Consider the following 60,948-nt stretch of genomic DNA (forward strand, 5'->3'; position numbering starts at 1 on the left):
TTTCCTTAGCAACATCAGATTGCTTCAGAACCAATTTTCACAACAGAAGATAAGAGATCACTGCCATTTCATAACAGCTCAGAACACAAAGATTAAAGGATTACACCAGTGCTCATCTTGGCAAAGACACTTTTTGCATCACTAAACAGAGATTTTTCACATTGGCATCCTCGTGCCAGTGTTTGAGCCCATGCACTTTTCATAATGAGTTTCTTTTTATAGTTTTATCCAGTTTTTTTCTCAATTATTTTCTTATCCATTTTGGAGAATATAAAGAAATTATAGGAGATATACACACATTATGTGAGAAGAGCATGGTACAAAAGCAAAGTGCAAAAAAAATATTGGCCAGTGTAGGTAGAAGTCATAAGAATTATCTTATGGAAAAAAAATGTTACAATTTGGTTGATCTCACAAATATTTTCCACAAAACAAATCCCACAGAAGAAAAGGAAGTAATATTAGTTTTCATTCATCTTGAAATTCCTTAACTCAAGCACATAGCTTAAGACATGAGTTACCTCTCCAGGTTTCAGCTACATGCCAAATCGCCTGAGAAAACATATTCTGGATGCTAATCTTATTTACCTTGAAAATTCACACTGCCAAGTATGTAAAACCATGAAATAATTCCTGAATTTGGAGTCTCTTTGGAAAACGTGTGTCATGTGTATTATATGTATTAACATATGGAGGTGGTCTCAAAAGTTATTTCATTATAAACAAGACAATGTTTAGATTCAGCCCTGGAAACTGAAATTCTTGTTATTATACAGCAATGAGACCTATCTTTGAAAAAGAGGGCTGAAGAATGCAAATATTACTATTGCTAAAGGCTCTTTTATCTTAATGGTAAAATAAAGATAGTGATTATAGACTATTTGTCAAGATCTGTGAGTTCATTTTTTTAAATTAATTGTTACACACTTTCTTTTTAGAAAATCCTAAGAAAATGGTAAAAACTAGGCTTTTTAGAATACAAAGAATTTGGCAGGTTCAAGGAAACCTCTAATTTATTTGGAACAAATATAAATTATTTTGTCATTATTATGATATTCTGCAAAGTACAGCAGTATCCCAGGTATTAAGTGACTAAGTGTTGTTAAAAGGAAACATTGAAACAGACAAGAGAAAAAATCTGTAAATATCAACAAAATGAATAAGAACAGATTACTCCTTTCCTACTTTGTAACACATTCATAATTACTGGAGCAGTCCATATTAGTTTTATCAGCTCTGACTTCCAGCTTCTCATCCAGTCCCCCTCTGCAGGCTGCCCACGGCCCAAGAACAACCTAAATGCAACAACACAGCAAAAGCCCTCAGCGCCAAGTGGCAGGAACAACCAAAGGCGTGAGTGAGGGGTGGGTGCCCCTCTTCTTATGGTGCCAGGTATCATGCTGGAGCAACACACACCACTCAGAAGAAGCCCCAAAGCACAAGTAAAGCCAGACCAGCTAGAGAACATCAGCTTGATTTAGCACCAGCTTTTTCTTCAGAGCTTGCAAAAATCATGGAGAGTCTGTTCTCCAGCTATATGGCCTGTAGCAGACTTTGACCTGTCATGAAGGTACCATCAGAAACTTTGACAGGCACTTCATTCCATCACTGTAATTCCTCTTCAACATCAATTAGCAAAAAACTCTGCATGTTGCCTTCAGGGCACTGGAAGGCAAGAGCACAATGGCTCATTATTTCAGCTTTGACCAGCACAGTAAAATATAGTTGATTGATCACCCTAGAGGAACTGATGCTAAGAAACAATTATTCATCAGCAATTTACCTGCACACAGGCATGCAATTTCAATGGGTAAAATTTTATTCCACATTGAGGCATAGTAAGAGTTTATCTCAAAGTTTGTAATAATACATTGCTTTTGTCATTATGAAATCCTGTGTGTAATTTGCATACACAGGAGTTCCTGCTATGGTTATACAGATTAATGCTTTTGGTACAGTTTGCTAAAAAATAATTCAGAGGTGAATTCTTACAAACTACTTTAAATGCTTACCAAGAAACCTGAAAACCTTACAAACACTTGAGACTTCCATTTACTTGGAAAATACTATGGCATGTATGCTGATCACTTCATCACAGGCACTGCTGTTGTTATTACCACAGCTTAGTTTTTATGGCACTGTGGCAATAGAATAGTTTCATCTGAGCAGATAAGGCACTAAAATTTAAGGATTAAAGACTTGTATTTCAAAGGTTAACACAAAGTTCACAAGTACTATAAAAGTAGACTAACTAGGGGTATTACTACATCTTTTTTAATAAAACAATAGCGACTAGTTTTAACAAATTGCTGGACTGACATCAAAATATTTAATTTTAAAATATGTCTCAGCCTAAATAGATTGAAAACTTTTGGAAGAAATCCTTGAAATTCCTTTCATTCTGATCCAGTATTTGGTCTCCTCTTCAGTTTAATCCAGACGCCTTTATTTGGACGAAGAATCAATTCTCCACACAAACCAAGCTCTTCTGGCTTTTGACATGATTCTACCCAAAAGCGCCGCAGGATGAGGGCTAGAAGAGTTTTCTCCTCCATTTGTGCAAAGCGCTGACCTATGAGTTACAGGGCAGGAAAAAAAAGTTATTGTCAGGTTGTATCAACAGCTGCTGCGCTTGCATGCTCATAGAATTTAAGAACAGAACTAGCTTTAGGCCAAAATCAAGGTCCTTGGATGCAAGTAACACTAGCACTTTTCTCTGCATGAAAACTCTGGCCTTCTTGGGATCATGCACAGTATGTCCTCCTTCCCATAGTACACAGAACTCAAACAGCAACGTGGAAACAGTCAATCCTTTATATCGAACTACCACAAAACACAACCTTGTCACGTCACTTGAAAGGACCAGGCAGAAGGGATGGAGAGCAGACCAGAGCAGAAGAGGCAGCACAGGGACTGTGGTGAGAGAAAAAATCTCATGGTTCCATATATGTGGAGAGGAGCAAAGGAGATGCAACTGCAATGGAATGACAGACAGACCTTCCTTCAGTGATCATTAAGCCTCCTACACACTGATGATTTGGTAGCACAGAGGGCAAAGTTCAAATTACAATTCAGAGATAGGTGAAGGCAGAAACATGAGAACAGAGAAACATCATGGAAACCAAACCAAACCACAAAAACAAAAAAATGGAGATGGGACACAGAATGCAGGGCTGAGAACTTTTTATGTTCTCCCCTCTGTATTATACACACAGATTACATACAGATTATATACAGAGAAATCCATACACATGTATACACACAATGCACTTTTGCAACTATACTAATGAACCACCTCCCCTGCACATGTTTCTGCACTCTCAGGAACTAGCTAGACATGTTATATTAAATTGGATTTCTCTTTGGAACAAGGAAAGACCTTGTTTACTGCTCTCATGGAAAAGGGCACCTACTACCAATGAGACAAATCAAAACAAACAAATTGCATCCCGCAAAAACAGAAACCTAACCAAACAAACAAAACCAAAAAACCAAAAGCAGTAATATTTCCCATTATCATAATGGCATGACAACTTTTGGATGTTCCCCATCTGCACTCAAAATCAGTGCAGTGAACAGTCTTTTCACATTTTAAACAACACTGCTTCTACTTGAAGCACAGATAAATGCCAAGCGTCTCAGTGGCATCTGAAAGTGCTAACGAGTTCTGGGATGACAGAGAAAACACCAAACCAACTACAGTGTCAGAAATAGGGAAAGAATACATCAGTTGCAGATTGCATGCTTTGGACATCCAGCTCAGAATCTGAGAGAGACAAATAAACTGTTTCCAGAGCAAAACAGGTGAAGGACATGTGTCTTCTCTCATTCTGTGTTGCTGACACTGAGAATCAGAAAGTAGGAAGCAATCATGGCCTAACACAGGAGCCAAATAACATGCTGCCAGGCTGTACAGAAGTGATGAAGAAGCATCAGCATGATAGGCACTCATTCCTAGGAAGAAAGGAAATCCCTTGGAAGAAACAACAATAAGGCAGCTCAACAGCATAAATATGAATCTATGAATTAAACTCTTCTGAGAGAATTCAGGTCTATCTAATGGAAGTATGTGGCTTGCAGGACACACAGTGCCCAGATTCAGAGGCAGGGAATGAGGAAGAACACTATATAAACAGTATTGGTTGCTGTCTCAGTTACCACATTCAAAAAGCAGAACCTTAAAAGGGCTTCCTCTCCAGATACATACCAATGCAGTTCCTGGGACCAGCTGAGAAGGGCACATAAGCGTATGGGTGCCTTCCCTTAGAATTTTCAGGGAAGAATCGCTCAGGCTTGAACTCCTCTGGGTCAGGGAAGGCCTCAGGGTCTCTATGCAGGGCATAAGTTAAAATGAGGACAGTTGCACCTCTTGGTATCTGATATCCCCCTAAAGAGAGAAGAGAAAGGGAGAAGAGTCAAAACAACAACAAACAAGTGACTTTCTGTACACAACAGAAGAGTAAAAATTAAACAATGCTGCCCTTTTCTTGGGAAATATCTCCACTGCAGAAATGCTAACACAAGAGAAAGTGGCTAACACAGAACACACTTACTAATGCAGCAATCCTCACTCAAGGTACGGGCAAACATGGGAACTGAAGGGTAGAGACGAAGAGCTTCTTTCACAACACAGTCAAGGTATCGAAGATTCTTCAAATCATCCATTGTAACGGGACGTTCAGCATTGTCTGTCCAAAAACAAATAGAGGGATGACCAAGACCAAAACTCCCCATCTTTGGCTAAATAAGCTCATCCTGAATCCCCCCAGAAACTCTCATCATGCACCAAGACTACACACAAGGTGTTACAAATATATTAAACATGCATATCTTGCCGCAAAGACATAAGTTTGGTTGTACACCCCAACAGACCTTCCCACACCCATCCCAAGCACCCCTAACTGCTGAAAACTCCAGAAGGGCCACAAGGCATGCTCTTAAATCCCCTTCTACTTCCAGGCTTTTAACACATTTCGATTCACAAATGCAGCAAAACCCCAATGAAGGGGGAATGGAGACTTACCAAACACCTCGTCCAATTCCCTGTGAACCTTCTTCTGAATTTCTGGATTATGTCCAATCAAGTACAAGACCCAGTTAATAGCAGCTGCTGTTGTATCATGGCCCTACAGGTGCAGATTTACAAAGACATTCATTTCAACTCTATTCCCATGTACCAGTGGGCTTTGTAAATATTTAGGTGTGCAGTTGTCTGAAAAGTGAGACTCGTTAGTCCCATCACCATGATAAAAACAAGAATCAAGAGTGAATTATTCAACTCACTAACTATCAAGCTAAAAGTTGATCCATGATTGTTCTGACAAAAGGGGAAAGTATTGAAATAACCCAAGCAAAATCCCTCTCTTCTGGCTCTCAGCAGCTGCATGAACTATCAGTATCTACACAATTAATCAGATGTATATTCACCTTTTTGGTTACTGTCCAGTCAACATCTAAGGGGGGCAGTGACTCTCACAGGAGAGATACAATGGAACAACTTGTAACAACTTGGAACAACTTGTAGATACTTTTCAAAAGTATCTAAAAATGGTCTTATGAGACACAATACAGAAGCTGTAGAGGAAAATATTTGGTTTTCTATGGGAAGGGAATCAACTACTAGTTCCCAGCACTGTGGAAAGGTGAGGAAAAGAAAGGAGAGGCAAAATGTGAGCCAAAGAAGGAGGGGGAGGAAAAAAGCCATAAAAAAGGGAGGAACAAAAAAGGGAAAAAAAGGATGAAAAAAGGATTTTGATATTAAAAAAGCACAATTGTGGTGAAGTTCAGGATGCTGCTGTAGTACAGAAATGGTAAAATGAGAAGAGAGTTTCTCTAGGTTACAACAGTATTAATATGATTCTATGAATTAAGCTCTTCTGAGAGAACTCACGTCCATCTAATGGAAGTGTGAAAACTCATGAAAATCTCGTGAAAATCTTCTTCAGGTCCTCCCTTAGGGCAGATAAGAAGAAGGGCCTTGAAGATAATCAGAGAAATGGGACACGTCTCCTATGAAGACAGGCTGAGAGAGTTGGGGTTATTCAGCCTGCAGAAGAGAAGGCTTTGGGAAGACCTGAATGTGGCCTTTCAGTACTTAGCGTGGACTTACCAAAAAAAAAAAAAAAAGAGGGAGTGTGACATTTTACGTGAGCAGGTACTTATAGGACAAGACAGAATAATTTTCAACTAAAAGAGAAAGAATTTAGATTCGATGTTAGGAAGAAATTTTTTACTCAGAGATTAGTGAAGAACATGTTGGCTAGAGAAGTTTTGAATGTCCTGTCTCTCAAGGTGTCCCGGGACAAGTGGGATGGGGGCCTGGCGACTCAATCCAGCTGATGACATCCCTGCCCATGGCAGGAGGGTTGTAACTAGACCATCTTTATGGTCCCTTCCAACCCAAGCCATTCCAGCTTCTACAAGAAAATGAAGCACTGATGCATAGTGGACAACAGAACCAGGCAATGCAGCAAGGGAAAAAATGTGAGGAGACATGACAAAATGCAAGTCAAAACAGTGAAACTATTTAGAACTCTCTTCAGTGTTAATGAAGCTTGCCACAAAAGGCAAGAGCCCATGGTTCATGTCAGCCTTTAAGTTTCAATTTCTCACCTGCTTTCATGAGTAGACCCTGCTCACAGAGGCAGGGCCTACAACATGTGCATTGTCCAAAGTTTTTCCAGGGCATACCAGTGCTTCTATCCTAACTCTGTAGAATAGAAACATTGAGATTTTCTCTTAGGCTTCCAGGGCTTAAATAACATCATGCTAAAAGCAACCTCCTGAACTAAGACAAGAGTCATCACCTGAAAATTCTGAATCTTGTGTTTGGAGGGAAAAACCAAACAAAAAACCCCAGCAAATAAAACCTTCCAAAACAACAACAACAACAAAAGAACAATAAACCAATGAGTTCCTTTGTTACCTCAAACATGAAAGTATCCACTTCCTCACGAATGTCCCCGTGGCTCAATTTTTTCCCTTCATCATCTGTTGCATTCAGCAGCATGTCCAGGAATGCTTTTCTCTTTTTGGAACCACTTTCTTCAGAGTTACCATCATTATCATGTTTCTTTTGCTGGGTGTTTTTAAGTTCTTCAGCTTTTTCTGCAATGACCTGAGATTAGACCCATTACATCAGATATGATGAATTCAGCACAAGCCCACCATCTGCCTCCTACAGTTTTGTCCTAACTTATCAAAACAACATCCATCTGTAGCAGTCTACATGAGCTAGTTAGCACAGCTGTCAGCAATAGGTCATGAAATTTAACTGACTTTTTATTAGTAGTGAATTATGACCAACCTTTCTTGCCCCAAGCAATAGAATAAACCTTGAACAGCCTTTGTGCAATCAAGAAAATAGCCGGACTACAAAAACAACTTGGGGGCCATCATGAAGTGTAAACATATCCAGAGTATCTGGAACATACCAATAATGAATGCCAACAATGGTAACAGCATATCAAAAAAATCACCACAGTGTGATCATATTAATCACCAATAGCATCTTCTCTATCCCATAAGAAGTAAGTAAGGAAAGATCTCACTTCCAACCTCCAAAAAACTCAGGAAACTGAAGAGAAGCCAGGGCATCCCAGAACCCTGTGTCAAGTCTACACACAGTATTGCTGAACCCACTATACCAAAGCTTCCCAAATTTTCTCCAGTATGAGAGCAATGGCTGAATGTCCCTTTTTTAGGGAAGTACAGAACCAGTAACAGACATAAATTTCTTATTGTTGCCATTGTTGTTGCAAAGTCAAAACAGAACCCTTCAATAAACTGTTATTGCTCTTAAAAACAACAAAATAGTTTAAAAGGTGTAGCGTATGCATTTCTGTTTGGAAGAATCACTGAATGGAAGAAAAAAAATACAGTTCCACACACACACATTGTTTTCCTCACTGAACACACACGTGTGTCACATATTGACTCATCCTTCACCTCAGAGCTTGCTGTCAGCATCTACACAGGTGCAATTATTATTTATGGTCCTTTGTCATCTTCTATGCTTTGGTTGCTTACATTCTTCAGTGTACCAGCTCAGCATGGGAACAGTGCAAGTGTTAAGCGCCTCTCCCATGACTCACTGCTGAAATTTCCAATAAAAGGAAGCAAGAAAAAACAACACAGAGGCAATGTGGCTCATTATATGCAGCCAAAGATCAAACATTATTTCCTTTGTCAAAGACATTGATACAATGACATCATGGGTTACATCTATAGGGAAAGCAGCCTCTCTGATAACATTCTAATAGTAGATTTGGGATGGCAAACTTTGGCAAGAATAACATAGGAATTATTTGGTGAGAGAAAGGGCTGTTACTTCCATAGTCTAACAAGGTGAGAAAACACTTTGTATTATGCCAAGTGAGTAATTCATGCTTAATGACTTCTGTATCAGAGTGCCTTACTGCTGATGTGGGGGCCTGCATGTGTTTGCTCCTCTCAGCAGTTCTGTTCTGAATAGGGGAAAATTAATACAGGCATCAGTTTCTGAGGGCTGAACCCAGTGGCACTACCATGCAAATCCCTATGTTTACTGCTCCAAACTTGGCAGTGAGCCGTTGGATGTCATCCAGATGTGGAACTTTTCAGGCAGAACAAGAGTTCAATGAATTTCTGTTGTTTGTTTCAGTTGTCAAGGACCTGCAAGTTCTGGGACTCCCTTGGAGTAGTCTACTTTCTTGTTCAGCAGACATCCTAAAAGGGAAGTTAGCTCTTGTCTTCTTTTCAGGGAATTCCTCAGCATCACAATAGAGGGACAGCATATCAAGGAGGCTGAACCTCCTCCCCATTTGGAAGATCTGAGTGCAAAACTTTAATCCAACAATGAAAATTATCATTATAAATATAATAAATAATATTTTTTTAAAAGACTCTATACCGTATTTGTAAAATTGTGAAGGATGTTGAGCTTCCTCTTGTGCTCTCTTCCTTGTTTGAACAATACATACAAAAAGTCAGGCCAAAGCCAAGGGCTCATCTGTCGCTGTTGGATTAGATCACTCATCCTAGGGGCAAAACAATTACATCATGCAACATTACTTGACAAAAACACCAAATTATAGCACATTTCAAGAACAAACAAACAAAAAACTCCCACCAACTTCTATGTACCCTAATGGAGTAAAACTTAACATATTGTGTAGGTTTAAACCCACTATTTGAAAGGAAGGCTATTCTCATTTGTGTCTTGGTTTTACACCATCTCAAAATTTCTGTTATTTATCTCAGCATCACCATGTTTTATTTCTTTAAGTATTGATCTCTGAGAAGGACAGCATATTCTCATTTAATCTTGAATCCTCTTGAAACAGTCCTATTAAGTCATCCAATCCCATCACAACCCACTTCAGCAAAGCATTGACAGTGTTGTAAAGACTACTCATGACAGGCTCCCAAAATACCTGTCCCAAGAACTCAAACAGTTTCTGAGGCCATTGCATTCCTACTTGAACATCCAGATACCAGACTACACATTAAGGGGCTTAAAATGTATTTAAAATGAAAAATATGAGACTTCAAGTATACTCCAACACAAGTGGAGTACATTGGAAGGGCTGATTGTCATTGCTATTCAGCTCTTGCACATGCTTTAGCTGCAGAGTAATTATTACCAGCTTCAAGCCCACTTATGCTACAATTTGGAAAAGGCCAAGGAACCGATGATAATCAAACCCTTCAGATCTACTCCTGTTTTTTATCACACCTGTCTCAACAAGCTCTATCAAAAGTTAGGAGTGAGATCATAGAATCACAGATTCATTTAGGTTGGAAAAGACCTTTTAGATCGTTGAGTCCAACTGTTAACCTAGTGTTAACGCAGTTCATTGCTACACCAAGACCCTAAGTGCCACAGGAACATGTCTTATCAAACACCTCCAGTGTATTTAGTGATTCAGGGTTAGTCTGTTCCAATGCTTTACATCCATCCCTCCCTGACTCTCTGGCCTTCCCTCCTGACACCAGTAGCATTAATTCCAGCTCATCTGAAAAATAACTAAGGAAAATGTGTGTTTACCTGTAGACAGCAGAAACATAGTCAGAATCCTTATTCTTCTGGGCACCCACATTCCTGCCCATTGCTGTTTCTGGGAGGAAAACATCAACATTTCACAAGTACAAAGTGAAATGCAGCACACACAGTGAATTACTACTACTCTCAGCTTCTGACTATCACCACCATCCCTTTGACAAGTGAATACACATATCCCTTTGCAGGGAATGAGCTTTCTTTGTATTTCCATGCCCAGGAATCCTGCTCCTCAAGAAAACCTCACTTCAGACTGCTACCTCTGTCCTGCCAGTCTCCAAACTCAGCTGCTCAGATGCAAGTATAAACCCTGGGAAAAAGTCTGGAAAGGATGGAAATTTAGAAAACATGCAGGGGCATTGCTTTTCAATCATCTTACACAAACTGGCACAGCTAAACTCATGATCTTCTGCATCATTCACAATTCTACCACAATAACTGAACAAGACTTACCACAAATAATATCAAGGGCACACAGAGTGATGTCCATAAAGACATCAAATGGCTCCTTGTCAACATGCTTCTCAAGTTTCTTCACCAAAATATTTCCTTGTTCATTCATGACCTCTAGAAAGTCACTCAAGATTGCAAAGTGGAATGTGGGAGTTATCATCTTCCTCCGTGACCGCCACTTGTCTCCAGTGCTATAAAATTAATGGGGAGAAGGAAGGATAAAAAACTCCAAGCCGAAAATAATATCCTCACCATTACAGGAAGTACCCAGTGAATACTGCAGACTGGAAGAGATGGACACACTGTAGATGTCTCTTCAAGCTGTTCATAGCACCCCACAGAAGGAGTAAATTAAAATATTTCTTGCTCCAGGTCTCTTGGAAGCAGAAGCCACCATTTCTCCAGCTGATCTCAACAAATGGAGATGCCAAAAAGCCTCCAGACAGTACATCCCTGTTAGTCAGTGCACAGGCCCAGAGGGACCAAGCAGAAGCCAGCCAGAGGCCAAACCAGCTATTCAGCATCAAGGCCTCAACCAGCCCACGTCTCTCTGAATCAGTGGTTGTGCTTGCCTCCATCCACTGACCATGAAATAAGGTCTGCAGAGAACAAGACATCATGAAAATTACTGCCTCAAGGCATGGCTACAATCTACTCCCTTGGAGACAGGCAACCACTTCCCACATGCCAGTGACAAGCATGGAGCCACAGAGAGTGTCACCAGCTTCCTGGGGGTCTTTGTTCACTTTTTCTATACAACATGCCCCAGCTGGCACTTCTGCTTACAGGGTAAAACTATCACACCACTGCCCCTGTTAACTTGCTATTAGGGCACTCCACAGGCCAGCATATCGGCTTGCTGTCTGCCACTACTGCCCCTAATCAGCCGAGACTGGAACATTTTCCTCCATTACGTATTTTACACAAGGAAGCACAAGGAAGTCAAAATACTCTGTACATCTATGGAAGACAAAACAACCAGTAAGGAAGGACAGCGAGAATAGACCATGCCTTATGCTCATGGACTTCACCTCTGCACACTGCTACTGATTAATTACTGCCTTCTTAAAGGTCATGAACAGAACTCAGGATAAAATGCATGTGTCATCCTCTCACATGAACTTGTACTTCCCACACCACATGATCACAGCTGGCTTTTACAATACCACAGTCCCATCATAAAGCATGAGGAGTCCACCTCTGAGGGCTCCAAACAAGCAACAAAGTCAACCACTAACACTGACCTTGACCTTTTTTCAAAAACCCAGAAGAGGCTCAAAGGTACTAAAGACACTCTATACTTACCTTGCTCTAACTCTTGAATATCTGTATCATCCATACCAATCCTTCCTTTGCCCTTCCAAGACTGGAGGACACCAAACTCTTACACCACTGCTCTTCCCTTTCTCCATTCCTGATTCATAATCCTACCCAGGCTAATTTCTCACAATCCTCTACTTCATGAATGAAATGAAGGAAAGGGTGCAGATACTCTCCGATCCTATCCCAAAGTATCACCAACCTCAGGCCTACTGGTCTGCAATATGACCAGCTGAGATAAGCAATGCACACAATCTTTTTGTTCAGAAATACATACAGCATTCCTGCCACCAAGACCTCTTCTTATCATATACCCCACAAATTTAAAAAAGGCAGCAGGGCACGTTCATATCACTATACATTATACCTTGTCAGAAGTCCAGTGCCCAGCCATGGATGCAGGAATTTGTATAGGTATGATTTTTCTATATGTTTTGAATTGTTCAGAATAACCTGTCAGAAAAATGAACAGAGACGAAAAAATATTACTTGTTAGATGAAGAGAGATTTCTTCATTATTTCTGCAATAAACACTCCAACAGAGAAACAACACTGTCTTACTAGATCAAGGACAATCACTGTCAGCAGCAAAACTTATGACTCATGGTATCAAAACAGACCCACTAATTTTTAATGCAGAAGTCTGTCAAAGAGACACAAGCATTGCAACCTGAATTTCATAATGTTCTATCCTTATTTCAGTGGTCCCATATTGCCTGCTATCTGCTTGCTTGTTCTGATCATGGGAGCAGAAGCTTTCACACATGTGAAAACCAAGCTAAAAGAGATGCTTCTTTGATACTTTCATTTCCAGGTCATCTTCAGTATTCTCCCCAATGCCCTCTGACTAGGCTTTTTTATATTCTTTTACTTTATGCCTTTTTTTACCATTAACTCAGAGGACTATCCCAAAGCAAATCAGTCCAAGCCCCTTTTAACAAAACTTACATTGAGGTAATAGAAAGTAACATGCTGGGCACTGCTCTGCATCCCAGTAGAATAGACAGGAGACCAGCATACTCACCTCCACACTGTCAGGGTGATACAAAAACATGACAGGCACTGGTCCTATCCAAAGTTTTAACAATGGCAAATTTCTGAACTCTTCAGTATAAAACTGTATCTGTTTAAAAAAATCTGGAACAGAAAATCAGAGTAGAGCTTCAACAAGGGGGATTTAAAAAATAAGCAAGGCTTCTGTAATGAAATCTTGCACCACAAGCCCTGCAATTGTGATTTTCTTGTAGTTTTAACCTGCTGCTAGGACCTAGCAGCATATTTTACACCTGTGGATTTTACAGTTCACGTGTCCTAATCTCTTCATGCACAGACTCACAGCACCATTTATGCCACAGATCAACCTGAGGGAGACCACTGCTGTCCAGCTGCCAGTTGGACTTCACACCAGTGAGCTCAGAAAACCAGCGAATACCCTCCCACATTATTTTGCAATTATCCAGTCCATATCGTGTCAATCCAGCTATACAGAAAGCATGTGAGACAGCTGAATCTGTTGGCAGGGCAAGAAAAGTAGATGGTATTTGATTTAATTCAAAAAGGTCTTTGATACTATCTCATCACAGAGGACAATTAGGTTCATTCCACAATATTAGAGTAGGGGCCACTCTCAGGATGTTTCAGGATTAAACACTTACTTGCCCTTTCAGAAACAACCTTAAACAAATAATACCTTTACAAACCTGTGCAGAATTGAAAATTCAAAGGTCCCCAAATCAAAAAAAAAAAAAAGAAAAATGTAAAACAGTTTCCTACTAGATGTCCAAATACAGCTTTCCCTAGACTTACAAAAAGTTCTAATGACACCTCATTCGATATGATACCTTTTTCAATATGATTCAGTGTCAGATCATTTTACTATTTAAAAAATATTTTTCTTAACATTGCTGTGATTAAAATAGCACATTTTCCAGCAACTGTCTAGCAATACCAATAAAAAAAGTTCTCATCATATAAAAAGTTATTTTCATTCCTGTTATAGAACGTTACCCTCTTTGAAAGTGTTTTCATGGTTATATTTTTATAAAATACTATAAACCTATAAACTATAAACTTCACCCATTTTTACATAAACAAAAAAGAATAAAGAAGGCTGGACATGGGAGCTATGTGATTCCTTAACTAAAACATAGGAGCTATGTGATTCCTGCTAACAAATGAAATTAGGGACTACATAGAACATCAGAGTTCACATCAAATTGCTTTCTGGAGATAGAAGCAATGTTCCAGTTTGGTTTGGATTTTTAAAGAAGATTTTTTTTAAAAGAGAATAGGAAAGAAAAAAACCCAAACTATTAATCTCTCAGTCCAGCTCATATAAACATCCTACCATGCCCCTACTGCTTCCCCAAAGTCAACTTTGCAGAAATCTGCCTGCCCTCACATCCACCACAGACGTCTCATATTTGTCCTTAGATATGAGACTGGATCCAGAGGAAAGAGATGACAGTGTGCCTTGTGAACAGAGGTGCCGTGTCTCAGCATGGGTCAACACTGGGCAATCTGCATTCCAGCGCTGTACTCTCACTTGACTTCACCAGGCTCCCATGACCCATTAGTCTCTCTTCTGGCAATGTACACAGCAGCACAGCCAGCAACGCAAGTGAGCAGAGCAGAACTGGCATACACAGGCATCACAAACATGCACAGAGGAGGGTGGCCACTGGTAGCAGACTCAGCAACACTTTCATACCACAAACTCCTTAAGAAATATGTTCCTCTTAAAATATGAGTACCAAATGGGAAGGGAACATCTAGCACATTAGTGCTCTCTCATGCACCTGGCAAAAAGAAGGTCACATTAAGCAGTTCAAGAACAAAAGGATTTGCTTTTGAGTGATGCACTATAAACGCTCAGCAAGTTCTTTCATACTCAACACATAAATCTGAGTCAAAGATGATTCTGGAAGTGAGCCCAGGTAAACAACTTGGCATGCTAAAGTCCCTTGCACATGCTTGCTTGGGGGAAGGTAATTGTTTCAAGCGTTGTTTGGATCACAGCAAAAAAAAGTCACGAGGACATAGTGTTTAACTTTGTAAAGCAGCATTTCCTGCAAGAGCCCACAGCACCCCTCCCTCTCCCTAAAACACATTCCACAGCGTTCATGCTCTGCCCTAACAACAACTTAACGGTCTGAGCCCAGCAGCAGCTGCTGTCAGATTTAACCTCCAGTTAGTCTTTGAGACCAATAATAATGCCACATTTACGCACTTCCTCTCCTTTCCTCTTCACTGCCCACTCCTCACACTGTTCCCCTCTGCAGATTGCCCAGAGAGGCCTAAAGGCAGCAGCATATCCTCTGATACCTCACTCCCCTTCCACAGATCAGCCACACAAGCACCTCACCCCCACTGGCTCCTCCAGCAAACCCCAGGCAGTGCAGGGACCCCACAGCTGGGCTATAGCGTGAGCTGGCATTACCTTCTCCTTTCCGCTCGAAGAGCAGGGCGTTTCCCACCAAAGGATAGCAGGGGCCGACACCCGGGATCGGCTTCATTATCCACCATTGCCTCCAGTATTCCATCAGGAAGGGCAAGGAGCACACAGTCACTATTGTCACAAGCAGAGCAATGATCCCTGCTCCCCATGGCAGCAGCTGGGGTCTCCCTGAGAGTCCTTCCACAACGTCCATCATCACCTCTCAGCCTCCTGCTCTGAGCCTTGATCCCTGCTGCAAAACTGGCGCTGCCTGTACTCGGCACTGCAGAAATTTGGCCAGAAGAGCAGGAGGTGGAGCCACCACACAGGCCACTGGTGTAGCTTCTTGCCAGGAAAATAAACAGAGGTGCAAAACACTCTTATGGAGAGGCTGCATCCTATCATTTCCTGGTGGCGGGCAAACCAAAGGGAACAGTCACTGCCCTCACTTGGTTCAAGTCAAGTGAGGAGTGAGAACCTTCTTTGCAGACCCATGCAATACCTCACAAGGAAAAAACAAAGCACCATCAAGAGAAAAAACATCTTTTTGCTGATGTGGGATAGAGGAGTTTTTTCAATATCCTCTTTCTCAATCTGTTCTCAGGTGCTCAATACCATTTTGCCATAGAGAACTGCTCCAGTGCTGTGCAACACAATAGCTGAAGGGCCAGATGGAGAATACCCTTTTTCAATTGGTTTGATGGCTTCAAGGGGTTACAAAAACCAAAGCCCATAAAGACCACTGATCAACAGCAGCACTGCAAAGCACACTGATGATTCTCAGCTCAAATGGCCTTTACTGATCTCATTGTTGAATGCTCAAGCACAGGCTAAAGGGTGCCAGTAAAACAACTGGCAGCTCCAGCACCTGTGCCCCAACTTGCAAAGTGCCTGAGTACTCACAGTACCAAACCCACCATATACACTGCTGCCCCTCCTGCCTCAGGAGGATCCAGGGTCTCTTCTCATTGCTGCAGGGCTACTGAGTATCTGTTTCTCAAAGTGGGTGCTCAGAAACCTTTTGGCCAAGCAGAATTTTGGTAGAGGCAACATGGTTCACAGCCAATTCACAAAACTTCACCTCCCAAATAAAGCACAAATTGTATGTGCTTATGCCCACAGTCACATTTATCCTCTTTGCTTTGTATCAAAAATGACTGCAGTGACTGCAAAAGAATTTTTAGCAAATTAAAAAATAGCATAAACAAAACAACTAAGATAAAAAAAACACAAACAGAAAGCTCAGAACATCAGAAGTAAGTTTCTGTGACCCTTGGCATCAGAGGGGAGTAAATTTTGGCACTTTGTTCTTGCAATCTCCCAGCAGAGACTTTATCATAAATGCTGACTGTTACATCTTTCTTCACAGTAAACAACTGGAAATGAACTTTGCTACTCTTGCTGTTATTTTTAATGGTTTGTGACAGAAAGCAGCAGATATATACCCAGTCTTGTAAACATAGGCAAGTTAGACAACCATCAGTCCCCTCTTTTGTTCAGGTGACAACCTAGGAATGAAGCAAGCACACAGGACAAAGAGACACACCTTTTGTATTTTTAACATGGAGATCAGCTGAATATATACTCTCATATTTTAAAAAGGCTTGCCATTTGTTGCCTTAATTGCACCAATAATTAGATAACGTGACTATTTGTGCTTCTGAGTCAGAAATCTGTACTTCTAACTGCTGATTACTCCTTCTACAGGAAAAACAAAAAATCCAAACAACAAAAACCAAAAAAAAACCATGAAACAGCAAGGAGAAGGTGGAAAGGCATTGGGAAAGCAGTAGGGGACACTGCAAAGCAAACATTGCAGCATCCTGACAGCAGCTGGCAATGGTGATAATGTTAATAAAAGGCAGCAGAAACACTGGAATGAGACATAAAAGATATATACCCAAGAAACAAGAAATGAGAGGTTTAGCATCTTTGAGGCCTAATTATGTCACCATAATTGGAATCATAACAAAATTTGGAGGATGTTCTGTAGGAAATAGTTTTCTACCAGATTGTGATCAGCATTTCCTTTTTACTCTGAGAGCTATTGTTCAGTGTTGGATTTCTGTGAGCACTCCACTGGTTAGTGAATCTTTGCTTTTATAAATGCTTGTAACAGTGCAAACCTGCTCTTCTTCAGCCTAAGTGGAAACCTATCTACCTGTGCTGGCAGAAGACAAGCAACCTGCTAGGAAGCTGTGTCAGCCACGAAAAACAATGACAACACAGGCTTCTGCTGGTCCCTTGAACAAAGCCTGGATTCTTCAAAAAGAAAAACTAATAAAATCATCATTAGCAGCAAGAAAACAAAACAAAACAAAACAAAATCAAAGCAAGTCCAAAGTGGATCTGATACAACAGAGGGGGGTTCCTGCTGGCTCCACTCTGGATCCACTGCAGAACATAGCTGAGCTCAGCAGCCAAGCTGAAGTACAAGCTGAATAGCTCCACAGCCAAGCTGAACAGAAAAGTACACAACTCATTCTGAAAAACTGTTTTCTTCTTAAGAAAGGCTTTCTTAGCAAGAGCTTCTCTTTTTCTTCTCTTTTTTCTAAACACACACCATTGCAACATGATTAACCCTTATGCAGAAAGCTACTCTGAAATAAACAGGCTATTTGTAGTCCACAATAGCCATCACCTAGACAAAGAAAAAATAACACAGTATGTCTCCATTTCAAAATATGTCATCAGCTGGACAGGTGGAGAGCTCAGAGATCTCCCCAGTCCCCAGAGAGGAATTTTAGGGCCTGATACTAAATTTCATTTAGTAGCCCAAATAAAGCTACTAAAACTTCATACCCAAAATCTAGGTTTCCAAGAACAAATCCTGAGGAAGACTCCAGCTTCAAATCCTTCTGTGGACCCTTTCTCACACAGGTAAAGGACATGAACAGCATTTGTGGGACAGAGACCACAGCTGTTTTTCAGAGACACCGATTGGTTTGCTGCCACCTCCATCAAGCACACCTTGCTTGGTTTCTGTAACCTAGTGTTCACTGTACACAGCACCAACTGTTTAGTTCCTTCCTTACAAGATATTTTGCATGAATGAGTTATCCCCAATGGAATACAAAAGCCTGCCTCCTAAGAAACCATAATCTTCCCTACCAGGATAACAATGTGACTTACAATAGCAGAGACCATCACTCATGCCCCAGAACACAGACTACTGTTTCAAAGCAATTCTGATAAGGTGTCAGTTTATGTTAGCATAACTAATAGACAATTAACACTAAGTAGCTACCAAAGCATCACACATTGTGTTTATTCATCAATTTTTCCAGGAAAGTGCACACTCCCAAGCTAGATGATCACAACTCCTCCAAGGTCCCAAGTGAAGATTCTGCCCACTTCTCTGTGATTTGGCTAGAATGTACAGGGCCTCCTCCTTGCTAAACTCCAGCAAGTTTAAAGAAAGCATTTAGCAGCATGCAACACACTACATGAAGTGAGCCAGACGTCATGAAGAATGAATAAAGGGAGCAGTTTAAAACCAGGAAAAACTTGTGGGACACAGAAGCATAGCACTGCAAATCTGCTACCTGCATTCTTGCAGCATGGAAGATTTGGTATAGGTATTTGCTCTAGGAAGTTCTTTGTCCACATTTGATGTACCTGCACATAACACAGTCATAGCTGTACATCCTCTTAGAAGCTGTGGTGGGTTAGCCTTGGCCAGCAGTCAGACACCCCCATTCACTCCCCTCCCTCAACAGGACACAAAGAATAGCCGAAATAGAGCCAAAATAGACTGAAAGATTGCTTGTTGGTTACCATCATGGGCAAAACAGCCAAATTTGGAAATTCAATTTAATTTATAGGTAATTAAAAACAGATAATGAGGAAGCCAAAAACAAAGACAAAAGTTCCCTTCTGCTGCTCCCTCCTCACTGTTTTCTCCTGCTCCAGCATAGTTTCTCCACATACTGTTGAGGAATCTCTGCTCTGGAGCCTGGAGCACTGCTTCCTCCTCCTTCAGAGCTTGGTGTTTGCACTGCTGTTTCCCTCTCTTTTCCTTCCCCATACTTCTCTGTCTGTTTAGCATTTTTTTGTACACTTGTAAATACTTTTTCACTGAAGTGCCACTGGTTTGGCTGCTTAGCTCAGCTGTGTCCTGCAGTGGATCCAGAGTGGAGCCAGCAGGAACTGTGCTCTCCTCTCCAGCCTTTTCTCAGAGAGACTACCCCAGTAGCAGCCCTGCTACTGACACCATGCAATCTCCACTCAGCTGAAAAGCCTACCATGAAACAATCACAAGACTGAAAGGGAAAATAGGGGTGAAATATCCTTCACATTACCCCCTAGTGAGACCAGAAATGTCAGTTACAAAGTGATGGATGCATGAAAACTGTCAACATTAAATATTTGGAAACCATACAGGTGCTTTTCCTTATAAGGTTCAGGCAAGAATCACTCCTCCAGGTCAGGGAAAATCTTGGTAGGGCACAAGTTATAACAGGAGTATTTGTACCATTCAATACTTGATATCCTTCACCTAAGAGAAAAGAAAAAGGAAGAAGGATCAAAACAGCAAATAGGTACCTATCTATAACTGCTTTACCATAAAATAAAGAGAAAAACAATACCCTTTACCTGGAAAACTTTCTCAGTACTCTCTCCTGCAGATATTCTGGCACCTCTAGCTACTTAAAACTCTGGAATGGCCACATGATGCATTCCTATCTCAATTTCTTCAATCTTGATAAAGGAGGAATGGAAAACTTACCAAACACCTTGTCCAGTTCTCTGTGAATCTTCTTCTGGGCTTCAGGATTACATCCAAGTAAGCATAAGGCCATTGCAAGGGTGTGCAGACATGAAGTTAGAAAAGCAAAACCCCAGCTCAAATGGAAATTTGTCAGAGATGTCAAAAACTACAAGAGTTCTTCAAGTACTATCATGGCTTAGACCATGACGAAGTACCATGCGTACACCCCACCCCAGCGGAACAGAGAAGAATATCAGAAAAAAAATAAAACCCATGGGCTGAGATAAGAAAAGTTTAATGATTGAAATATAATAAAGTAAAATGAAAACAGGAAAAGAAGGGAGAGGAACAAAACCAAAGAAACACAAGGAATTACACAAAAAAATTGCTTACCACCCACTGACCTCAGACCACTCCCAAGCAGCAACAGGTCCCTCCCATCCATCCCCCACCCCAGCTCACGTACTGAGCAGGGCCTTCTGTGGTATGGATATCTCTTTGACCAACTGGGGTCAGCTGTCCTGGCCATGCTCTCTCACAGCTTCCTGTGGAGCTCTCACTGGCAGAACATGAAGCACTGCAAAGTTTTTGATGTTGGGCAAACACAACTTAGCAAGAACTAAAACATTAGGGTGTAATCAATATTATTCTCACACCAATTTAAAACACAGCATTGTGCCAGGTATGGGGATAAAAATAAATTCTATGCCAGGTGAAACCAGGACAGGTATGTAAACAAGAGGAGACAGAAGGAAAGTACTTTCCTGATGTTTAACAAGAGAGATGAATTAGTCACCAACAAGGCTGAAAAGGCAGAAGTACTCAGAGGTACTTTCTTCACCCTTGTCCTTCCATTAGCACCAGGCCTTGGGAAAAAATCCTGGCTGATGCAAACACAGACCCACTATCTGTGAAGGAAGGGTTGGTGTGTGAACTATTAGAGGACCTTGACCTCTACACATTGATGTGCTCTGACAGTATCCAACCAAGGAAAGCTGGCCAGTATAGCTGTGAGGCTACTCTCCATAATTTCCAAGTTATGGAATTTGGGGACATCCAAGAAGACTAAAAGAAGGCTTATGTCACTCCTGTCTACAAGAATGGCTTCAGAGAGGACCCAGAAAACTATAGGCTCATCTGTCTTAATTCAGTCCCCGGGAAACCTATGGAACAGACTTTCCTGGGTGCTGTTACAAGTCAAATGGAGCCCATGATTAGGAAAAGCCAGCACAGATTGACCAAGGACAAATTTTACTTGACAAACCTGATTGCCTCTTACAACAAATGAACCTGCTTGGCTGATGTGAGGCCTGCAGTGAATGTTGTCTGCCTGGATTTCTCCAAGGCTTTTGATATGGTTTCCCATGGCCTTTTCCTACAGAAACGTGTATGTGATGGTGTGGATGTGTGATCCGTGCGGTGGGTGGGGAATTGGCTGCCCAGACACACCTGGAGGGTGGTGGTAAATTGCTCCCTCTCACCCTGGCAACTGCCACAAGTGGAGTCCCCCAGGGATTGATACTGGGCCCAAGGCTGTTCAGTATCTTCATCAGTGGTTGGGATTATGGGAGCAAGTGTACCCAGATGAAGTTTGTCAGTGATACCAAACTGAGTGAGGCAGTGGACACTTTGGAAGGGAGAGCCAGCCTCCAGGATGACCTGGACAGGCTGAAAAATTAAGCTAGCAAGAGCCTTATGAAGTTCAATAAGGACAAATACATGTTCCTGCACATATAAAAACATAAACCAGGAGAGCAGCACAAGCTGGAGATCTCCCTGGCCAGGGAACAGCTCTACAGAAAAGGACCTGAGGGTCCTGGTAGATAAGCAGTTCAGTGTGAGTGAACAGTTTGTTGCTGCACCAAAGAAAGCCAATACAAGACTTGGCTGCATCAATGCCATGAGAGATAAAGTAACTATGCCGTTCTACTCAGTTCTGGTCAGGCCACATCTGAATATTGCGGTCAGTTTTCGTCCCTGCTATACAAGAAAGATGTGGACGGGGCGCAGAAGGTGCAGTAAAGGGCAACAAAGATGACCAAATTACTGGGTAGCCTGTCATGTGAGAAAAGGATGAGAGAACTGGTTTTGCCCAGCTGGGAGAAAATAAGCTTAGGTACACCTTATCACCATGTTCCTGTATTTAAAGGGTGTCTACTAAGATGATGGAGATTCCCTTTTCATAAGGAGTCTTATGGAAAAGGGAGGAGTGATATGTGCAAGTTATGCTTGGGAAGATTCCAACTGGACACAAGTGAAAACTTTTCACAATGAGAATAATCAGCCTTTGGAATAATCTCTCCATTATGTGGCAAGTGGTGGATTCCCTAGGATTGGAGACTTAAGATTCAGCTGCACAGGGTGATGGGTAATCTTACCCAGACTGGGCTTTCACCAGCAAAGACTGGACCAGATGATCCTTGAGGTCCCTTCCAACCTGGACTGAGTCTATAATGATTATCAGGATGTAGGATGACCAGTGATTGTCAAGTGCCCAAAGACTGACCAAAAGGGAGAAGTGTTAAAATACTTCTGGTAGTTAGCAAACATCCCTCTCCCTCTCTCTTGCCACCTGAGAGCAACCCATGGCTGCTCTAGTAATTAGCAAATCTTTCTTTTTAAGCCACAGAAACTTGTTGTTCTGCTCTTCTCTTCATTTGTGCAAGAAATCTCGAAAAGTGGGAATGGTCTTACAGATTTGTCAGCATGTGGTTCAATTGCTCAGCATCTATAAATGCTTGATGTGGCAGGGAAAACATTACTTGCTGTAAACAAGTTTATGCCAGCAGTTCCTGTAGTTACTGATGATCAGAACAGCAATAAATGACATTTCAAAAGAATTAAAGGAAGAAAAAAAGGTTGGTACAGGTAATACTTGTAAGAGATAAAATATTATAATAATATAATAATAAGCAGACAGGCCAAAAAATGGAGAAATGTTAAAACAGCAGTTAAAGAGGAAGTACTGCAAACTTCTGTTTAGAAGTATAAATTTTATATATGACTAATATTTAGATAGACTAGAACATCTTTAAGGAAACAAAAAAAGTGGGAACAGCACCTTATGTATCTTATTTGATAGGCAGAAAAACAATTCACTAGGAAAGGCATAAAAAGGAGGAATGCCTGAGAAGAAAGTGGAGCCACAGTCTCTTGATACTGCAAACAGAGCAGACACTTCAACCATTTATTTCCTTTTGCTATAATTTTTAATCTAAGCTCTGGTCAAATAATTTTAAAAGAAGGTAATGCAGGCATCCTAAGGATTGCAAGGCTCAGCAGACACCAAGATATGCACACCTTCTTTGTTATACAAGATACTAAGTGGCAAATTTAGTGCTTCAGTCTTTCAGTCAGTGCAGAGGGTTTCTGTTTCTTCCTGAAACAGGTTAAGAAGCAATCTGAAATCTCTTCTTTGAGGTTGGAGGATTTCTTTGAAAGGATTTGGAGTAATTCTGTGAACCTGGAAAATATAAAATATTGCTAATTGTTGTAGTTTCTGAAAGACACTCCAAGATTATACATTAATTACTTCCACCAATGTGCTCAGATCAATATTTGCTAACCTGCCCTTATTCTTACATCACCTGTTATATAATTTTGTCAATGATATAATTATTTAAACTCAAGAAACTTCCAAACAAGTAAAGATTACTTATAAGAACTCAAATACACCAGGAACCTAGCTAGTCAGCTTTATTTTAAAAATAAAACAAAATGAGCTACAGAGGGTTGCTCTCTTTTTTGGGGTTGTAAATTCAAGACAGAGATGCAAATCAGTACTAATTTGTTTTTTATGAGAGCTTTAGATTTTTTTTTAAAGTGCACATTTTTAAAACTACTTTTTCTACACAAAGAAGGTTAATAATTTCAGACCTAAAATGAAATTTGTCATTAGCTGTTCACAAGCATGCAACTGTGTAACTACTATAGCAGCTGTAAAAATACCTAGCCTGTACACCACATACTCTTGTTATAGTTGTAAATATGCCAAAATGCTAAAAAAAAAAAAAAAAGAGATTATGAGACTGAATCCTTTTCCTTTTTATGCCATAACCAGAAAAAGAAGATTCACAGGATTCCTACCCGTAAGAGTTAGGGCTACCTCAGAACAAGTGAGAAGAAACTTCAAAACCAAACTCAAAAGAAAACCTGTTGCTCTTTTATTCTGAGATGGCTTTCCCTAAGCACTATACTTCTTGACAGTATGATAGGTTAGTAAGTTTTGTTGGCCTTTTATCTTTCAAGTCATTCTCCTTTGCCTACCTGTTATCAAAAATCCTTGACCTGTCCTTTTGTGGTTAGCAAAATCCACAGGACTCAGTGACTTCTTTTGAGGTGTGTCTCTCTGTAAAAAGAGAAGATACACTCTTAGCTAGCAAGATACACTTATCTACGGAAAGGGATCGATTATGGTTTTACGATCTAGTCCAGCAGACTGGATCCTACCAAAGTGCAAAGCTCAAAACAGCACTAAAACTGCACACTTCTAGCACACACACCCCCTCAAAAATGGAAAAAAAATTCTTCTTCATACAACAGTATCACACCCGCCCAAGACTTTTAGCATCCTCCTCTCTACAGGTAGCAAGAATCTCTGTACATCAGAAGTCAGGGGAGACTCAGAAATGAGACCTTCTGTAAACCAACAGCAGGCTGAAAGAAAACCTCCTCCCTTTTTCCATGTCTCCACTTACACTGTAACATACCCTGAATGTATGAGTTGTGTGGGGTCTTGAAAATTGATCAACAGTAACAGTTCTTTCTCTGAGTGGCTCTGCCCTGCCAGCTACTGCACTTGACACTCTGCTATGAGTATATCGTTCTTGATGCTGAGAGAATTAAGAAGAGCATTAAGAGAATGTAGCAATTGAATAAGTTAATTTTTTTTTTCTGTTGACATACAGAAGTTCACAAGAAGATAATAAAAATATATTTTCAATAACCAAAAGCATCAATTTAAGCATTTGATTGTTTTTTAAACAGATGCAAGACTGTTTCTATGTTGGCATGTTGATATATTAACATACTCATTTACTTTTCTTCTGGTGATTTATTACTTCCCCAACCTTCAAAACTGGCCACTATAAGATCTGGCTTTTTTTCACTTCTCAGCCTTTTCTACTTCAGTCAGCATTGTATTCTAATTCTTATAATCTAACATTAGTGAATAAAACACTGAAAAGAGCTATTTAAATCCAGATGCATAGAAGAGCAAGGTTACTATCTTGTCATCCTGTTGGTTGGTTCTTTTTAGCTTTTTTTTTTAAACTGTATTTTTCTGTTGTCAGACAGGTCTTTCCACTATGATCTACGACCTAAGGTTTTGAACTGCCTTCTCTTGCGTTGAAATTGCACCCCAATGTAACACACATTAGCATGTTAAAATGATGTATTAAATACAACCAACACAAGCTGCAAAATTACTCACTTCAACAAGTGACATAGCGTAATTTATTTCTAAATAGCTTGAAGTTCTTCGCTGGTTAAATAATGAACACAACTTACAGGGCTCTGCTGCATTCGAGGTACTGAAACACGTTTTTCAACAGCCTCGGAGTTTATTGGTGGTAACTTGTTCCGGGTTGCAGGCGCACGGGCAGAAGATAAACTGCTGCCAACCCTACAGAATTACAGAAAAGGGTTCCTCTTTTAGAAGCATTCACATTACAGACTTCTTCACTGAAGTAATATGAAACTATTAAGTAGTACATTTCTTTATAAAGCTCAGCTACAGAAAGTAACAGCACCCAATGCAGCAAAAAAGAAGTAGAACAAATGCCTTTCCTCAAAAAATCATAGCTCTGCTTGCTTTCTTCTTCCCTCTGAATTCTACAATTAATAATAAATCATGGGTTAGTTCTCAAGTGTTTTTCAAAATCCTTCAGTGGTGAAATTTCAGTGAAGTTTTGAAAAAATAATAAAATGAAAAACTCACAATTTTGTCCCTTTACGGATTTCATCATTGTGCATATTAGGAACTTCTGAGCAGGGTTGGTCAGAGGTGAGAGAAGGTAACCTTGGCACTTTCCTAGAAGATGCCATCAGAGCTGGAGATGGTGAGAGAACACTGTTATCAGAAATTCTCCCCAACCTAGCATGTGCTGAATTTGGAGCACTGGAGGCACTGGTATGCTGTTTGTCTTCTTGCTCATTCCTAGGGAAAGAGAAAGAAATAAGGAATTAGGATCAAGAAATACAAGGGTTTAAAAGTGCATCATTTCTACCTCTGCAAATTACTATAATATCAGTAATCACAAGATCACACAAGATCACTGACTTTTTTATTGTTTTTTTTCTAATTGCAAAAAATTTTTTACATAATGTAAATTATGTCATAATTTTAAAATGTCAATGTCACCTACTGTTTTTTTTCTGCCATTGCAGCATGCCTCTGTTGGAGCGGTTTTGCTTGAATTGTCATCACACCACTCAGATCGCTACAGAAGTTGCTGGAGAAACGGTACACCTGTTAAAAGCAACAACTATGTATTAACTTTTACTTTTTTAGAAGGAAGATCTCAAAAAGCACATAGTTAAGAGGTATTTTACTTGTTTTTACAAAGTTCCTTTTAAGATGGTTCAATACAATTCTCAGGAGTAAATGGGGCAACAATGCTTTTTTTCTTTTGCTTATATTCAACATATTTTTATAAATACAATTTCTGTAATTTAGTTAGAGAATTGCAACTCGATTTACAATACAAATTTCAGTTGAAGCCAAAGATAGATTCTTCAAACTTTCCATTTCCTCTCAGCACAGGGGCATGAATTATCAAAGCATTTACTTCTCCTGGCTGCTGGGACTGCCACAGAAAAAAAGTACACCTATGGAGAGAACCAAGACTGCTGTGCTATTTTTCCTGTGTTCCTTATCTCACTGTTTAGCAATCATGGAAAAAGAGCCAATGGAAGAAAATTAATTCACTTGAACTCAGTAGTGAGAGACCCGAGCACAAGAACAAAAACAGAAGCAGTGGCTGAAAAAGGAAACAAAAGTGCAATACACTAATCAGGAGACAAAAGGAAGGAGGCAGCAAGCAGGACAAAATAGGACATTTTATCAATAGAAGCATGAGCTTCTACAAAGACAGGTAAGTGCCAGCATGCTAGTGGAAGTACTGCAGAACCCCCTTTCACAAGAGGCAAAGAATAAGAGAAGGAATGGGAGAGTCTGAAACTCGCAGAGTTGTGAGAAAAGCACTTGAAGCTGCAACCTCACATCCCAGTTTATCTTCCTAATTCTACCATGAAAAAATTACTGGAGCACAATAAAAGCATAATTAATTTTTAAGGACAGAATAGAATTTAACAAGACTTTACAAATCAATGGCAGCAATACCTTAGTGATAAATTGCAACTTTAAGAAACACCAAAGAAAAAACAAGTGACAATAAACAAAAAAATGAACATTGAATTAAACCTCATTTTAAATCAGATGACTTCAAGTACCCCTAATTGGTATAAAGAAGAAAAAAAAAAAGAGGAAATAAAGAAAAAGAGCCTTTTCAAGTTTTGATCAAGACTGTCCAAGGTTTGAAGAAAAAAAGAACATTTGACAGAAAGTTTTTTTTTATTTTTACCTGTGATGAAACTGAAGGAGCTCTGAAAGATACACTTTGTGCTTCAGAGCCTCTGGAAAAAGGAATGGTCCCAGCATCTGCTGTAATATGAATGACTGGCAAATGTGGCAGTTTTGCTGTAACTGTTTTCAGTTTTTCTATTTGTTGGTCACACTCTGCACAACAGCAAAAAAAAGTAGAGGGAATAAGAACTATTTTCTATGTTTACCAGCCATCATTTCTTCATCTTCATTCATCACACAATATTACACAGTAAATAAATACTTGCACATAGCTTTACGTTTCTTTGCTATTTAAAAATCTAACATATATTATGGGTTTTTGAAAGCATTTCCATTTGTCTATGCTTTCTCTGACACTGACATACAAGCTGGCCTATACAGGAGGTGGTTGTTTAAGAAAATACAGCTAAGATCTTTGAAATGCTGTCTAAAAATCCCCAGAGCTTTTCCTTTCTAAATAGCAAAAAATAATTAAAAAAAGAAAAAAGTCTATTAATACCAGCCACGTCTCATCTGACAGCAGCCGTAGACTGTTTCATTTTGGGTATATGCTACTGTCTTATTCTATTATAAAGCCAAATTCTTTTCCTTCCTAGTTTTAACACTAGCTATTTGACCTTTAAAAATATAAAAGGGCAAACCTATCAGAATACTCTAAATGATCCTCCCTAAACTATAATACAGAGAGCTTAACACAGAGAGCTAAACAATCCACCTGTGGTGTCAAAAGAACTTTTAAATTACAGAAAAACCTGAAGTGTTAAGTTCTGATGCTGCAAGCATTCAGAGAAATTTTGCCATTTCTTACTTTATTGTATTCTTATATTTGAGGTCGAGTGTACCTTACATTAGAGGTAACTTCCAAGACCCACCCTCAGGTATTATTCTGTTACTTCTGCACTTTTAAAATACATTGAGAGAACTGAAATTCCCCTCAGCTTCCAGAGACAGCACATGCACACTAAATTGATTTTCACTTCTACGTATTTTTCCTAGCCTTTCCTTTTCCTCACTACAGTCTGTTAGAATATGAAAACATAAAAGAAAATTACATGCATCACCTTTTGTTCATTCTATAGTCAAGTCATGAACTCCTGAACATCAGCAAGACTGTCTATCTCACTTTAACATTCTGACTACCCAAGGGTTCTTTCTATTTCTTTCTATTTCTAAAGCTTAATAATGAGGACTAGGAGACTCTGATTCCTAGGTTCCAGATCACATTGACAGTGATCCCCTGACTAATGATGACTAATAGCATCAATATGCATCTTCAAGCCAGTGATTAATATTTTTATTTTTTTAAACATGCTCTCATGCAATGAAGCTATTTCAGTCAGTATTTTTTTTTATGCCTCTCATACAAAACTCCCTGAAAATTAGTAAGAAAGTTTTATTTTAGGTGCATGTGTGTTCACACATTCTCGTGGCAAGGCGTTACATATATTACAGTTCTACAGCACTGGTTGTCTTCACTAAGGCTTGGAATGTTTGCTTAATTTAAGCAGATAGGGAAGGATGACTTTTCTGAATTAGATTCAACAAATACTTTATTTTCAAATGAAAATATCAAATACCTGGGATACTAGTTTCCCAATTTTTTTTAATCAGTTCCTCCAATATTCCAATGACATTGCTCCAGATATGATCAAACACTTCAGAAGCCACAGCATCTTTGATACAGGCATTGGGAGAAACAGGGGGAATGCCACGCTTACACCTCTTCTCAGAAAGACGCATTTTCTTTTGTTCCCAAATCTCATCCTCACTAATAAAGGAAACAAATTCAAAAGAATTCCCATGGGAATTGACTTTCCCGCCTCCCCCTCCTTCAACAGAGAAACATACATATGGAAGAAAAGGCAGTCAGGTGGAGATAACGAAAAAATTCAAACTCAAATTCACCTAAGTGAAGAGAACCTATCAAATACATATACTGATTTCTTTTTCATTTGCTTGCCATTGAAAAATTTAAAATTCCCATTAGGGCATTACAACAGAAAGATCTACAGGTCTAGGAAAAGTTTTATATGTGGCACATAGTAATTTGAGACTAAATCCTATGCTTTTTACAATAACATACGCAACAACGTCTGTTGTATTTGTCAAGATGACTCTCAAATGAAAATTTCTTTCTCAGCATGCCCTGTGTATCTGCACACATCTGCAATTTTCCACCATTGATCAAAGATGAAACAATTTTAAAGGATTTCTGCAGTATGACAATAGTAGAGACCATAGCCTTACACACACCTTCTTCCTATGCACTACAGTAAGAACGGTTACACTTAATTTTTTTGTTTTCTCTGTTTCTAAGGAAATATGTTTTAGCAACATTTCCTAACTTGGCCTTCTAGTACACCCTCTCATGAAGAACATTTCACATTTCCATTTTTTTCTTTTTTTAATGCCATTGTATTTTCTCCTAAGGAATGGGGGTTTTGGGGGGGTTTTGGGGGGTTTTTTTGAGATCAAAAAGATGCTTCTAAATTCCTACTGGTTTCTACTCTCCCCTTCTCTTCTCTTTTACTTCTTCCCTTCTTCCTCAAGCCACACTGCATAATTCTATATGTGAGATGTGGCTGATTGGTCCAACTCACAAAATGACCAAACTATTCTCCTGTCAGGCTTTATAACACCTAATGTTTTAGTTATGGAGAACAAGGTATTTCAGAACTGAAGGAAACAAGAAGCGTATGAAGGGACAAAAGAGAGAAACATACTCTCAGACAAGTCTCCCTCCCAAATAAAGTCTGCTTACTTATTAAAACAAAGAGAGAAAACTACTGAGAGCATTCTTAAACCTAAATGCTTCCTAAAAAGGCAGCAATCCCAGCCTTGGTTTTCAAAAAGAGTACTGAAAGAGTCTCTGTCTGAAAGGTTCCTCAGGTTTTCAGAACAACCATGTCTTTGTTCTGAGTATGCATAAGGCTTTAGCAGGAAAAGCTGTGCTTTGTGCCCAACGAGTCCTTCCAAAGCTTTCCCCTTTTAGAGGCCTTTTAGAAAACAGCACATGATGATCTTTCATCCACCCAGTAGCCTAACTGCTGGAACGTTCAACTAGCTCACAGGAAACCCAGGCTGCACTGTCAAGAAGATGACTGAATGACTCCTCGCTCACAAGAGTGCTCTAAATGCAGGCTGTAACCTGCACCTCTCCTCACAAAGCTGTTGTACTCTGCACAGAAAAAATGTAAGACTCATTAGGGCAGACAATGACAGCACAAACAGTGTAATGACACTAAACAACCTGATGCTCAAGGCACTCACTTCGAGAGAAGGGATGCCTTCATTCTCAAAATTAAGTACTAATTTTACTGAATCTTCATGCATCAAATACCTCAAAACAACTAGTGAAGACATTCCTCTGAAATGGGAGATGTGAGCTTTAGACCACTAGAAAGACAACATACTTAATCTTCCATATGCCCAGTGAGTGTTCTGACCACTGTGCTACCAAACACAGGGACAGAAGAGAAACACAGGTTAGGAACCCTGACTCAGTCCACTGATAATTTTTCATTACATTCTTCAAAAATACATATATCTGTTATTTACAGTTCCTTGTTGTCAAAGGCAAGATATTCTTCTATTTTTCCATCCTCATCGTAAATTTCTTCTTCCAGGAAGGAATACATGGCTGAGTCTGAAGCAGAAATCCTAGTGGAACTTGAATGCAGCGATGTATGCATTGGAGGTACTGCTGGAATCAGTTTAGAGCCTGAGATGCACAGCCTGAAAAAAATATCAAGAAAATGAGAATGAAACATTCAAAGAAAGGAGAAAGTGCATATTTAATTATACTGACATGTTTCAGTAATACAAAAGTAATATTAGTACATGTTTCTGAAGAGGGAAGACCAAAATGAAAACTTTAAAAAATTAACATACTCTTTTGTATGACCAGTACATTCAAGGAGGCCAGGCACACACTTAGTATCTACATGGGCATCATTTCTGCTATGAAAATGCTGAAAACCTTCATCCTTTGGCACAAGGAGCTGCTTTCCTAGAACCCTGAATAAAAAGGAGAGAACAAGCAGTGTCATAGATGGAAACCTTAGCCATATGCAAATATCCAGAATACAAGCACCTGCAAATAGTAGGCAATGCAAAAGCACAACTAATATCTGCTTTGATGGGCCAGAGCCTTGCGTATTACCTTAATATTGCCTATTATTTAAGTCATTAAAGTTAAGCTGATTTACACAAGATGAGATTCTAGTTTATAAATTTTAAGAGTAAATACTAAAACTTGTTAGATTGTTCTAAAGCCAGACCAAAGTAAACACACTTCCTTTCTTATGAAAAAACTCTGTAAGATACATTTTAAAATGGATGCAGAAGACAAATAACAACTGCTGTGATTTCACTTATCCAACTCTAGTATCCACCAATGTGAGTAAAAGTGCTAATCAAAAATGTTTACATGGAAAGTTAAGGCTACAGTTAAAGTTCAGAGAATGCACAAACTCCCACATGCATAACGTAGAGAGGAAGAGAGAAAAGGCAAAAGCAACTCTAATAAATTTACACTAAATTATATAATAAAATAATTTCTGAACAACTTTGCCTGCAAACATTTTATTAATCAAAATGAAGGGCATCAGTTGCTAAAGCATCACTGTCCAGACTGACTGACAGCTATGACACAGCTCAGTCCCAGAGATACAGATCTGAATGCATAAGTGTTGCTGATAACCAAACCATAAGAGGGTACCCCAAAAATTCAAATTAGAATGGTAACTGATTTAAACTACTACTAGCAAGAATTTCCTTACCTTATATGAGGAAATTGTCTAACCCAATCTGCACATTCTGCCCGCAGGTTCTCTGTTTGGGAGGTCACTTTTCCTTCAAACAGCATTTCATCAATCTCCCAAAATAACTGATGCACTCTCTGTGTGTTGGTTTTATCAAATTCCTATATATTATGAAGTTAACAGTTGTTAGCAAATATTCATGTATATTAAATTTCTGTGATATTTAAAGAACAGAACAACATGAATCAACTTGGCTGTGTCAAAATGCACATTCAGACTATATATTTTTGACACAATTTATATACCACAATGCAAAAAAAACCCCAAAAACAACCACCCAAAAAATCCCATATAGCTGGCCTGAACAAGTTGATTTAGCAAAAAGGAACTACAAGACTGTACTTCTTTGACATTAACATATAACATACAGCTGCCTAGAATTAGCCCATATTAAAAAAAAAACAAAAAAAAAAAAAAAACCAAACAAACAAAAAAAAAAAACACCAAAAAACCAACCATTGTAAGTTGTTTAGACTCCCACCTTATTCCCTGTGCCATTGTGAAGCACACACACTGGATCTCCAGCACCCAGGGCACCCTGCTCTTTCGAGAGGTGCTCTTCTTCTCCCTTTCTAAGTGCAACAGCTATGAGGGCAAAGAGGGAGCACCTCATGCCTGTGTGACCTAGTCTAAGGCTTAGGAAACAGCTGTCAGTGTGAGAAATGCCCTTCCATACTTCTTCACTGAACCTACAACTCAGTGCAACTAGACAGTAGGTTAACACAAAGGCAAATGAAAATAGTAGAGAAATGCCTGATTTTATCCAGTGATGTGGAGACAAGCACTTGGCTGAGGGTTCCTCAGCTGGGTGCTGTTTGTAATGACATTTGCCACTTACATTAGATACTTTGATACACTAAAAAAACTGGTAAAACTCAAGGCCCAAATTATGCTTGTTCACTTCCAGCTGAGTGCCTCAAAGCACTTTAGGCTACAGAAGGGATCACACTGAAAAGGAATGAGAAAATAACTCTCACACAGGTTACTGTAATATCCAGAGTGAGGCTTTCTCCTAAAGGGTTGGTAGCTACAGATCGGGTCACTACCCTAAAGGTTAGGGCATTATGCAAAAAGAATAGCAGAACGATCACTACCAGTCACAAAAGGCTTTCTGAAATTAAAGTGGTAGCCATTGCAATGCTGCAACTTCCAGCCTACCACCAGTTATGCCTCACAGGTTAGCCTTTGTAACACTATGACCTCTCTCTGCATCATCTATAAAAAATAACTGAGTTCATGTAAGTGCTAAATATTTACCAAGACTGGGAAATTTAAATTCATGTTAATTAATGTACTTCATAACTGATAACATTGAGAACAGTTCAATTTAGACATTGCCTGCACTATATGGTGTTTGAAAAGACATGTTTTATCGTTCACTTGGACTCACGAACCTAAGCCTACCTTCTTCAGTAAAACAGCTTTGTTTTCCCCAACCTTCACCATTTATCATTTTACTCCATTTTCCTTTGTTACACATTAGCTGCACAAATACCAACATACAACCAAAACTATTTTTTAAATATTCAATTAATACACTTATTCATTAGGCTATTATGGATGAGGTGCTGCATGTCCAACATCAGTAAAAAACTAATATTTCTACAATATTTAGAGAAAGGGTACTGTAAGAGTTTCTGTGACGTACATCATCCTTCCAGGAGCAAATCGAACTTCTTTCAGTAGACAAACTAGTAGTATAGCTGTTTATTTCAGACCAAGAATTATTCAGCTCCGTGGGTGTTGTGCAACCACTAGGTGAAAGTGATGAAAGTGTCTCACTGAAAAAAAGACAAATTAAAATGAAGAACACACGTATTTTTTTGTATAAACATCTTTTAAATAAAGCAACTAATCAAGGAAATGTTGCAAGCAGGTATTTTAAAGTAGAGCAAATACATACTCCTATTAGTACTATTTACTGCCTCAATGGCAATTCCTTCTATACTATTAAGTTTTAGCATGCATACAGACCATTACAACTGCATAAAATATGCATATGAATGTGTGCATGGATTTGAATATAATTATATGCATGTATCTATATTTCCAGCTCAAACAAGTATTTTGGTTTCTCCATGCCAGCTAGTGATCACATGAAAAACAGATGAAAGATTTCTTTCTTACTCTTTCACATTAGAAGCCTCCGCAACAAAACTTGCAAAACTAAGTACAAGATCTCTACAGATGTTTCAAAGAGCACTGAGTTACATGTCTCTATGCAGGGCTGTTTATGTTGCTAAATCTGGTGTACTTTAAAATCTGAGCCACGGCAACTCAAGTGCCCAAAGTTCTAGCTGGTCCCTGCTAGCTACAACCCACCCCAGGACGCAGAGAAAGCGGCGTTAAATGTGCAGGCAAATCCTAACCAGTGTCATCTGGAATAAAATTTCTTGAAAGTTAACTAACTTGCAACATTGGTGAGCATGATTTCAATTTAATCATGAAGTCTGATTTCCCTTCCAGAGGGCACCTAATGAGTGCCCTCTACTATGGTCTTAAAATACTTACATCCATATCACAAACCAGGAATAAAGCTCAAACCCTTTAAATAGCAGGTTAGGTCAATTTGTATCCCACATTATATTGTGCAATAGTTATTATCCATGAGAATGACTGGAAGAATGATTTGTGAAAATTAACTCAAATCTGGAAATAACTAAGTCAAAAGTAAGTTAAGCAAGTATTATTTCAGAATTTCAATTACATATATACCAGGTATAATTGTCAATGGCTTCTTGAACATTTCTCGCAAAAACTGATGGAAGAGACACTCCACTTTTTCCAGAGAGACACCGATTTGGGGAACCTCTGGACAGTCCCTTCCTATAAACACAGAAACATAACATCCCATAATTTTAAATAAAGTTAATTCACATCTCCACTGGAAGCCAGGGGTGAGGAGGGCAGGGGAAAGGAAAAGAGAAGGAAGACAACTACTCTGTTGAATTTTCCATTTTTTCAGTCCGATCCATCAAAACAAACATTTGCTCGAAACAAACAAATAGCTTTTATTTGCCTAACTTGCAAAAGTATATTTAAAAAAAATGTACTTTTACTTTGAGACTTGCTTTACTCCACTGGCATTCTCCTTGGATTTTGCACTTCAAACTTTGCAAGAAGCACACACAAATGAATCAGCAGCTCACTACTGCAACAAGAGAGCAAAGACACAAACCAATAATTGCCCATACAACAGTTTAATGAAGGAATGGTTTTTTCCTTTGTTTGGGAGGGTGGAGCTTTTTGTTGTTTGGTTTTTTTGTTAATTTTTTAGATGGAAATTGTTTATAATTACATATTACATTCAATGCATGAAGTTGGGTCATTAATATGCTAAACCCACCTCTTCAGATGTGTGGGTTTAGCATATGTGATCATTTTCACACACAGATGTGTGAAAGTGCTCCTTGGAAGCACTCACAACAACTGATTGCTTCACTTATTTACACGCCATAAAACCCTCACAGCAGCATGACTGCACTGAAGTACATTTGTGAATGAGTAACTATAGGAAAACAGCTCACAGTTCCAAAAAATTTACTTCATTTCTTTAGACTAGAACTGTAAACTGGCCCTGCAGCAGTTAGGATTGCTCTGTCTTCTTTCTACCCTTTCTGATATTTATCTTTCCATTACACATATTACAAAGACATACATGTCAAAATCTAACTCCCCACTCAAATGGACCATATCACACATTCTACTGCTATGTCTTGGTTAAGAAAATAGCAAAACCTACCATAAGCTTGAACTTCTCGTCACGGAATACCTTAAATTTCAAATTTTTCAAGGCTGGTAAAACAGCAGTAAAGAAAGCATTTCCATGTGTTTGCACTTCACATCCTATCTCCTCCCTATGCATCTGCTTTTGGCCGGTAAGCACCAGGAGGCTCTATGAATATTCATGAAGTCCAGTCCCATGACTTGAGTCTCATTTTGTCATAACACCAAAATCTATCTCCCAGGAAATAACAGTAAGCTCACAGTCTATCTTCTACATGGAATGCTGCTTCCTTCTGTTCCCATACATCCTTCTCGGTCTAACAATTCCCATGTTATTTATTGCTCAAGAAGCCTTATAAGGTCTTTCAATTTTTTTCATAGCTGACCCTTGTTCTTAGTATTTTTCCACAACTTAATATCACCACCAAGGTTTAACACTTCACTGCTCTTTACCTACTCAAACTGCCCAGGTCAGATTCCCATGAAACATTACTGGAGAAGGAAACCACTTACTGTTACCTTCTCCTTACTAATATCCAAGCTAAACCTCCCCTGGCACTTCAGTACTGTGTACTCTTCAGACTGTGTACTCTTCTTCGTGATGTGAGGTGGAGCAAAGCAGTTTCTGCCACATTTTTCCACTGCATGTTGTTGTACTACATCTCCTGAATCCTTGGATGACACGCCATTAGATGAGCCTCATCTAATGCAATAAAATAAAACTAAAAGAAAAAACCCCTCCCAGCACATCTATAGCATCACTTCCCCTGCGCTGGCAGGCGAACACCAGAAGCTGGAGCAGCTCCCGGCTGCTCACCGAAAGCTTCGCAGCGACGGGCATTACGCGGGGACGACAATACCGCGGCAGCGCTCCCGCCGCCCCGGCAGGACAGCAGGCGGGCCGCAGCCCCCGGCCCCGCCGCCACGCTCACCCCGGGACGAGCAGCCCCCGGCCCCGCCGCCACGCTCACCCCGGGACGAGCAGCCCCCGGCCCCGCCGCCACCAGGACGAGCAGCCCCCGGCCCCGCCGCCACCAGGACGAGCAGACCCTGGCCCCGCCGCCACGCTCAGCCCGGGACGAGCAGCCCCCGGCCCTGCCGCCACACTCACCCCAGGACGAGCAGCCCCCGGCCGCAGCCGCCCAGCGGGCCGGCGCCCCGCGCCCTGCGCATGGGGGCGCGGCGGGCGCCCCTCGCACCGCCCCGGCGGCGGCAGCGCCGCACCGCCCGCTGCCAGCGCCCACCCGCACCGCCCGCGGGCTCTCCGCGCCGCGCCACGCCCCGCGGCAAGGCCTCGCACCCGGCCGGGCCTCCCCACGAAAGGCTAAAGCCTCAGCCTGGGCCGGAGCGGTGCAATCTCCCCATCTCTCGCCTGGTAACACGCAGCCAAAGAACGCCGAGCTTGGTCTTCCTGACCAGAGGAGGTTTCCCTCGCTTTCCTATGTGAACAAAGGTTATGCGATGCTGGCCAGCTACATAAAGACTTTCCCTTGTTAATTGAGTTCTCCTCCGAACTACCCCTGTACATGTCACCGATCTTCTTTAGCACAGGTGCAGGGCAGACATAGACTGTCAGCCGCACTAGCTCTAGTAATCCATTCATCTCTAGCTCCAGGACATAAAAAACTCTGGTGTCTACATATTTTGCAGAAAGCTTCTCTTAAAGGAAGAAGCAGATATGCTCATACGCAAAAAGAAAATACAAGAAAGAGAAAGTAATATAAAAATGAAAGCAGTGTTAAATATGCTGAAAATTAAGACTGAAAAAGCAAGGCATATGAAGACTCACAGGAAAACAAACAGCAGCATTTAAATGACATTTAAAGTTTCATAACCAAACAAAATATTACTAAGAAAGCCATATAGAAAATGCCTAGCATTTGTTTGCCAATGATAAAATATTTTTTAACCTGTTCAGTAAGGAAAGTTCCACATTCTTCAAAGCCCCATTCTTCCATGTCAGTAAATCATTAAGAAATTGCATGTGTAATTACAACTTTCCTCATCCTTAGCAATCATTCTTCTATAGGAGCAGGTTTGTCCAACACTTTGAGCACACACACATGCATGAAAATAGAGTCCTTTGTCAAGAAAAACTTATCCAAGCAGATGAAATCTAGAATAGCAAATTATATCCAGGTTAGGAAAATGCAATTTTAACGTTACACCTTCTCCTTTATTTCCACAGTGGAGAGACTAAGTGCAAGAGTAAAACTTTGTGCAACCATTTGGGAAGGCTTTTTTGTCATTGCAGCAACAAGATTCAACCAGTGGTCACCTTCACACCTTACCACCACAAAACCCCACAATATCATTTGCATTTCTCTAAACCAAGCCCCTTCTTCCTTTCCAACCAACACAATTATAACTATATAGATAAATGATTGTGAAGGAGTATTAGTATTTATACTACTTCCATCACTCCAAGCTGGAACTGGAGACAACTAACAAAGGACATGCCAAAAGACATTAAACCAGAGGAGTTTAGAAAAGTCAATTAATAGAGAAAAATGCTAACTTTATTATTTGTCACACATGCTATGAGACCTCTTAATAGATGATTCAAAGTCTGTTTTGTAGCCACAGCCCCAACAGAAAATATTCATTATTGTTGGCTCCCTAGCCAACAATGTATAATATCCTAATATCTAATTAAGCTGCTGCCTTGTTGTCTGCAAACATAAATTTTCTTAGATTTCACATCTTTACATGTTTTTTACTATTTTGGAAGTGTGATTTGTAACAAATGTAAACATACTAACTACATCATGCTCTCATAACAAGACATGCTTTATCTTTTAACCTACCATTTACAGCTGGGGCAGTTAAACCTGGAGAAAAAAGAGGGTTCAGGGGGACCTTATCACTCTCTACAACTACCTGAAAAGAGTTTGTATACAGCTAGGGGTTGTTCTCTCCTCCCAAGTAGCAAGTGGCAGGATGAGCAGAAGTAGCCTCAAGTTATGCCAGAGGAGGTTTAGACTGGATATTAGAAAAATATTCTTCACTGACAGGATGGCCAAGCCTTGCAACAGGCTGCCCAGGAAAGTGGTGGAATCACCAACCCTGGAAGTGTAGGTGTGAGAGACACAGTTTAATAGTGAACATGTCAGTGCTGGGTTAATGGTTGGACTTAATGATTTAGGGGTCTTCTCCAACCTTAATGATTTTTATTCATTTCACTCATATTCTCACTTTCTGCTTGTTTGTCTGTCCCATACTTGGTTTGTAAACCAAAAGATTAGTATTTGTATGCCAGATTTCTATAAAACTTTGATGTAAGAGTATTAAAACAAATTAAACTATAAGCTCTCTCTAGCATAAGTGTGGAAATACATCTGTGGGAAAAAAAAGATTTTGAAATCACACAAATCTTCCTTAAACTGGTCTGGGACAATTACCATGGAAGTCTATTTCTCATTCATGGAAGTCTATTTCTCATTCTTCTTTGAAGTGATATAGCAACCGAAGCATAACGCCACAAATCCGCCCTGCTCAAATATTCCTCTGTAAAGGGTCACACAGTACCCATGTGTCAGGGGCATTTTCTTAGAAGTGAATAGACACTACTGGTCAGTATCTTGTTCACTGAGCAGAACGTACAAACTTTGTTGCAAACAACACTGAAAAACCGTCACTGCACAAAATGGTCCTTCCACAAGTTCACCAGCTAATGCTGCTCCACCTTCAGAGCAAGCAAGAAACAGACATGACATGGCTACTTTCCACATCGATAATGTACACCATTCCAGGCATGCATCACAGTATTGTAGTTTAATATTTATACCACAGAAAGTAGAAAATTCATAAGAAATACACACATCCTTTCCCTTCTAGGTCAGGTAGTCATCTGTCCAACTTGGTTGCAGTCAGCTGTGGTAAGCTCTCCCTCTATTGCTTGACAAAACATATATTTTTCAAGATTGAGAGGATCTTTAGGAAAAGCACTTTCACTCTCTTGTAACAACTTCAGCAACCACAAACTTCCAGGTATAACAGATAGGACTGAATGTCATGAGCAGACCCCAGAGGAGGTCGTACTATCTGAAGACTGCTGTAACAACTGTGCACTCAGTTCATACAGCAGCACCAAGTTCTTCCTTCAGCAGTTTCTACCTTTTATGAGACATATCCAGTGACTTTTACAGCTCATGAAAGCAGTCAGTTTGGCTCAGCATTTAATCACTTATAGCAGCAATACATAAAAAATCCAGGTAGATGACAACAATGCCTGTCCCTGCTTACAATCCCTGTGCCTCAGCTTTCTCAAAATCAGGCTCATCGGGGCATATCTTGAAAAAGCATCCTGGGAATAGTTCAGCTGATGTAACTCCAGTAGGTGCATGTAAATGAAACAGAATTATGAAAAATTGAATAGAACATTCATCTAGCGTTCTGCAGTAAATTATTTTAAGGTAGCTTTAATATGTTTGGCTTGTTTGTTTAGAAATTACATGCTTATTTAGGAGAAGGAAAAAGAAAACCTGCCTTGAAAGGTAATTCAGTAAATGTTGACCTTCTTAGCTGTTGTTGTTCTAGCAACACATCTTTATCATTACTGTTACTGAACGTGCCAGAGGCATGACAGCTAGCAAAAATACATCCCCAAAATTATAGCACATCTCCATTTGAGAGTGCCACTCCAGGCTTGAAGGTAATTTTCATTTTGTTCTCATCTTTATTAGTGAGAACTGCCAGAAGTGTTTCAGTGCTTTCAGTCATGTGGTTGTTGGCCGATGAATGAAGTACTGACTATATCTGAAGCATGAAAATACAAATCTTTATCAGTCTTTCCACTGATAGCATTTAATCATACCACCCGATTGGCCCTTTCCTCTTACAAAAATATCATTTACTGTCTTTGAAGCCATGTATGGGTTACTGATGCTTTGATGACCAAACTACCTTGGGAGCATTTGTACAGTTGAACACTTGGTGAGTTTTTCCTGTGACTATCTTTTTGATCTGACCAAATTACCATAATTTGCCACAATGCAAATTTTCTTCATATGTTGCTAAAACTCTATTTGTAAATAAACATAAAAGCCTCACTTGGTTCAAAAAGGAGGTAGCATTGGAACAAAAGCATGAAAGCTTCTCTGTGCTTGCCTGCATCACCATCTACAGTTTGTCAGTCCTCTGTGACTGCCTCCTGCACAGTGCTCACTAAGTGCACTCAAAATCACCTCTTCTACCTAAGACCTGCTTTCCCTTAGGGTAAAAGCTTTCGCTTGTTATTTCATCTGGAGTGAAGAAAAATAATAAAGAAGTGAATGTAATTATTTTCCTAAATCAGTGACAACACTGAAAGCAGGCCATCATTTTTAATACAATCTTTATGCATACAACACAGCATCTCAGGCAGCTATTTGTAGTACATACACTTAAGTGCAATACCTCCTATTAGACATTTTCATATTGAATCCTGAAACAGATTTAAAGCTTTTCAAGCCATGATCTGTGTTGAGTTCTGCTCCTATCTTTATAAAACAAAGTAAGAATAAACTGCTCCAATTTTTAAGACAGGCTTATTTGTATATAGCAGTTTTATTCTTCTGCAAATTTTAAAGGCTTTGTAATTTTGAAATGCATTCAAGATGGCATGAGCTTGCAAGGTTATATATATATCATTTTAAAACTATTTTTTATTTTGATTCACTGTAAAAATGTAACTGCAAGCGTAATTCTTGAAATATAAACAATTTCTGAGTGCAAGATACTATAGAAGTAAATCTGACTTTTTAATATAAATTATGAATCAACATTGAGAAAAATACTATTATCTTAATTAACTGCAATAATAAAGAATGCTAATTAGTGTCTTAGAGAAGGTGTTTTATTTCTTTGGATCTGATAGGAGGCATTTACTGCTGCAGGATCAAGTGTCTGAACAGACAGGGACAGAGTAGCACCCTAACAAAACACTTGGAAGTTATCCACAAGACTATTCTTTTTATGTAAATTTGGAAATCCAGTCGATTTTTTTTTTTTAAATCAGACTTCTTTGAGCAGCATAACATCCTAGAGATTGGAACACGTTTTCCCTTCTGTTCATTGATCTCTGAAGAAAATTGCACATATAATGAATCACTGAGAACAGTGCAGAACTTTATCCTCTAAGAATTTAAAAAAACAAAAACTAAAAATAATCTGAAATGTGACAGTTCTATAGCACAAAGTGAAGCAATGCAATTGTTGGGACAGCTTAGTCTGCATATGCTTGGATATACTAAATACTTTTCTCCTTCCTCTGGAACCACAAACACCCCTGGCTTGAGATGTCAAGATGTGCCATCATATTGCTAAACCATTATGCAGCCAAACAGATTTGAGGACCTGAAAGCATTCCTCCATTCTTGCTATAGCATGACTTCCATGGTGGTGTACTGGAAGAAAGGCACTGATGAAAAACAAAGTAACAATCCTTTATTCACCCCACAACCACAACTCCTTTCCTAAAAACCAAGATAGAGAGCAATAAAATGCAAATAAAAACCAAGCAATTGCACAATACCACTGCTCACCACCTGTGTGGAATATCCATCTGGTTAGTTCAGGTCAGCTGTCCTGGCCATGCTCCCTCACAGCTTCTTGTGCACAACTTCTTGTGCACTTCCTCACTGGCAGAGCCTGGGACACTGAAAATTCCTTGACTTGGGGTAAGCACTGCTTGGCAGCAACCAAATATCTGTGTATTATCAGCACCATTCTCATACTGAATTAAAAACACAGCACCTACTTGTCACCCTGGTTTTTTGAGATTCTCTAAAAGCCTTCTGATGTTGACATTCTTGTGGGGAACTTTCTCACACACTTTCTGTAAACAACTCATTGTTTTTGCATTCCTCTATGGAGGAGGAGAGAGTTGATAGACTGTTGGTTAAACCAGTGTCTGTGGAGAGGTGTCACTGTCACCCTCCAATCCACTGTCACCTTTGTAAAACTATAAATGTTGGAGTCAGAAAATAAACTACCTCTTTTCTTCTTCACCCTGAGAGCGGTGTGTGTGTGTGCTCTTTTGTGTCCTACAGCGACACCTACTCAGGAGACAGTAGTCATCAAAGTAAGGATGTAAAAACTATCACATGCCAACTTGTGAACATTATGAATGTATGTTTTCAAGTAAAGGACTCAAAACAGCACAGAAATCCCCACACTGTTATCCATATAGTGCACATACATCCACAAGTACACATTCACACCACATCGAAACTTTTCCAACAAGACTGTAGCAACAGTGAGAAAAGATTGATTCAGTCCCAAGTATTTTGTGAGACAAGAAATCTCTAATTCCTTTAATATTTGACAAAACTGACAGGAATAATCTCACCACTGAAAAGACTACAAATTTTCACCAAACTACTGCAGTATCCAAGAATGATCTTCCTTACCAAAAATATTGATGGAAAAAAATAAAAAAGCCCATTATGGGCCCAAACCTTAACTAAAAGTATGACCCCCATGAACAATGCATGCTGAACTCTACAGTAATGAACAATTAAAAAGAAATATTCCCCTAACTCACAAAATTTTAGAGGAGTTCATGACAGTTAAGCATAACAACAAAGACGGAGGGTCCTTCCTCTTCTTTTCATGGTTGATAATCCAGTTTATTGAGCACTGGATCAGAAATAAAATGCCTGGTTGCAAACATATCATCTTAGTTTCCAACAAACAACACAAGTCCCTTTGCATCTAAGAACAATTAAAGAACTTAGAGCAAAAATGAGATTTTGTTGGGCTCTGTGGTTGCCTTTTTTTATTTTTACATTTATTCTTTAGTTGATTAGCTTGTACTGCGTCTAGCTCTTGGACCCCAGCATAAGAAGGATGCCAGCCCCTTGGAGCAATCCCAGAGGAAGGCCATGAAGATGATCAGAGATCCAGAACACCTCTCCTATGAGGACAGGCTGAGAATGCAGGAATTGTTCAGCCTGGGGAAGAAAAGGGGAGACCTTAGAGAAGGCTTCTACTACCTAAAGGGGGCCTGCAGGACAACTGGAGAGGGACTTTTTGTACAAAGACATGCAGTGATAGGACAAGGGAGAAAGGCTTTAAACTGAAAGAGGGCAGGTTTAGATTAGATACTGGTAAGAAATTCTTTACTCTGAGGGTGGTGAGGCACTGGAGCAGGCTGCCCAGATAAACTGTGGATGACCCATCCCTGAAGGTGTTCAAGACCAGATTGAACAGGGCTTTGAGCAATCTGGTCTAGCAGAAGGTACCCCTGCGCATGGCAGTGGGATTGGAACTCGATGATCTTTAAGGTCCCTTGCAACCCAAACCATTGTTGGAAGTCTGTAATATTTTCCAAAAACTGAGGTTTATATACAATATTACTAAATGTTAGTAATTATTTTTAGTTGCATCCATCTAGAGAGTGTAGATGAACGTGTAGCACCATGTGAAATTAAAATTTACTTCTAAGATCTAGTACACCTAATTGCAACAAAAAAATAGACTGTAGCAAACCACCACATTACTATATTTACTGATTCAGATCAGTACAATAAGGAAAGTGACCAGCTTGGTAACACTACAATGCCCCATATCTAGGTTAATATGTGTTACAGTGTGAAAGAGATCTAGTGCTTTTAGTGGGTAAAACAGGAGACAGGGAACCAGAGTTCCCACCTTCTTCTGCAGCTCATCAGGTTACTTTTATCCACATTTTCAAAGTTAGTAATTTGTCATTTTGAAACCCAAAGCTTGAGCCTCGAGAAATAAAACTTGACAAAAGATAATGATATTGTACCACACAAATAAAGCTGCACTTCTCATACCAAGTTCACAAACATTTTTTTCCATGTGTCAGAGCCATTCTGAAAACAGGGAACAGCAAAACTAGTTTCTACAAAATACTACCCACCCCTATACAACATAACTTAAGTTTTGCCCAATTTATCTTTAGATTAGGTAGGGGCTGTTATCTCATCTCACCTACCTATTGCAACATGTTAGGATAGCAATAATAATGTTTCTTTAGAAAGGAATCTGTGTATCTTGGTACATTAACATATTGTTGTAAGTGTACCATAAAGCATCTTCATATTCTCTGAAGAAATGCCATGGTCTTTTATAGCAAAATATATTTTCTTTCAAATAAGAATTTGAAAGTTTCAAATTTCAAATAATATTTTCTTTCATATAAGTAAGAGTAAAAAGCTGTGAATTTTTTTTTCCATTATGAAGAAAAAGATTTATTCATTATAAATCCTCCTTCAATTTGGTTAAAAGAACAGGAAATTGCTATGTAAATAAATAGTAAATGTTAAATCTCACAAAGTATTGACATCGTTTAGCCCTATGCACTATTAGGACAAGTAGTTAGTAGTTGTGGAAATCAGAAAATTTATCATATCTGAGAAAGATAGAAAGAAATCAGTGCTGGATTTTCATTATTTTGCACTATCCATGTACTGTCATTGCTATCAGCTTGTACGTACTTAAGAAAAAAATACTAAGCTATAAAATGGATCCTTTCCTTTATTAACCAGTTACTCATTGTAGATTGCTATCAATGAAAATACACTGGCCATTAAGGTCTTCTAAATAATTTTAAACAGCAATAAAACTTGTAATGAAGGAACTATATTTTCGTAAGCAAAAGCTTCCTGTGTATAACTATCAATAATGTATTATCCTATTCTGTAACTCACAAATTCTAATCTCAACTCTAAGCAAGGAATACTAAGGTTTTCAATATTTAATTAAGATGCTTCTTCTAAAAGCTTAAGTGAAACCATCTCATTAAAAAAATGCTAATGCGGAGGTGTAGACTTTCCTTGTCAAAGTGATGTATTTTTTTCTTTGTTCTACCTCTTTCTGGTTTGGTTTTGGTTTTTTGAAGACAGACAATACCTTATTAGTATAACTTTTATTGCTATTAACAAAATATTTGAAATGCCACCATGCATACAAAAGTTTAAGTTAGGGGATAATTAAGTGATATCAATTAGAAGTGGTTCAATAGCAAGTCAAAATGAGTATTTTGCTGGACACGATCAGTTTTAAAATAATAGGGTTTATTCTTCATCCAAATACAATCAGTTTGTTTTAAGAGTGGATTCCATTCTTCAATTTTTTTTTAATCATAAAAGTCATAGACATTTTACTTGGATTTATTTTTGGTACTGAGAAAAAGAAGTAGCTAGGGGGAAATTACAGGGACATAACGCTGATTTGTTCTGGCGTTGTTTATATAAAGCACCAAACATAAACACATAAAACCAGATTAACCTTCCTATTCATAAAAGGCTACTATTTTACACAAATGCAGTAATAGTTTAAGCCTGAAAGAGCTTACAATACATTTTGAAACAAAATAATAAGCTCTAGATCAGAGTAGGGGGAAATAAAAGAAGTACATCAGGGAGGATTTGTGCTCCTACTTTAAATATTATGCTACATGGAAACCAAACTTAAAGCAGAGGTTCCAAAATCCAGCTGAAAATTTACATGTACTAAAAGAGATTCCAGCCCTTTGAAGTTAAGAACTTTATACATTCATTCCTATCAACGCCTAACAAAACATTACTGTTCTTCTGATTGTCAGTTGTAAAGATTAGCTCAGAAGCAGCAATTATAGATCTCCATGAAATATATAACTTCCCTTTTTTTGTAATAGTGAAAAATTCCACCAATACAGTAATGCAACTGTTGCTCACTTTTATAAACTCTTCTGTTTTAAATACGCTGAGAAACCACTTCAGTATACCTTTGCTGTAGCAAAATATCACCAAATGGAAGCTTATTTAACATGTTTCTTTTAAATGCAGCAAACCCTAAACGTTCCAAGGTGAGACTTGAAAATTAAACACAGAAGCATCCAAACCAAATTTCACACGTGTTACTGACACTTCAGAGCCTCACTAGGCACTGACTGAAATATCTGCTTTGATGCGCAGTAGCAGACTCGGGACAGAACTTGATACAACTCACACACCTACGCGAGGGACCTTTACGATACCTACTCAAGCTCACCATCCCCTGCGTGCCCTCTGCACCTCGGCTTCTCTCCCTGCGCGTCCCGAGGTGGGGACGGGACAATTTTCCTCCGGCCGTGCGGGGCCGGGCTCTGACTGCCGTCCCCTTCCACGCGGAACCGCGAGCGTTTTCCAGCTCCTCGTTCCTCACGGCGCCGCACACAGCCCGTGCGAGCCACCGCTCCTGCCCGTCAAGATGCGCTTCCCTGCCTCTGGCATACTGCCGGGGGAAAGAAAACGCTGCGCACGGAGATGCTCGGTACCTCTCAGGACACCCAGAGGCAGGAAAAGCCAGGTGGAAGGAAGCCACAGGAGCGAGGGGCGCACACCTCCCCCGTACCCCAGGTTTGCGGGGCGCTCACTCACGTGGGAAGCTGTGGGCTGCCGGCCGCCTCGTCGCCCTCGGCCGCCGCCTCCTCCCCGATGTCGGGCAGGGTGATGAGCAGCCCCTTAGCCGCCGCCCGCCCCCCGGGCTCCTTGTCCGTCTCGCTGGGCGCCGGGCGCGGGGCGCGGCCGCCCCTGCCCTCGGCGCGGCCCCCGCCGGACGGGGGTTGCGGGCTGGGGGCCGGCGGGGAGCGGCGCAGCCTGGAGAGAAGGGCGCCCGCCCTCAGGGCCGCCACCTTCATGGCAGGCTGGGACGGGAGCCCCTTCCCGGCGCCGCAAGCCCTGTCGAGGGGCCGGCGGCTTCCGGCGGGAGCTGCCCGCTGCCTGCGGCCCGGCAGGCGTTGCTAAGCGAAACAAACCCCGCCGGGCACGCACCGCCCTGGGCGGGGAGCACCGCGCCGGCGGAAGGCCCGGGAGCGGCCCCGACCGGCCTGCGCACCCGCGGGGCGCCGGGCAGCGACCGGCCCCCAACAAAGCGTGAGATTTCCCTCTCCAGTTAGAATCCCATGTAATATTACGGGACAAAAACGAAGCCCACCTGCCAGGGCAGCAGGGCCCTCTTCACACATCTGTGCGTAGGAAGGGCTGAACCAGAAGTGGGGAGTGAGAGCGACCCAAGGCAGCACATCTTTATCGCCATGCCAGGCAGACACAGAGTGCTTTTCAAGGCACTCCCAGCCATCCTAGGCAGTTTGGAGAGCAGCAGAGGGTGACAGTGGCACAAGGCAGACAGCTGAGGGCCCACGAGTGGGGAATAATTAACTTTGCCCTAGCTTTCCAACACTGGGTTGTCTGCCTGGCTGAAGAGATATATGAAGACACCAGCAGCAGTTTAGGAACACTGTAATGCTCAGTATTATGGACAAGGCAAATATTGTGCCAGCTCAGAACATGACAGGTCATGTGGCCCTTGGAGCGCCCAAGAGAACAGCTCAGGCTGAAAGTTAGACCAGTTGCTTTATACATATGAGCCCCAGGATCATACATCAAGCAACTAGTTGTACTATCGATTAAGTTGGCAGCTGCTGGTCCACAACAACCAAGGGTACAAAGGGAGGAATTTTATGCCTGCCTTGTCTTCCTAGTACATCAAGGAGTGCAATGAGCTGGCAGAGAGAGCACACAGAACATCAAGTAGAGGACTGAGATTTGGAACTGGGGCATTCCTGGCCTTTTTCTTACAAACCAGGACAAATATGTTCTGACAAAACCTTATGGAACAGGTGCACTTAAATCTAAGAGCAACACAATCTGAATTTATTCCAGGGTAAAAAACGCTGACTAAGGCACAGTGAAAGTAGCATAATTGAGTTCATTGGTGGGTAGTATATTTACCTCAGCTATAAATATATATGAACATCACTACCTGTAACTTGTTCATTACTCCCTGTGTTCTGGCAGGACTGGGTTAATGTTTGCAGTAGCAAGGAGGGGCATGGCTAGGACCCTGAGGTAATTTTGTGTCACCTCATACCAACCATAAGGGCCAGGGGTCCTTTGTGTTTCCTGTGGTAAGAACTCACATGTGAATCGATCACCTCTCTTGTACACTCTGTTATTAATATTGTTCCTGTTACTGTTTGGTTTTGTTTCATTGCTTTTTCAAGTAAATTGTTCATATCTCAGCCCATGATCTTTACCTTTTGTGCCTGTAGTTCTGCTCTCCAGCCTGCCAGGGGAGGGAGGAGTGAGCGAGCAGCACATGGTTTAGAATTCTAAACTGGGGAATACTATTCCTAAACCATGACACCTTGTCATTCAAGATCTGCAGAAACAGTCAGGTTCCACTCCAAATCTCCAGACTTGAGCATTCTGCCTCACTCAAGTCCTTTACATATTCTATTTTCAATACAAATGGCTCTTCTTTAATCCTACGTAACATCTTCGATATTACAAGTTTGGAACTACTTTTCATTTATTTGGTGTTCAACTCATCAGCAAATCTGCATAATGTAATCTGATGCTGCCCACTGCAATGAGACGGCCCAGTTCAGACACAGACTGTGAATCCTGAAAGCACTTACAACTCTTAGCCATAGTAAGCAAAGCATTTATTTACTCTCAATAAAATTGTCAAACAAATTACAGGAGCAGACCAGAAGTGGGTAACTTTCAGAAAAACAGGGAAAATTTATAGGAAAATTTTAGAGCTGGTGTAACTGTGATCATTACTTTTGTGCCTTTTTTTTTAATACATTATGAACCTTTTTTTTAAATTTTATACATTTTGAACCTTTATAATGTCTATTACTATGGTAGATTATTTTAAACTTAATCTAGGTACTAAAATAACTGTTTAGAATGTATTCATCAATTTTTATAATTTAAAGGGATTTTTCATCCATCACCAAGTACTTCTTGTTTGTATTTCTAGCTGTATTACAAAACTAAGCATTTATAAGATTTTTTATACTGTTCTGAAAACAATTTTGGGAGCTTTTGTAGTAACTAGAAAAATCTTTAAGAATTTAGACATGCTGTCATTTGTCAGGCTCTAAAGGTCAGAAAAGACCATTAGATAATCTAGTCTGACCTCTTGTATCACATTTCACTGTAGCATTTATGTGTGTGTTCTCTTCATCTTTTTTAATATCCAGGTGAATACTAATAATATCCATGTGAATTACTTGCATTTTCTAAACAATTTATGTTGATGTGGAAAGAGAAATTCTGCTGGTATGTGTCATTGCAGATTTAGGATAGGAACCGTGTCACATGTTAGTCTTTAAATAAGGGAAAGAACAGTTGATATGGTGCATACCTGGCACACCATAATTACCAACTTGCCTGCTCAACTTTCATGGCCTAAGCATGAAGAAAGAATTTGTCACTTCGCCTGAAAAGGTGAGAAAGATGAGATGAAAGCATCACAATGGGGATAATCCTATTACTGTAATTAGGGAATCATCATCTATCACTTCAGCTGTAAACAAAACTTGTTTTGTTTTCACTCAGGACTTCCCGAGCAAGTGGACATCTGCACCCCCTTCACTATTCCAGTGCATAAAAAAATCCTATTTCAATAATTATTTGTCTTGTTTAGGTTTTTATCATCATGGGACACGGGAAGCCTATTAAAACCAAATTTTTCATCTACATATATAGCAAATAATAAGAAAAGCTGTTTAAAATGTGAAGTATAGAACTGTTTTCTAAAGCAGTAAAACAGCATTCTTGTAGCAATAGTGATATTGAAGTTGATGAGGGAAATGCTGGGGGGAAAAAGCAATTTTAAAATATCCCTGAGCTATTGAAGGATCACAGACCTATTAAAAGCTGACAAAGTTTTAAAAGGTCCTTGCAGCAGCAATTAAATTTTAACAAAACTATATAAGTGACTGCCTTGTGTCTAATTTACAATAGCTTGTGCTCAAATTCACCATAAAATTTTAGCCAGTGTTCAAGATTATAAACACTCTTGAAAGCACATTTTGCTCAGCCTCAGTTCCCTCTCCAGATCAAGCTGCTAGCCCATATGTTTGAACCTTAATGCCCTGGCAATTGCCATCTAGCCCATTTTTCTGTAAAATATGTTCAGGAAAAAAAATCAAACTAGCTTAATATGCAAGAAATGAACTACAGGAATCTATCTGATTTTTTTGCAGTTGTCTTTGTGGCTATAAAAGGCAAAGCTGTGTATAGAGGGAAACAAAAAATGTGAAATTAATCTAGTGTTGAAATTTTTTTCCCACTCCACCTCTAACCGTGGTCACAATAATGTTTCTGACACTATTTAAAATTATTTATTTGGTTTTGTTGTTGTTGCTTTACCAGTAACAAAAATTTTGATAATGAAATTGCAGTAGCACTACTTTCTCCACAAAGTTGTCCTCTGGTTATATTATAAAAATATCTGTGCCTTTATTCATTTTATATAGGTGCAGCACCTGTGCCTTGGCCATACTTCACATTGATTTCAAGTTCTGTGTACAGGCCCCCATCCAGTTTTGTATGCATTCTAAGAATGAAGGTGACATCTCTCAGTGTTAATGTCCTGCCAGCTCTCCGAATTTCACCAGAGAAGAGCAAAAATTCTTTTTCCTGTTACCAAATTTATTAAATCAGTTGACTCATCAGCCTGGAAGTCACTTTTTGATAGCAACCAGTATTAGGCCCCCTAAAAGGCATAATCACAAAGGTATTAAAGCTCACTTTGAAACTCACTTTTGAACTGCAGATTCTTGTTTTGAATTACAGAAGTATTTTTCTGTGTTACTTAATGTGTTTCACAAGGAAAGCTTTCCAGCTGGAGGCACTGAATCCCCCATGTTTCAAAAGCAAGAGCTAGTGTCCACTCTACCTTCTACAAAGATTTTGCTGCTTTATCATTAATGCATTTTCTTTTCTATATCCCCTTAGAGAGTATGTCTTTTCTACCCTACATCATTTCATAGAACATCAGTGGTTCTCACTGCTTTTCAGAATTTCTACCACATTTTTAATACACTGATTGAAATTACTTTCCACTATGATCCCTTTTAACATCACTTCAGTGCAGCTGAATTAAAATATCAGCAAAAATATTAATAGAAACAAATAAATTTAACTTATAGTGCCCATTACATATATTTACAGGATGACAAACCTTTTCAGACCTTCATGAAGGCTTGCTAGTTTTCCAGTGGTAGAAAATATACAATAAAATGACCCCACAATTCAAATCTGTAGTTCAAAAATCAGTGCACTTTACTTTTACATTTCAGTGCCATCACTAATTGCTGGTGAAATGCACTGACTCGTTCCTTCTGGGCTGGCCAGTTCAAGATGCAGCGAGATCTGAACATTCCTCTTCTCAGGTGAAGGGCATGATACAACTTGTAATCTTGGATATCATCAAGAAAGATCAGTATGATGGAGTCCCGACTTTGTTCAACAGCTTGCTGGAGAGCATGATACACCTTGAAACTGAAGCAAAAATAAGACAAAAATCATTGTTTTCTTTTATGTGAAAGAGAAAGAAAAGATTAACAGGGGTCTTAATGTCTATTTTGTGATATACAATGGTTATTACTTAAATTAGTTGCCTCTAACCAAAAAAAAATAAAATAATGCTCTTAAAATATAAGCTAAGTGTACTGTCTTGATATAGCCTTGTTTAGCAAAATCCCTTTCTTTATGAGACCACTATATAATAGTGAAAAGACTAATTTAAAGGCAAACAAAAATCATCTTTCAATGCTAGTGGTCTAACTCATTGTTGCTCTTCTTCAAATGTGTGATTTAAGGAAAACAATCTGCAAAGGTGTCAGCCTGACTTTTGAGGAAAAAACCCAACCAAACAAAACAAAGCAAAATACTACCCCCCCCTAAAAAAAAACCAAAAAAACCCCAAACCAACCAAACAAAAAACCACAACAGAAACAAACCTAAAAACCCAAACAAATAAATCAAACAAACAAAAAAAGCCACAAAAAACACCCAAGAAAATGCCTAAAACATTGACTTAGGTATTTAAATGTGCACTACCATATGTGTGAAAGAATTAATTTTACTAACTTAGGAATTATTTTTAAGTTACAATATATAAGGTAAATATATTGAAGTAGATTTTGAGTGGGTATTTTTCAATAAATGCTATTTTTTATTAAATTACAATTAAAAAATTATCTTATTAAAATATCTCTTAAGAAATTTTTCCTCTTATAGATAAAATTTCAAATCCTACTCACTTTTTACACCAGGGATCCTGTAAAAGGTGTTCAGTCACAACAAAAATAATCTTCCTGCTCATTTTTATGCTGTTAACTGTGGCTTCGAATACAGATACACCTGCTTCAAAATCCCGTTCTTCTAAACAAAACTTAATTTCAAAGTGGTTATTTTTTTCCAGAGACATGAAATTTTTAGACACCCAATTCTTGTCCTCTCTTGCATGAATAACATAGGCATCATAATCATACTGTTCCTCTTGTCTCTCAAATTCTTTAAAACCAAGCATTCGATTGACTAAAATATTCCAGTAAAAAGCTATTCTCCACCCTTCAAAATGGATGGTAAGGACAATAAAAATGAATAGCGTCACAATACTGGTAGAGATCACAAAAAGAAGTTTAAATGGAGCACTGTCTTTGCAGGCTGAACTATCAAAATACAAAACCAGACTACCATGATATTTAGGTGGGGTGTTGCAAATGTACTGGGACCTCAATCCAGGTATATCTGCTTGGGTCTCATTAAGCCAATCAGCAAACCAAGCAATGCTTTCACAGGTACAATCAAAGGGATTGGAATCCATCTCTAGTCTTCTCAAGCTCCTAAAAGGTGGGCCAAATACTTTTTCTTCAACTGAGGTTATCAGGTTTTTCTGAAGGTTCAATGAATTCAGAGAGGCTTGGTCATCAAACAGAGTTGCTGGAAGCAAATTCAAATTATTTGAGCCTAAATCCAAGTGTTTTAATTGAAACAGACCCTTGAAAGCCTGAACTGGAATTTCATCAAGCCCATTTGATTTTAAATTAAGAATCTGCAAATTGGGAAGACCCTTTAAAAAAAGAACAGGGCCATCCGGATTTGCATGTTTCCAAAGCCGGGCTAAATTATTGTGCTGCAAATCCAGGATGTCAAGTTTGTCAAGTCCATCAAACAAGTCTTCTTTTATGTTTGCTATGTTGTTATTGCTGATGTCCAAGACAGTGAGGTTTCGTAGAGGATGAAAAGGTGAAGGAGAAAGTTCCAGATTACTGCAGCCTACCTTCCTCAGCATCAGTTTTCTAAGGCCTGGGACAAAAATGAATGATTCACTTTGCAAAGACAAGTTTTTATTATAGGAAAGATAAATATCTTGTATATTATTGAGACCTTTAAACTCATGACCTGTAAGCTGTTGACTAATTTCATTGAGACCAAGATCAAGAATTTTCAGGTGTCCCAGGGAAGAAAATGCCCCACTTTCTATTGTAGAGATTCTGGTTTTTGTGAGGTTGAGAACCTGTAAGCTAGAATTAGCAAGTGATGAAAATGTTTTATTAGTTATTCTTTGTAAATTTATGTTGCAGTTGCAGAGACTCAGATATTTCAGGTTGTTCAGACCTGTGAAAATATTAGCAGTAATTCCTGGAAAATTGTTATTATCCATTATGAGGTACTCCAGGTGGTATAGCCAATGAAAAGAAAAATCTTCAATTTTCCCAGTAAGTGAGTTTATGAGATTCAAATATTTAAGGCTGGATAATCCATAAAATAAACGTGAAGATACATGAATATTATTAATCTTCAGGTTTAAGTATTGTAAACTTGAAAGCCACTGAAATGAGTCATTTTCTATGACAGAGAGAGAATTTTGGGAAAGGTTTAAAATTGTAAGATTCGTTCCTTGTAGTCCCTGGAAAGTTGACATGCCAATGTAGGAAAGTTTCACATGGCTCAGTGAGAGGTTTCGAATCGCTGTGTTTGATAATTCTGTACAAAGTTTCTTTGTGCCATTTTCACCAAGTTCAACATTGTTCAGTATGAGGCCACTCAAATTTCCAATTGTATGGAAACATCCCGGATGAAACTGAAAGGACAAGAAAAAAAAGTCTTGAGCTAAACAAGGGGATTATGTAAGAAAGTTGACCAATTCCAAGTCGACCATTCCAAAACTTGGAAAGGCTTTCAAATGTGATTTCCAAGCAGAACAGAACTCCTACCCTCACACTGCTTCACAGCCAAGTTCAGACAAACACTTTTTGGAGTTTACACTTCTTGTGACAATAGTTTGTGACATTTATAACATGATTATCAAAAATCTGAGTAGTATTATTTTAGAACACAGAAAGTGGCTTAGTGAGATGCATGTTTGTATCCAACAACCAAAACTCCTTCTCTAGAAGTGTCTTAAAATTTTTGATATCTTTCTTCAGCTTTCTTTTATTGATATCTGCTAGGTATACTAATTTACTAGTTATTAGGTCTGCAGACAGACAAGAAACCCAGCTTCTCTGTGCAAGCCGAAGCTACTATGAAATCTAATGCTACACACTTGGTTTCACAATATGAATCACAAGCTTTTGTAGTAGTGCTAGCCCCTCATCTTGATTAAGCTATCAGCTGAGGGATTAAATATTCCATTTTTCAGAATGATTCAAATGCATAAGGCTGATTTTTAGATAACAGTACTGTAAAACCAGAGTAGCTGAGAGTGGCACAAAGTAGCAGTGCAAGAAAGAAATAGTGCCATTTACTCATCCACACCCTGTACCCTTGTGCCAGAATAGCCCCACTGCAGTCACATGGTGAACCAGGTAGGGAACCAGTGTGACTACAAGCTAACCAAGCCATAGAGTGTCCCCAGTGATCCAGCATATAGCCTCATAAAAGCTGGTATCAGAAAGAGGGAGGGATGAAGAGGCCAAGTAAAAGAGGATGGTGGGATTCACTCTTAGCATGGATACAAACTTGTACCACCTTAAAATGTTCTTGTAGGTTCAAGGTACATATTTTTTAGAGATCAGTCAACTGGGAAACAAAGCAAAAGAAACAAACAAAAACCAAACGAACCAAGGAAATGCAATGCATATTCAGTATTCATATGCTGAGGGGCAACCAGTTTAGAATTGCCACACTTAACCATCACTCTGCAAAGAATCAAAACACTGAGAAGCAGATCAGAGAGCACAGATGGAACACAAAGCACCCATGTGGGGTTTTTTTAAAGGAGTGGGTATATGTTTCTGAAATGATTATTTCTCTGATGTTCCCATAGCCACAAGTTGAACGCTCTCTTTGATTAACTGAGAAGTGAAACCTAGATTGTATAACCAGACTTGCATAGTACCACACTTTTTACCCACTTAGAAAGTGTGTCAGGCCTTCACTTTCAGCACGAGCAAAAAAAGTTCTGCACAGAAAATACCTGGTAAGGATTCTAAGAGCATCTCAATTTAGGTCTTGCTTGAGACCTCTGATCTACATGGAACCAGCCCATATGAAACCAGCCTGTGCCGATTTCAGTGGCAAAACTGTAATTCTGTAAATCCCTGCTGGAGGTCAGGAGGAATGCTGTATAAAATACAATGGGTTTTGGACCTCAGTGGATCAAAATTGCAATGTAAATGCCATAAGAAAGGGTAAATCAGGATAGTTCCATTTTATTCTTACACGTGTTAAATTTCTGTTGAAATGCTTCCTACCTCTTTTAGTGGATTTGATGACAAATCAAGACTATTCAATGAGGTGTTGCTAAGAAAACTGAAGTCTTCTTTTTTCAACTCAGTGATTTGGTTGCTCCCCAACATGAGCACATGAAGTTTCTCCAGCTGTTGCTCCAATCCTAAATTGGCTGACTTCAAAGAATTATGAGATAGGTCCAAAATTTTCAAGTTCTGGAGAGAAGATGCAAGAATTTTTTTTTTTTTTTAATTTTGATTTTATATAATTCACAGAAAAATTTAGGAATATTTAATTAGAGTATAACTGATTAGAAATTAGTTGCAATATTACACTTAAAATAAATTTGTAATACAGAAATGGCAGCTTTCAAGCTCCTACTGAGCTTGAAAAGAAGAAGTATTTTGAATTTTTCACACCAGTAACTTTCATGGTATTAATGGTATTAACCTGGTAAAGTATCTACTGCAAACCAAAGTAGATAGTTAAAGTTCCTTGATTCACTGATTCATCTGATCCTGCCTCAGATAAAGTGATAAAAGCAAAAGCCTACAGCTGGCTGCAGTTACAACAGTATTAAATATTGCATTCCATGCTTTTTCAGGGTGCTCCAGCCCTGTAAATGGAATGAGGAAGGTGAAGTTCCCAACATGGAAGCTGGTTGCACTCACTTGTATTTAGTTGTGCCAGCAGTCCTACAAATCAACCAAGTATGCCTCATGCAGTTGAACTGGAATACTGAGTTTAGCCGGAAAGTTCAGACCAACTCAAAACCACACGCATACTCATTGGAACACTGAGTGACAATTAGTACCTACACATTGTCCTTACTTTACTTTTTTTTGTCCTTAGTCTCTTCCTTTTGCATGAATCCTGCCTGGTGCAAAGACAGTGAAATAGTCCTTTCCTGCTTTCTGTGGTGGTCCCCCAACCTCTGCTACAGACAAGAATATTTAACCACATGTAAACTACCAGAGAAAGTAAAGGTACAATAAAAACATTTTTACTCTTTCTCAGTTCTTAAAGTCCTGAGAGACACTACATTCAGCCTAAACAATGGCCTTCCTGGTTTGAATACTTAAAGCTCAACCTTGAGAACTGAGGCTACCAGCTACCCAGGCAGTTGAGATTCCACAGCATCCACTTTGCTATTATCATCTGCTGCTGCTATTGGCTTGGCACACATCCTGCATGGGAGAGGTGCTTCAAAGGGATGCAGTACAGAAAAAGGAATGGAGAGCATTGACTTACAGAGATGACTGAGACTCCAACATGCTATAACAGAAGAAGCTACAAGGCCTCTTCTTCAGCAAAAATTAGTGAAAGATTATATGTTGGGTACTTTGAGATACCAAGGAAGTTCTGTATAACACTGGACAATACAGTAAATTCCCCATTTATACTTTACATGAAAAGGTGCATTTCTAACTCTTACCTTCAGGGTTTTGAAAGGATGATTTTTTATATTTAGTCTGTTGTATCCTAGATTGAGCTCAGTCAGGTTGGTGCAGGAAGCAAAGACTCTGTCAGGGAGCTTATACAATTCATTATGTTCTAACTTCAGAATCTGCAACAGGGGCACATTTTGGCACAATTCTGGTTGCAGTTTAGAGATGCTGTTGTAGCCTGCATTCAAGAAAACCAACTGGCTGTACTTGGTCAAATTTGCAGGACCTAGCTGTCTTAGCTGATTATGAGAAATGTCCAAACTCGTTATGTTGTTTGGAAGATCAGAGGGAATTTGAGTCAGCTTTAGGTGACTGCAGTCAGCCATTTCATTTTGGATATGACACTGCTTTCCAGCTGATGCACACGGCCAGAAGACAAACATCAGTCTGACACATAAGCTGCTCCACCAAAGAATAGCGTTTCGCATCGTTCTCTCTGCAAAGGCAAAAAGAACACTGCAAATTACAATCATTTTGACGTGACTTGCATCTTCAACTGAAAGCTAAGCAAGCAAGGCTTCAAAAATATGTGATTTCATAGTGAGCAAACAGTCAGTGTTTTTAACCCATGAATTTTTTCTGCATTTACTTCTGCAGAAGAGTTATGTCTAATAATATCTCTACATAAATACTTTTATTTAAAAGCAATATTGTTTTGCACAAAAATAGGTAATTCAAAAAGCTACCAACTTTACCTGTAATCAATGAAAATTTCCAATTGCTTTCTCTTTTCTGATTAATTTTGCATTGCTTTAACATTCATAAAATACAATAAATAGGACAAATTGTACATAAGCCTCTCAATGTTAGTAACTGATCTCTGAGCTGAATTACATCTAAAATATTTAGTTATATGCAGTAAAACCACATAATATACCACTTCTGTCTCTTACGTTCTTGCCAGTTTTTATTTTACAAGTCAATCACATAAAATTCTGTCTTTCCATCTTATAAAGAAAGAAAGAATACCAGGCTATAGAAACATATATGAGAAAGTAAGAACACACAAAATAAATCAGTACCAACCTAATCAGAGAAAGAAACAGATAACAGCCAAGGTGTAGAGGAGACACTGCCCCTAGATTCAATATATTTATCCAAATACTTTCAGGAAAACTTATACATTTAAGAATTTATATACTCCACCCCATATCTTTTGGTCACTTAGATTAGTATATCAATACTGAAACTCTAATTTTCAATGTCTCTACCTGTTTTGTCATTACATTTCTAATGAATCTTAGGTTCTTTCATTTTTTTTTCATTTTCCATTTAGTATCCATTAAATTCACCTGGTGATCTTGTAATGAAATTTTACTGAAAAATTAATTCCATAAAAATTCTGATGAGAACAGAGCTGTGAGAGCTCAGAAGGGTTTGACTAGCCTTCTGAGTCATAGAGCTTGTCTAATTAAATGGCATTTCTTCTAATCAAAAGAAGAGTCCTCTGTATCTTCCATATTATTCTCTAGAGAATTAATCTTTAGTAGAGGGAGAACACACTTTGTGAGTGCTTGCCAGAATGTTTTTTTCATGCTGCAGCAGAGGACAGTAAGCTTAGGTTCCTGTCTTCAATATTTCTCTGTGTTAAAAAATAGAAAGCTTATACTTTCAACCCTGATTTGTGACAGTATCTCCACAGTCTTGATACACACTTATCTGTATGGCCTTCTGCTAACAAACTTGGAACCAACCTACCTACCTACCTACCTACCTACCTACCTACCTACCTACCTACCTACCTACCTACCTCAATTTACCAATTAGTTCAGTCTCAGCAGGATGGGCTCCCAGGCAGAGAAGGCTATTAGTGCCCCAGTACAGAACAGGCTATAGATGGGAATAAACCTGCCTAGACTTAGCAGGAAGCTAGAAGAGCTTCTCAAAAGACTAACTCATGGGAAATGTGAGCTTTCTTTCTTATACAGCTCTCATCTTCTTTTGATAGGAACCTGTGTTTAATCAATATGATCAAGCTTTGAGCACATTAGAGTATCACACTTTAGCAAACAATGAAACAAGAAATGAGAAGAGAAATTAAATCTGCATATTTGTATAGAAAAAAGGAAACATTCTTCATAACTGATGTTTTCTAAAGAGACAAATTTCCACTAGCATAACAAAACACTCTAAGGAGTTGACACTGCAACCTCCAGCCAAACAGGAGCTACGCAGGTCAGACCTCAGCAGAGTTTGACTCCATAGCTGACCTGCCTTTCAGAGGGCATGCATTAGGACTGCTCCAGTGACAAAAAGTCACATTGGAGTGGCCAGAGGGGAATCTCATGGCTGCCTTTTTTGGGAACAACCTGGCCATCTAAGGGGAGACAGTTGTATAATCCATTGGGAGTGGGGGTACAAGCAAGGGATAGCGGGACATAAAACATTGCAAAGGCACACACAACACCTTACAAAAGATGGGTTAAAATAAACCCTAATGAAAAAACAATTCCCTGCTGGGTACTGCATGTCAAGCTGACCCACATCCTGCAGCTCTTATAGCCTGGCTCTCCACTTATCTGCCACTGGTTAATGGGGAGGAGGAGGGGACAACAAACTCTTGGTCCTGCAGACAGCCTGGCCTGCTACAGCTGCTGCCAAGCACAGCACCCATGACCCTCTAGCTGAGAAAATAAAGGACCACTTGTCCTACCTCTTTCCTCTGCACCCCAACTGCTGGAAACACAAAGGAAAAGAAAAGGGAAGTTTATCTGTGACAGAAGCTTGCATCCTGGTCTGCATCATTCTCAGCGCTTGTTTTAGGGTGATCAGCCAGCTGCTGGGTTCTGCAGCAATTGTTGCCAGGCTCACCTTTAAGTTTGAAAGGCGGAAGAAATGCACTGCGCAATCACAAACCAGGTTCTTTAGCTGACTTCCAGCCAGGCCCAATGGGCTGCCTTTTCCTGGATTTTTCATTGTAAAAAGTCTGGAACCAGCTTTAGGTGTTTTAG

General features: G+C 39.5%; 3 protein-coding genes across 5 annotated transcripts in view; all 3 read right to left on the reverse strand.

The window, feature by feature from the left end:
• The window catches only part of CYP4V2 (cytochrome P450 family 4 subfamily V member 2), a 15,786-nt gene extending 291 nt beyond the window's left edge, over positions 1 to 15,495 (reverse strand). Inside the window, exons 1-11 of the mRNA XM_084204045.1 lie at positions 15,252 to 15,495; positions 12,837 to 12,949; positions 12,180 to 12,265; positions 10,493 to 10,683; positions 10,028 to 10,097; positions 8,891 to 9,017; positions 6,926 to 7,117; positions 5,024 to 5,126; positions 4,554 to 4,688; positions 4,208 to 4,387; positions 1 to 2,572 (exon numbers count right to left, since the gene is read on the reverse strand). The exon at positions 1 to 2,572 is cut by the window's left edge and continues 291 nt beyond it. Coding sequence (XP_084060171.1) covers positions 2,397 to 2,572; positions 4,208 to 4,387; positions 4,554 to 4,688; positions 5,024 to 5,126; positions 6,926 to 7,117; positions 8,891 to 9,017; positions 10,028 to 10,097; positions 10,493 to 10,683; positions 12,180 to 12,265; positions 12,837 to 12,949; positions 15,252 to 15,465 — 1,587 coding nt within the window. The 5' untranslated portion in view covers positions 15,466 to 15,495 and the 3' untranslated portion in view covers positions 1 to 2,396. The remainder of the gene's footprint in view (positions 2,573 to 4,207; positions 4,388 to 4,553; positions 4,689 to 5,023; positions 5,127 to 6,925; positions 7,118 to 8,890; positions 9,018 to 10,027; positions 10,098 to 10,492; positions 10,684 to 12,179; positions 12,266 to 12,836; positions 12,950 to 15,251) is intronic.
• A 7,690-nt stretch (positions 15,496 to 23,185) lies between these two features.
• FAM149A (family with sequence similarity 149 member A) lies at positions 23,186 to 47,704 on the reverse strand (the record flags this gene model as incomplete). 3 transcript variants are annotated; one of them, XM_084204207.1, is made up of 14 exons in its annotated part: positions 23,186 to 23,422; positions 24,226 to 24,307; positions 24,669 to 24,791; positions 25,468 to 25,582; positions 25,898 to 26,116; positions 26,325 to 26,428; positions 27,543 to 27,697; positions 29,122 to 29,312; positions 31,103 to 31,279; positions 31,436 to 31,561; positions 32,326 to 32,468; positions 34,016 to 34,148; positions 35,083 to 35,193; positions 37,205 to 37,307. In XM_084204207.1, 14 exons carry the CDS (start codon positions 37,264 to 37,266, stop codon positions 23,349 to 23,351), a joined length of 1,815 nt encoding a protein of 604 aa, XP_084060333.1. In that variant the 3' UTR covers positions 23,186 to 23,348. The 3 variants fall into 3 exon arrangements, with proteins under 3 accessions (XP_084060333.1, XP_084060332.1, XP_084060334.1); XM_084204206.1 differs by lacking the exons at positions 35,083 to 35,193; positions 37,205 to 37,307 and adding an exon at positions 47,445 to 47,704; XM_084204208.1 differs by lacking the exons at positions 24,669 to 24,791; positions 35,083 to 35,193; positions 37,205 to 37,307 and adding an exon at positions 47,445 to 47,704.
• A 4,434-nt stretch (positions 47,705 to 52,138) lies between these two features.
• Positions 52,139 to 58,425, reverse strand: TLR3 (toll like receptor 3; the record flags this gene model as incomplete). Its single annotated transcript, XM_084203812.1, has 4 exons — positions 52,139 to 52,367; positions 53,132 to 54,957; positions 56,573 to 56,764; positions 57,985 to 58,425. The coding sequence occupies 4 exons, from the start codon at positions 58,423 to 58,425 to the stop codon at positions 52,139 to 52,141; spliced, it is 2,688 nt and encodes an 895-aa protein (XP_084059938.1).
• Between the last annotated feature and the right edge of the window lie 2,523 nt (positions 58,426 to 60,948).

The sequence above is a fragment of the Fringilla coelebs genome, assembly GCF_963513975.1.
Source record: "Fringilla coelebs genome assembly, chromosome: 4".
Classification (NCBI taxonomy): Eukaryota; Metazoa; Chordata; class Aves; order Passeriformes; family Fringillidae; genus Fringilla; species Fringilla coelebs.